The sequence below is a fragment of the Podarcis melisellensis genome (assembly GCF_964234715.1).
Source record: "Podarcis melisellensis genome assembly, chromosome: 11".
NCBI classification, from domain to species: Eukaryota; Metazoa; Chordata; class Lepidosauria; order Squamata; family Lacertidae; genus Podarcis; species Podarcis melisellensis.
In genome coordinates, this window is record NC_138543.1 from 56,065,651 (window position 1) to 56,137,739 (window position 72,089).

Below are 72,089 nucleotides of genomic sequence, written 5' to 3' on the forward strand. Positions count from 1 at the left end.
GCCACCTTGAGAACAGGATGCTGGACTAGACGAGTCATTAGCGTGATCCAGCAGGCTCCTCTTATGTTCTGGCAGGGACTGGACAGAGGAGGAATGGTGGAGACCACCTCCCCACCCTGACTCTTCCAGGGAGGAGAAAGAGGAAGACAGTATAGACTTATAACAGTGGTTTGTGGGAGGTCACAGCTCAGATACAGATGAGGGGGGAAATTGGGAAATAATGGGCAAGGAGGAGGAGGAGGAAGCAAGGCAACAACTGATGGACACAGTGTCACTGGAAAACCTTCCAGACCCCCCCCCCAGAACCCAGCAAGCCTTGAAAGTAGGAGAGCAAGAGCTCAAAGACAGAGGGCACATAGCAGCACCTGTAAAAGAAGTGGGGATGGTGACAAATGAGGAAATAAGTGACAGCGGTGGAGATTCATTCGGGACAATGCCATTATCCAAGAGGTTGGGTTCTATAGCCTTTCTTTGTAATTCCTGAATAAAAAAGGATGCTAAGAAACCTTCCCTTGTCTTTATATTTTCCTGGGCAACCAGCTGGGAGCCACTGACACCATCCTGACATGTTCCTGTGGAGGACTTTTGATGCCCACACACCACACATGGATGCTGAGTGGTCACAGGATGTGGGGCACAGCAGTGGATACTCTCCTGCTGCTCCAACACATAAGTGCCTTGCAAATGGGTGATGTGTGAAGAGGCCTTTGGCATGGAATGCTTCCAACTGGTGCCATAACTCTCTTGATTCTTGTACAGACTGTGAATCAGTAGAGTAGTGTGATGAAGCAAGCAAGTTGCTGGCATTTCTCCCTGTGTTTTTGGATTAAGACATTAGCATTCATTCTGAGAGGCTCTTCTGCCTCTGAAGCACTATTATGATATGACAAAAAGATTGAACCACCCAAAGTGGAAGATTATTGCTTGTTTTCCAGCCATTGGGTCCGGTAAACGGAGCTGTGAAAATTAAGCATGGAAGCATTTGCCGGTACTCGGAAAATTACTTTCTTTTCTTTTCTTTCTTTCGTTTTTTCTTTTTTAATGAAACGAAAATGTGATTGTAATGGATATAGTCTCGCTCCAACGACTTAAGTAACAATATCAAATATAGATGTAGATTGCTCAACTCCAGCAGGCTATGAAACTTCATTGAGCGGGATGTGATGTTGGGGTAATTGTGTCTTCTTAAAAGCTCATCAGGTTTGTTAGTCTAGAAAGTGGCGAGACTCTAAGCATGGCTGGAAGCCATTAAGGGTGGCGGCAAGGGCTGTGGGTGGGAGATAATCAGATGCTCCATCTGGAAATTACCTGAAGCTTATCATTAATGCTTAATAGTTTCACAAAAGCACCTGGAGGGAGGAATGTTTAGATGCATGCATTTAACTCTGCATGTGGCTTGCCACAGGGACATAGGAAGTGTCCTTCTTTCGACTCATGGAATCATAGAACTGTAGAGTTGGAAGGGACCCAAAGGCTCATCTTTTAACCCCCCTCATTGCAAGGATCACAGCAAAAGAATCCTGGGCAGATGGCCATCTAAGCTTTGCTTAAAAACCTACAGTGAAGGAGAGTCTACCACTTTCCGAGTCTGTTCCAGTGTCAAACAGCTCTCACCATCAGAAAGCTCTTCCTGATGTTTAATAAGAACCTCCTTTCTTGTGATTTGAACCCGTTGGTTTGGTTCTTTCCCTCTGGAACCGCAGAAAACAGGCAGCCCCAGGCAGGGCTTTCTGAGTCTTTGGCCCTCCTCACCACTGGGCAGCAAAAGGGCATCTGAAGGTGTGGCTTTCATTCCTGCAGGGGTATATGTTAGGAAACAGATAAAAGTTCCTGGAAGCTTTAAAGAGGGTTCCAGAATTTTATTTAGTGAGTAGGAGTGGCACTCTAGGCTTGATTGGTGTCAGCTGGTGGTGCAAATAAAGGGAGGAAGTTGCAGGTTGCACTTTCCTCACGAGGAACGTACACGCTGTCAGCACGCATGCTGACAACAAGGTTGGAAGTAAGACAATGTGTAATGCTGATACTGTGGGTTTTGCTGTGTCCGGATTGTTAATTGCTGGACTGAGATTATACCGTGCTGGAGAGATAAAGAAGGGATGTAAATAGCTTGTATATAATAGTAACAGAAATGCTTGTGCAACCAGTCAAGCAATAAAGAAGCTCTTGACTGTGAATTTGAGTCTGACTCCTGTTCTTGTCCTCTGCCTCCGGGGAAAACTCTGCTACAAACAGTAAGAAGTGGTTTTACCAAGGTGCCACCACACTAGCAGAGACGTGCAGTTGAAGTGTGTGGGCGGTAACCTCTCATAGTATAATGGGGGTCTCCTTTAGGCAGGACCTAATGGTCACGCACCAGGATTTCCAGGTCCATTCAGATGCCTTGGCTAACCTGGGTTTCAGTGTCTACTTTGAGAACTGATGGTGCTCCCAGCCTCATTGGAAGGGGGATGCGATCACAAGTGATCTTACCTTCCTAGAATTCTTTGTAATCCTGGTGGCTATATGTATCTGGGTTGAGGAATTCCAGGGTGCATTTTTTGGTCTGACAATCAGGTGGTGGTGAAGGTTCTAGCCAAAAATCCTTCCATTTGGATTAGGTCCTAAGGTCGCTGCATGCATTCGTGTTGCATTGCCTGCTGGCCAACATCTCATTTTCAGACAGTTCCATTCCAGGCCTTGATAATAGGATGCTCTATCTCAATTTCAGGACAATGGTTTCTATGCCCTGTCACCCAGGGCTTGGCCGATGCCAGAGTCCAGGGCCATCATACCCATAGGCGCTAGGGGTGTGGGGCACCCGGGCACCGGGCTCTCAGGGGTGCCAGGCCGAGAGTCCAGGGCCTGAGAGTTGAGTCCGGGGAAGAGCCCGCCCATCAGTTGGAGTGTCATGGCTCTTCTGTTGCGGGCGGCTCTGTGCCGTGAGTTTGGGGGTGACCGAGCCAGTGAGACGCTGAGGCACCCGGCCAGCTCCACCCTTCTGTGCGCCTGTGACTGGGCAACCTGAGGGAGGGGGGCACCAGGCAAATCTTTTCACCACAGCACCGCATATGCTTAAGACAGCCCTGCCAGAGTCATTTTCCAACACTTCTGGGCAACTGGATACATACCATGATGCAGGGAGTACTGCAGTCCAGGACATGGTCCTCCTTCAAGGCCTTCTGTTCTCAAGCCAGGGCTGGCCCATGCCTCCCCACAGCTTGGAAGAAGGGTGTCCTTCCATGTCTTATCTTCATTAAGAAATGGGGGTTAGCAATTAAGACCTTGACCTTGCATGTGGCTGCAAACTCCTTCTGGGGGCTCTCCAACCCATGCGAGCATTTTCATATATGCAGGCTATTAGAGGGATGGTCCAGGAGTCACCTATCAGTCCCAAACACCAGGAGACCTATTATATATGATCTGAAAGTTATATGGAAAGCACTGGGCTTCATCTGCCGGTCAAAATCCTCCTTAAATTGTGGTGCCCAGAACTCGACACTGGACTCCAGGTGGGATCTGACAAAAGCAGAATAGATTGATGCTATTATTCCCCTTGCTCTGGACACCAGACTTCTCTTGATGCAGCTTAGAATTTCATTAGCCCCTTATTTATTTTTTTGCTACAGACACATTCTGCACACTCATGCAACCCAAACAGACTGTTCCTTGTGATTTTCCATGGAGGATATCGATTTCCCCAGGGAATTGATATATAATGCAACACTATGTGGATTTCCTCCCAAAGTGTGAAATCTGTGACGGCCATGGGGAAAAAAATAACAACCGAGAAACCAAATATATAGCTGTATCTATAACGGCGAATACTGATCTATAGTGTGAGGTCCTGGAGAAGAGACTGGTGAGATTTGTCACTCTGTTTCCTGTATTAAAATGGATCTTCCAAAATGCAGCCATGCCAAAATCGATATCAGATAATTGGAAAAGGGAATCATGAGCCTGAAGAGAAGATTAAGCTAGAACAAGGGTATAAAATGTGATAATTAAACGAGTACTTTTGTATTCTCCAGGTGGGCCCAAAGGAAAGTGCTTACATTGTCGTTTAATGCAGATCAAGGAGGGGAAAGAGGGAGGGAGTGGTATTAACAGCCAGTTGTAACATTGGAGTTTAATGGGGCTTAGGGGTCAGAAAACTATCAGAAGATTGATCATTTCTCCCCTTTATAGTCCCCAGTTAAAACACTTACAGATGGTAAATCTTCTTTATCCCTCCTTTTGTTGCATAATTGTGTGCGCATTAGCGTCCTGATGTATGCATGCATTCGAAAATCATGTACTTGGAAGCATTTCAAACACTTCATAACTGCCAACTTCATATTCGCCTGGTCAGACCTTGCTTTGCTGTTGGCGCTGCCTGCCCAGTTCCTTTCTGTGTCCAAGGAAGGAACTCTGCATGAAAGGAGACCCAAGGCTGCATTACTAGAAATGCCTTGTCTGGCATCCTCCATTAAGAGCCAGTGTGGTGTAGTGGTTAAGAGCAGTAGACTCGTAATCTGGTGAACCAGGTTCGCTTCCCTGCTCCTCCACATGCAGCTGCTGGGTGACCTTGGGCCAGTCACACTTCTCTGAAGTCTCTCAGCCTCACTCACCTCACAGAGTGTTTGTTGTGGGGGAGGAAGGGAAAGGAGATTGTTAGCCGCTTTGAGACTCCTTTGGGTAGTGATAAAGCGGGATGTCAAATCCAAACTCTTCTTCCAAAACTCTTCTTAAGACTTTTGGGCTCCAGCTCTCCACAACAACCACAGTTCACCTTGGTGACTCTGGGCTACAGAACACACCCTCCAACTCTCGGTTCCATTTCTTTATTATTATCTTACTTCATAAAATTTATATATCACTTGATTGCAAAAAAATAAATAAGCATTTTACAAAAAGAATAATTTTTTTGTAAAAACAAAAATGAAACATTCAAAAGATTAAAACCATCAATAAATTAAATAGTTGAATGGGTATCTCATCTTTCAACCAATGCACCCTTTTGGTTTCAGATAGTATATGGGTTTTAGGAACACAAGAAGTTGCCAGGCCAGATCCCTGATCTATCTAGGTAAAAGGTACAGGACCCCAGGATGGTTAAGTCTCGTGAAAGGCGACTATGGCGCTCATCTCGCTTTCAGGCCGAGGGAGCCGGCATTTGTCCACAGACAGCTTTCCGGGTCATGTGGCCACCACTTCTGGTGCAACAGAACACCGTGACAGAAACCAGAGTGCATGGAAATGTTGTTTACCTTCCCGCCAGAGCAGTAACTATTTATCTACTTGCACTGGCCTGCTTTTGAACTGCTAGGTTGGCAGGAGCTGGGACAGAGCAACGGGAGCTCACCCCATCGCAGGGATTCGAACTGCCAACCTTCTGGTTGGCGAGCCCAAGAGGGGACGCAGGTGGAGCTATGGTGTAAACCACATGAGCAGGGGGCAGTTTCTAGCACTTGAGATGATCCAGGCCAGTCACTCCACGGAAAGGGAGTAGAAAGGATCTAAGCTGGACTCGGGGTCTGGTTGGTGGTAAAGAAGGCAACACAAAAAGACACCCTTTCTCTGATCTTCAGAGTTTTCTGACCCCTGGCAGTCGGTTACAGAGTCTGGACTTCTGGATTTCCCTTCCTAAGAAAAAGGAGAAGTAGAAACTGCCAATGGACATGGAGTGGTGGTGGCTGATAGTAAATCCAATGAAACACTGAAACATCACCTCCATCAGTTTCAACCCTAAATCAATAATTTAGATAAAGTGATGGGAGACTCTGCCCATTGTGGTTTCTCTTTTCTCATTTGTCCACTCTTAAGTTCAGTTATCCACATCAATATGTGTTTGTTTGTTTTTTAAAAAAGGTCTCCTGAAAATTCACCAGTATTTTAGTGTAAATTTCTCCTAATACATACAAACAATTTTTGTATGTAGGCCTTATCTACTCAGGGTCCCTTCCAACTCTACAAATCTATGATTATAGAATCCAGGTCTAAATCCATATTGCCAAGATCACAGGGGCCGAGCTATTTTGGTTCAGGAATGGCTCTAGTTGTCCTACCAAACAAAGCTAGCGATAGGCACTCCTAGCTGCCATGGCCTCAGCTAACAAAGATGGAGCCAGGAACACCCCCAGACTCTGTTCAGACAGGTAACCGACCAATCTCCTGTGTAGAAATAAAAAGAAGACACTTCTACCATGCTTTTTTGCTGATTTCATGGGGTGGTTAATGCAAGTTAAGAGGCAGACAAACCATTCAAAGCAATTTTGAACAGTTGAAATCATGCATCTGCTTTGCGTGAAGTTGACTGTCGAGAGTTTGGGCTCATTCACATTAAGCTCAAACACAATATCCCAGGATCCAGTTGTCCCACCTTTCCGCCGTATATTTCAGCGGAACCGAAATACAAGGAGGTCAGATTAATTTCCCTAGTTGCGTTTCAAAATATTTTCTGACTCCCATGCAGAGCATTACAAAAACAGGCCTCTTCTCAGAAGCAACAAAGCGTTTAGACTTTCATTACACCTTGCAGACCTAAAAGGAGCCAAAATCTGCAATTTTTTTCCGTCGAATGCCATAAAAACAAAGAGATCGTTTGCAATGCAGTAAAAATACACTAATTGCTTTTTGTATTGTTTTTGTTTTTGTTTTACAGGGGTATGGGGACCCAAGAACAAAATAGGCTTTGTTTTTCATTTAGAAATCAGGGGAGTGGATAAAAGATACAGCCCAACAACGTTTTTTAAAAGCAACGTTGCAGGATGTACTTTTTTAATATCTTGGCCACTTGTATACTGCAACCTAGAGACTTGAAGCATCCCCCCCCCCACCTCTCTCTCTCTCTCCAGTTTGAAGTTTTCCCTGGTTGAAAAAAATCTCTACTGTCTCTCACACACAACTTTGTTTACTTTCATTCAGGGGCGGGAAACCATTTTTATTCCGAGGGCCACTTTGCCTTCTGGGCCATATTCCAGGGGCCCCGTGCTGGTGGTGAGTGTCGCCCTAAGCCAAAGTGGGTGGGGTGGCAAATGTTAATTGTACATTTGTACAATAGGCTACACACCTTACTCTTTCCTCCATCTAAGCAGGTGAGAGGCACTGTTGTGGGTTTTCCACTCAAAATCACGAAATACATGATTGCCAGGCAGGCACATGAGGGACTGAAATTCCTAGAGTTTCTGAATCAATATAGAAGGGACAGTAAGCTGGCCCTTCCTTAATGCTTTGGTGTGAATTTCTAACAAAGGAGATAATCTTATGTGTTTCCTCTCTACCTGAGCTATGAGGGGCGTTCATTAAAGATTTCCCCTGACATATTTCCCGTGGACTGAGACAAACGAAACTGGCCACAGTTATTTGTCCTTCTCTACATAGCTACCAGCAAGAATCAAACACTTCTCCCATTGCTTTATGCAGTTGTGGAGACCTCGTCTGTAAAAATCAGCAGATTGTGTCAGAAGCCACAACGTGACCTCAGAAATCAACATTTCATCGTCTGGAAAAAGCTTGCCCTTCAAAAATAACTTCATAGTTGGAAAGGGGTGGAAGTCAGATGGTGTGAGGTCAGAAAAATAAGAGGGGTGAGGAAGGATTTCATAGCCACAGGACCGTGCTTCCGTCTGAACAACATGCGAGTTGTGAACCGGGGCATTATCCTTCAGGAGGCGAACACCTTTGGTCAGCATACTAAGCTTCTCAATTTTGATGGCCTTCCACAATTTCTTCAGCAGTGAAGCGTAGTTTGTCCTAGTAATTGTGGTACCCTTTGCCAGGAAATCCATCATCACCACTCTGCGTTGGTCCCAAAAGACTGTGAGCATGACCTTGCCCACTGCTGATTGGACACGTGCCATCTTTGGAGGTAGTGAGGTAGAGTGCTTCCATTGTTTGGACTGGAATTTAGTCTCTGGGTCATAATGATGGACCCATGTTTCATCTTGAGTAATTAGTCTGGCAAAGAAGCCATCATGGTTTTTGTGAAACATGGCCAAAAGAGCCCGTGAGCATGTGACTCGTTCCTGCTTCTGAAAAGGCACCAACAGTCAGGGAACCCACCATGTGGACACCTTTCCCATGTGCAAATGGTCATGGATGATTTTTTTCTACAGAGCCCACACTGATCTTGACATCTGCAGCTAGTTGGCAAATGGTTATGTGTCGATCCTCCAAAATGGTGGTCTCCACTTGCCAGATGGTGTCTTCATCAGTGGTGGGTTGTGGTCTCCCAGGAATGGGAGCCGTTCCACCGAAGTCTGACCACACTTGAACTGACGATGCCGGTGCTTGACTACGTCATACGATGGGACAACCTCTCCATAAGTCCCTTTCATCTCATTGAACATCTCCCATGGTGTGCGCACTTTCAAGTACAGGAACCTGATGACCGCTCTGCATTCAACTGGTTCCATTATCAGACGTTACTCCACGTTAGCACCAGTAACAGAGAAACTGTTAGATGTTCAGAGCTACAAATTACCATGTTACCTATGGAGAGATGCATCATTATACTTGTGCAATTTCATCCTCTTAAAAAACTGGAAGTGGGACACGGAAAATCTTTAATGAGTGACCCTCGTATCTCTCTCTTCTTTCAAGCTAGCGATGTGAGCAGATGTAAATGCCTAGACTACACTTAGAGCCCAGACACTATGTGGGAAACTAATTTTGTATTTTGTAACCAAGAAATATTTTCACCTGAATACTACTTCAATGTATTTGCTTCCTGCATTGAATGTAAGCAAACCTTTTGTTTACCTGACTAAAGCATGTGGTTCATTCTTAGCAACAGGGACAAAGAGCAGAAAAGTCAGCAGACCACAAATAAACGGGGATAAATAGGTGTAACTGCCTAATTCCTAGATTTTGGTAGATTGCAAAAGTGCATAAGTGTTTTTATGCTGCTAGAAGGGCTTTACAGCCTGTTTACTCTCATATTTCTCCTACACACATGGGATAGGAGTTTTACATTATAATTTAAAGAGTTACCGTATTTTTCGCTCCATAGGGTGCACCGGACCATAGGGCACACCTAGTTTTTTTGGGGGGGGGAAATAAAGGAAAAAAATTATCCCCCCCAGCCCCAAAGAGCAAATAAGTCAAGACAGCCAGCGGGATCCATCCCACTGGCTGCCTTGGCTTCCTCTTTAGCCACACGCAACTTCTCCAACCGGGAGAGGCTCCGCGCAGCTTTGGCAGAAGCCAAGACAGCTTCGCTTTTAGCCGCGGGGCTGGGGCGGGGGAAGCCCAAGCTTCCCCCAACCCTAGCCCCCAGAACAGGTCCGGGAGTGGCGGCAAGGTTGTGCGCAGCCTTGCCACCGCTCCCAGAGCTTGCGGGGCTGGCGGCATGCTCTGAAGGTTTGCGGATAGCTGCCTGGAACCGGGGAGTGCAGCGGGAGTTGGCACTGTGCTCCCCGGGCTTCAGGCTGCAGGCTGGTATCCGCAAGCCTACAGAGCCCGTCGGTAACTCCCACCGTGCTCAGAAGGCTTGCGGATAGCTGCCTGAAGCCTGGAGAGCGAGAGGGGTCAGTGCGCACCGACCCCTCTCACTCTCCAGGCTTCAGCGAAAGCCTGCATTTGCTCCATAGGATGCACACACATTTCCCCTTCATTTTTGGAGGGGGAAAAGTGCGTCCTATAGAACAAAAAATACAGTAATCCTCTACCCATCTCCATCAATCATCACAGTTCCAGGACACATGCCAATCAGGAAAAAAATAATAATTGGAGGGACAAAGCAGAGCCAGTGAGGATTGTGGACTGGGAAGAGTCCCAAGGGCTTAGATAAAGATTCCTGAATATAACATTGGGGACAGCTAGCAACACTCCATTGAATGATCTCACTGATCAGGCCAAGATATCTATCTTGCAATGTCAATGTCAGAAGACTCGGAGCTCAGTTTTGGAAACTGTGCCAAAGTCAGCATGGAGAGGACTGGCAACGTGGATTTCTCCCATGTTCTTCAAGATCTGGATGGGAAGGAGTTACCCTGCCACAGATTTTAACGTGCCTGGTACCTGTAGTGGCTTTTGGATCCAGAAGCCAATACAAGTGCAAAGAGGCTTCTGTACAGAGAGTGTTTTGCTTTGATGTCCACATGTGAACCAGAGCTATACCTATCTGGGAAGGGTATCTACACACATATTTTAAAAGCTGTGAAAATGCATTTTGAAAAGAAAGTTTTGGGGGGAAATGAATTTGCCATAGCTCGCCATCGCCATCTAGTGTAACATTTGTATATTGCACCTTACAACACACTTAAAACGTTTTATTTGCAGCTGTATAACTGACTCCTTGGTTAGGGAATTCGCTCAATTGGAGTCATTGTGTGTCAGGAAAATGGTATTTACAGTGGGTCTTAAGAACCGATCCACAGAATTATCCTAGTGCTTTCAAAAGTTCTACTAGATGGCTTCAGTGCAAATAGCTGCCAGGCTGCGCTTTCTGTTTCGATGCTGCCTGAAAAGCACTCAGGGATTTAAGCTCGGAAGGTTTCCCACATAGTAAAAAGTAATAACAAACTCTCTTGCTGCCCAATTTCTCATTAGAGAATGCCATTCGGAACGTCAATAAGTATTTAAATGGAATGCAAGCCCCATATTTTATTCAGATTGGTGCAATTCCATTCTTTTATCCTCCCTCCTCAATTTTGAAGGGGAAAAAAAAGTCGGGGATCTGCGATTCACTGAAGCGTAGGCCTGATAATCCCTTGCAAGAGACATTGCCCATTACCTGGTGATTGGACCATTTTGCAAGTGTATTGAGATTTGTCTGTGCTTCTCCACCAGAGCAGAGAAGACAAGGCAGGAGATAATCCTCTTGCAGACTGTAGCAGAGAGCAACCGTATTGTCTGACATAATTGCTGCCTTCCAAAGGGAGCAGCAGCATCTGGGCATGGGGAATATTGTCCTGATTTGACCCTGAATGTTATTTATGCATTTATTTACTTAATACAATTTATATACTGCTTGGTTATAATAAAACCTCAAAGCAGTTAACAAGAAACATTAAAACGATCAATACAGAGCGGCTAAAAACAATTTAAATAAACATGTAAAAATAATCAAAAATTACCAGTGAAAGAGATTTAATCATGGCAACATTCTATGTGTGTGGCTAGGCTTGCCTAGCGGAAAAAAATTTTAACAGGCACTGAAATGCGTACAGCCTGCCTGTTGTCGATTGGCAGGGATTCCAAAGTGGAGGTGCTGCCACAATGAAATACAGATTTCTGACAAGTGTGGCATGAGTATTGTGTGGCACCTGTAACATTGTGAGTGGGCAAATATGGAGTAATGGCAATCCCACCAGTAAACCGGCCCTAAGTCATTCAGGGCTGCATAGACTGATAGTAGCACTTTGAACCTCCTAACAAATGGACAGACCTCTGAGTAGAAGTGTTTCTGCCTTTGAGGGTGACCCGGAAACTACAATTAATCCAGAATGCGGCAGCTAGACTGGTGACTGGGAGTGGCTGCCGAGACCACATAACACCAGTCCTGAAAGACCTACATTGGCTCCCAGTGCGTTTCTGAACACAATTCAAAGTGTTGATGCTGACCTTTAAAGTCCTAAACGGCCTCAGACCAGTACGCCTGAAGGAGCGTCTCCACCCCCATCGTTCTGCTCGGACACCGAGGTCCAGCTTCGAGGGCCTTCTAGAGGTTCCCTCCTTGCGAGAAGTGAGGTTACAGGGAACCAGGCAGAGGGCTTTTTTTTGGTGGTGGTGCCCACCCTGTGGAATGCCCTCCGAGCAGATGTCAAGCAGATCAGCAGCTATGTGTTTTTTAAAAGACATCTGAAGGCAGCCCTGTTTAGGGAAGTTTTTAATGTTTAACAGACCACTGTATTTTAATATTTTGTTGGAAGCCACCCAGAGTGGCTGGGGAAACCCAGCCAGATGGGTGGTATAAATAAATAAATGATGATGATGATGTATTGTCACTTTAATAATAATAATAATAATAATAATAATAATAATAATAATAATAATAATAATAATAATATTCTGTTGGGAGCTGCACAGAGTGGCTGGGAAAACCCAGCCAGATGGGTGGGGTATAAATAATAAATAATTATTATTATTATATTGTTATGTTGCATGCTGACATAGGCTCATACAGCATCAAAATGATAGCAAAGGACCTTTTTCTGTATGCGGTGGAATTGTCTGTGGGTAATGTATCCTTTCTTAGATGTATAAACCCCACAAGCTGTTCTACTTACAGTAACATGCTGCATTTATGCATTTTCTGTGTTGCAGCCTTGTTCCACGCCCAATAAGCTTGGGATGCCTTTGCCTTGCAGACCTGTGGCCCATAGACTGCATCAATGTACTGGCCAAGGTTTTGCTCAATATCCTGTTTGCGCGATGAGCTCATGAGGAAAAAGCTACCCCATGAGCCTTTGCACTGGGGAGAAAAAAGTCTATCTAAGGCTGCTTCCATTTTGCCTCGAGGGCAGTTTGCTGTACTGCTCTGTTATGCCTCCCTGCTGCCAACCATGGAATGCAATGCCAGTTGAGTTATAGAGCTATTTCCAAGCCCAGGAAGTGACTCATCCAAGCTCCGTCGCAAGTCCTTCTGCTCAGTTTGCTTGAGGAACGAAGGAAACCAAACACCTTTCTCTCCTTAAATCCAGGCAGACAGCTTCTCCGGTTTGTTTGAAAAAACGGAGTCAACGAAGCACTGTTTTACAGTGTGCGTTCATCACCATGTGCACCCATGAGCTACATTTACTTAATCTCTCTGAAAACAAAGGCACATATTCTGGGCATGTTTACCTATAAGAAAATTGCATTTGATTCAATGGAACTTAACTTCTCAGTTGGCGGGCTTTGGATCACGCTTGTTAAGGTACAGGTCAATTGACTCAACTACCTCAATTCCAAGGAAGGCATGTGGGAAATGAAGTGATGGCTGTGCATAAGAGAGAACCAGAGAGAATATCAAACCTACATACACTACTCTCCTTTTGCTTATGTATGAGACAATGGTGGTTACTGATGCCTTCCAAATCTATTGCTCTTGCAAGCTCTATTTACCAAGGAGGAAAGAATACGGATGGTCTCTTTGGCTTCTCCTGCTGATTCTCTGTATGGTTGGTTTGAGAATACAAGCAATATTTATCTCTCAGCAGCTTCCAAGCAATCGTTTCCCTTTAAATTTAAAAGACAACCCCCTTGGCTTTTCAGTTATGGTTGAACTCCCTTCCTTGGCCTTCAGTGTATTAGCATCTTCTTCTGAACTCTTGACTATTTCTTCCCCCTGAGTTTTGAGAATGTGGTTCAAGTGTATGTGTGCAAAGGTCTGGCGTTGTCTGTGATTTTGAAACACTGACTTGATGGAAAATAACTGAGCAAAAAAAGAAGGTGAAAGGGGCAAAGACAGAAACAAATGTCTTGAGATTGAGTCAAGTTGAATATGAGAATAAATCTCCCTCAGTTTCAAATGCTTCCCTGAATGTATTCCATGATGGCCCCAATTCTTACTAAGAAGGTGGTTCTGGCTGACAAAGACTCTGAGAACATACAGTTGGCAGCATGGGAAAAACTATGGAAAGATGATTTAAAATTTACAGCGTGTTACATGCTGAAAGAAAACTATATGCTGATGATGTACCTTTGGTATTTAACACCCAGAGTTAGTGAAAATGTATAGGACTAACTCCAATCTATGTTGGAAGTGTAAGGAAAAAGAGGGCACATTTTACCTTTTTTTTTTAAAAAAAAAATATTTATTAGAGTTTCAAATAATACAAAAAGCAAAAAAAGAAAAAAGAAAAAAAAAGATTCAACCTTTACAGTCCATATTTTCAATAACTTTTTTCCAGAACTTCCCCTCGCCTCCCCTTCTTGTATTCCACGTCCAAATATTTGTTCAACAAGTTCTTATCCCTAAATTTTTAACCTTAATTTGTTATTATATTTAATTCAATTTATATATCAACTTTTAACTTATATACATCAATCATTTATACTTACACACTTTTTCTAAGGTCGACCCAGTTTCCCTTCCACGAATTCCCCATTTTTATACTAATGACAACACAAAAAGAAAAAGAGATAGAAAAAATCAGAATATTTTTATACACCCTTTGGATTTCCAAACCCCACCCTCCCTTCCCCGGTTTCGATTCCCGAACCGTTGTCCATTGGTCCATCTATTATCAGCCTGGCAACCTCACGTCTGAGGCACATTTTATCATACATGGTGGAATTGCAAAAAGATAAAGGAATTCTGGGTAATGATATATAAGGAACTTTAAAAAAATGTTTAAAATAACATTTGTTAAAAGACCAGAAGCCTTTCTCTTAGGAATTTTAGGTGCAGATATATGGAAGGATTTGAGAAGACTATTCATGTATGCGATTACAGCGGCAAGGATGCTGCTTGCCCAGTGATGGAAAGATGAGAAAATGCCGACAAAAGCGGACTGGCAGATGAAACTATTCGAGTATGCAGAGATGGCAAGACTGACAGGAGAAATCAGAAATCAGGAAGATAAAAACTTCAATAGGGAATGGGACAAATACAAACTGTACTTAAAGGAACACTGTAATCACTTGGGTTCTTTGGCAGGCTTTTAGTAACTCCTGCAATGTTGCAAAGACTTTAGATATTTTGGAGGACCATAACTTGGAGGAAATCTAATACAGTGGTACCTCGGTTTACGAAATTAATCTGTTCCAGAAGTCCATTCTTAAACCAAAACCATTCCTAAACTGAGATGTGTTTTCCCTAATGAGGCCTCCTGCAACTGGTGCCCTCCCACCGTTTGGCTTCTGTTCTTAGACCGAGGTAAAGTTTGCAAACCGGGACACTACGGTTTTGCAGAATTTGTAGACTGAATAGTTCGTAAACAGGGCTGTTCTTAAACCAAGGTACCAATGTATGCAGTTGATTTAGAAAGGACCCACAGAGGGGAGGAGGGAAGTCTGAAGACTGGAAGAATCTTGTTTGATTTTAAAATATAAATGTGGTAAATGTGAGATTGATTTTGTACAATCAATAAAAATTATTTCAAAAAAGAAAGAAAGAAGAAAGAAAGAAAGAAAGAAAGAAAGAAAGAAAGAAAGAAAGAAAGAAAGAAAGAAAGAAAGAAAGAAAGAAGACAAGGACTCTGAGATTCCATTCACAAGCTCCTTTAGTACCCTTGGATGCAGCTCATCAGGCCCCGGAGATTTGAATTCATTCAAGGTAGCTGGGTGTTCCCTTGGGTCCTTTCCTATCTTGGTCTGCAGCTCCCTCCTTACATCATTTATCCTGTTATCACCGGGTTAGGCACCTGCAGGATGGTCTTCAAGGTTCTAAATCCAACAGCAAATCCCATGCTATTTAGTCCTTTCGCCACAACGTCTACCAAGGAAGAGCCTTCAGAGTTTTGTTAGCCCTCCCCATCTCTAGGACTCTCTTTTTCAAATGATACTAATTCTGTACAACAGGGTGGTAACCTGGCATGCCCCGGTATTTTGCCACTTCAGAGTATATCCAGCAGAAAAAGGTTAATCTATTCATCTTTGAGCCATGCATTGAACGATAGAAGATTTGCCAGGATATTTTCCCACTGCTATATTTGCATATGCCCTTGGGGAGCCTATACCCGTGTACCAGCTGTGAACTTGGCAGACAATTCCGCCTGGCTTTATTTCTGCTAGCACTCAGCTTGGTTGGAAGGAAAGGTCAAGGCAAGCTATATTAATTACAGTCCACATTAATTGTACGCTCAAGGTTACATAACATGGATGCGCCCACCGGCAGGTCTGTGCAATCAACGTGCTCCATAACGGACATAGGAAGATAATTCCGCTTACCTTTGGCACCATACTCTCAGGATTATATTAGATATGCACATGAGTAGGGTTTTGATTAAAACATTATCTAAGAATTATGAATACTTGGGCCTCATGCGGCCCTCAAGGATCTCAGACTGTTCTGGAAATATTAGTTAATTAATGTACACCATGCTCCTCATGCTACAAGGCAGGCTAAATATAGCAAGGGCACCAACATGGAAAAGTCTATAAATCCACTTCCCTGCTTTCCAGGGTCAAGTCTTTCCTACCCCTCTGGGGAGAAGGACATGAGTCAAGCCACTATCTTGGTTTCTCTGCATTTCTCTCTCTCTCTCTCTCTCTCTCTCTCTCTCTCTCTCTCTCTCTCTCTCTCTCTCTCTCTCTCTCATCTTTCAAATTACATTCACATATCCAACATACAACATAAAGACAAGATTCCATAGAATCTCCTGGACTTCCCTCTTCCCCTTTGTGGGCTCTATTGTTAATCATTTCCTCCTGCATCTTTCATAATAATCCAAATCTTTCACATCTCCATTACATCCAAAATTCACCATTAAACTATAAGTGTTATTCCAATCCGACTAACATGTTTAACTGTTTACAATGGTTTTTAAGATCAAATTCCTAAAAGAAAGGCTTTGAGGTTATTTTAAAAAAGTTATTTTAAACATTTTTTAAAATTCATTATATATCATTTCCCAAAATTCTTTTACTACCTTGCATGTCCACCACATATGATAGAAGGTGCCTTCTTTTTTCCGCAATGAGATTCAGGTTCTGGTAGAAGAAGCTGCTCAACTAGTCAGGCAAGTTTCTTTGTCAAGGCCAGTTATCTACTGCGATACACAAGTTCAATGCGGTTGCTATGGAGACAAATGGGTGGGCCTTTTTCCCACCTCAGGTGGTTGGATGCCATGCCATCCTAGGATGGAAAAGCAACAGGCAAAGAAGGGCTGTGTATGAGAGAGTGGTACTTGAGAGAATTTTGTTGTTGCTGGAAGCTGGAGAGGCATGGATATGTCTGCTCTGTGCTGGACCCAAAGCTGTGACTTGGAGCTTCCCTGGAAACCTAATGAGAATGTTAATGCTCTGGGCTCCTCCATCCTATGTTTAGGGTGTATGCACTGTGGGTTAAACCACAGAGCCTAGGACTTGCCGATCAGAAGGTTGGCGGTTCGAATCCCCGCGACGGGGTGAGCTACCGTTGCTCATCCCTGCTCCTGCCAACCTAGCAGTTCGAAAGCACGTCAAAGTGCAAGTAGATAAATAGGTACCACTCTGGTGGGAAGGTAAACGGCATTTCTGTGCACTGCTCTGGTTCGCCAGAAGTGGCTTAGTCATGCTGGCCACATGACCCGGAAAAAGTATGCCGGCCCCCATCGGCCTATAAAGTGAGATGAGCGCCGCAACCCCAGAGTCTGCCACGACTGGACCTAACGGTCAGGGGTCCCTTTACCTTTACCTTTAAGCCTAACTAAAACCTGAAAAAATACATCCTGAAGATGCCACAGTCTCTGCTGTCCTTCGTTCTAAGGAAACCGAATCCTGGGTACGCACTGGAACACATGCAGTTTACTTTCGCTGAGAAACAGAGACGTGTGCAACAATATTTGCAAAGCAATTTCACCAATATAATGCATTTTTTGAATGCTGTCTTCCATAAAATGTGCATGTCTATGGGCACTTTACCCCAGTATATGCATGTCTGTACACATTGCTTGGCTGGAAAGTTCTACTGCAAATTTCACAGAAGTGTGAATTTCAGAGGATGGCTGCTTCATGCACAGTGTATCATTCTAGAAACTGCACATTGTTGTAGGTCCACCTTTAAATGACAGCTGAATCACATTTCTCACATCTCCCATTTTTCCTTTGCACTGTGGCTTAGAGGAGAGTAAGCACAGCAAAGGACCTACTCCAGTGCTTCCTCACTTTTTCCAAACTGCAGTGCAAGTGAGAGTGATCCCCGCCCCTTTCTATTTTGCATACTACATTTGCTTAGAGGGCTTGTGAGATAAGTGGGGATTAATCAAACTTGTGCTGAGGTTTGGAGAAGATAAGGCTCATTCTCCAAGGATTTTATCTTTTTTTTCCTGCTTCAGTATTGATCACCGAGAAATAGAACTATGGTTCCCTTTCTTAGGAGATTTTAGTGCAAAATCTCCAGGCCACTCATTTAATCTCATTTCTTCATTTAACTAGAAAACCAAAGAGTAAAAACAGTTCCAGAGCAATTTCTAAAGCAAAAGCCATTTCTGTTTATGCAGCAGATCTGGTCAACCGTGGAACATAATGAGGTATTCTTTGGTAGACTGTACTACAAATTTTGATCTTCTGGAGCTTCTTCGCCAAGCCTGCTCCTCATTTTGCTGGCATCTGTCTGTCTCGGGAGACAATGGAGTAGTGCGCCATTGGAGGTGAAGTCAAACTGTTGGAAGGTTTCAGCACCTGTAGAGACTGATAGGGGACAGACATGTTTTGCTGAAGCTGGGGCAGATGAAGGCATCCGGTTGTGCCGCTGCAAATGCACCAAGGCATTTCTTCTTTCTGCACTCCTCCAAGTGGTCATTCCTCCTCTGGTCGCTATTGTGGATGCACAACCTGACTGTGTCCCCCAGGCACAGGTCATCTGCAAGGGATCCCCACAATGCGGGGTTCATGTTGCCAGCTTTCACATCTCATTTGCAGATGTTGGTTTAGTGCAGAGTTGGTGTGCCTGTTGGAAAAATGTCTGGGAAGGCCACCACCTTCCCGAGACACCGGGGCGTGTCTCCGATGGCCACTCTCTGGCTGTAAATCTTCCTCTGTCCAGAGAGACCAGTGATAAGTGACCCCTTCCTCCTGAGAGGAGCACACTTGACTTCTGGCATCTCATAGCAGAAGAAAGAGACAATCAGTAGCTCTAAACTACTTTATTTTACAGTCTATATACAAAGAATCCATCAGCATGTCTGTGCTCTCTCAGCACCAGTACAGAACAGCACCACACACAGAAGTGAAACTAAACTCTCCAACAATACTCCAACAGTACTGAGACTTCCTGTCTCACACTCTCAGACACTCACATGATATAAACAACATAGTGCTACTTGCAGCTCCCTGTAGAACATGTGCTTGGGGATCCCCAAGGACGTGCTTCTCGTTACCCTACCTGTTTCTGACTATTTGCCCCTCTCTTCTCTGTGTATTCAGATGGGGATGGAGGACACAAGAAGCTGCCTTGCACCACCTGGGACCATTGATACATCTAGTTCAGCATTGTTTGCACCAACGGTTAGATGCTCCCCAGTGTTTCAGACATGTAGGTCTCTCCCAGCCCTACCTTTCGATGTTAGGAATTGGACCTAAGACTTTCTGCATGCACAGTAGATGTTTCACTGCTGAGATATAGTCCTTCTCATGTTACATATTTTATTACCCCCCTTTATTTCCTGTTCAAAATCCTGTCCTGGATCTGATTTCTCCTGAGAGCTGGTCCAACAAACTTTCTCCCCTGACTCTAATCGCATAAGAGCATTGGGACCGGCACTCGTTGGCTTGCCAATGACCTTGGTTCCAGTCCTTCCAGGACCAACACGAGGGAAATGGAACATCTGCAAGCGCTGGAGTTACTCTGCCTGTGCATCTCGCTTTGGCTGACCTACTTAATGTCTCTAGGCACGTATCACCTGGTATACCTGGCTATGCAAATCATGTGCTGCTCAGGCTGAATTCCTATTGTGCCAACAAGCGACATCCTGGAAGGAAATCAGCAACGCAACAGTAGATGACCAGCCCCCCTGCCCCCCATGATAAATGTCCTTTGCTTTGTGTTTTATCACACTCTCACACCATTTCTACTAATTATAGCTACACAGCTGCTAGCGCTGCACCAGAATACTTGCCTCTCGTTTTATCTAACCCATTAATGGATTTGCCTAGTCTGATCATTTGCCTGCTCTTCCACATTTCCTAAATCGTACATTAAATACATGTGCACGGTTAAGCACCTGCGAGATCCCAGCCCCTCTCAAAAATATAAAACTGCCAGTCGAAGCTGTGTTTGAATAAAGCCAAGCCCATTTGGCGTTCTAAGGGTAGCTGTTCTACACAGCTGGCCAAAAGGCTTATCACAGGAAATAAGGTGTGTTTGTGTACTACACAAGCATTCGATCCAGTACAATGTATAAAACAAGAAAACGACAACATGTTTGGGCTTTTTCATTTGGAAGGAAAGATGACTGAGATGACAATAAGATCCATACTGTTATTCAAGATGTGTGGAAGGTGAATAAATATATATTGTTTTCTCCTGCTCCATAATACCAGTAACCTGGGGTTACTCCATGTAAACAGGGCAGACAAAATAAAGTGCTTTTGCGCATAAAGGTCCCCCAGGTCACCCCAAATAACTCACACATCAATTTTTGTTTAAGGTTTTTGGCATAAATTTGGCCACAACTTTATTTAAATACACACACGTGAGTGGTTGCTTAGGCATTGGTTATGACTATCTGTCCTTGCCCCCGGGACGGAACTGACGTCTGGATTCCAGCAGAAGCCAGTCAGGGAGAACCACATTGGGAAGAAATGAAGCTGGGCATCAATCCCTCATCTCTCACCCTCATGCCCCCTGGGGCTTGCACGGCCCAAGTCCGATGCCAGGGACTAGGACGAAAGGGATGGCAAGCCCCTGGATTCCTTTAACAGAATTCCCTATGCAACACCACCATTGGAGGGGTAGGCACTTACCCCTCCACCAACCAATTTTAACCAATGCCTAACCGCAACCTTACAAGTTGTGACGATTTGCTATGCAGTAGGCAAAATCCAAATGGCAACAGCCAATCAGCCAAATGGACAAAATTCCTACCAGGCCCCTGCCCCAAGGCAGACGACTCCATGACAGGCATAGCAAGGTCAGAGGACAACGACCCCCCCTTTTCAGGGAGGGTGGGCGGGTGATCCGGTGCACGCGTCCCAAGAGAAGGCCCCAGGCTGCAAGCTCTGTATTTAAGACCTCTGACCCCTCCCAGCATTTAGCAACATAACATTCTCCCCAGCAACACTCCTTGCCCAATCATAGCACGTGGCCAATTTGTCCAACAACAGTGGGGTGTCCTCTAGGCCCCCACTGCAACACGTGCTCTCTCTTATGGAGAACACGCTTTGCACAAAATGCACCATTATTTGTCGGAATTCGCTGCCACTGGAATGTGGCAATGGACACAAACATTTTATTTATTTTATTGAAATAATTTCATTCTGTTGTGCTATCCATGCCGGCTGTTATGATGCCAACCATTGAAAAAACCCTCTGAGTAAAAATTGTCAAATTTGATTTCTCTTTGTCTCTCATTATTCCAAACTTAAATTCTGTTCGCCACATTCCTGCTGTTACTATTTTCAATGTCCTTATGAAAATTAATCAGAATTCTAATGCATTTCTCCAAAAAACACGTTTTTGTATGCAATTCTGACTTAAACTTTTGCAAGCCTTTCCCCTAATATAATGTACGTTTGTATTTTCCCCACTAATGTTTGCATTACTATGTACACTTTCTGTAATATATGCTTTATATACATTATTTGTTGGAAAACTTCATTGCAAGATTCGGAGAAGTGTGAATTTTGAAGGCTAGATGCACCCCAGTTTCCACATTGGTTTGAGAAGTGTAAATTAAGCAGCTTCTCTTTAAAACACAAACAAAACCAAATGTCTCCCACATCCCTACCTCCGAATGCATATATTTTAGCTGCAGTTCCAAATATATTGTTGTGTTTATAACAATATCATTCATTCTGACTTTAAGCTCTTCAATGAGATTTGAATTTGATTTTTATTTTGCATTGTACTGCACTGCATTGAATCATTATACACTCTTGCATTTTTCTTATTATTCAGTTAATCATGGAGAAAGACAGGAAAATAGGCACACTATGTGGATTCAGAAAGCCTCGTTCCATTTAACAAAAAATGGAACTGGGTAGAACTTGAATAGGCAGCCAGATTTTCTGATGAAAAATCACACTGTTTCTCCAGGTTGGAACAACACCTTTCCACCTGTGGATTTTGGCACAGCCGATATATTGTTTCGCTTATCTCTTCATGTAAAAGTGACGCTCCTTCACTCGCATGACACATTCTTTATTTGCCCTTGAGATTGAAACAAAGCGGGGCAAAAGGTCCACAAACCACAAAACAAATGTTGCTGGTTTGTTAGACAATAAAGTTTGAACAGGGGAGGTGTGACTTCCACCTACACAATTCCCAGGCCTCAATCAACCAAGGCCATTCTTGAAAAAGAGGAATATAGGCACTTGTTATCGGGGCTGAACAAGTCAATGTATTTCTTGTCTGTGTTCCTTTTGCAGGTGGTCACCCATAAGTCCATTCCATCACATTACTGCATCACATTTATGATTTTTAAAAAAATAAAACTGCAGGGGAAAGAAGTCAATATCTTAAAAGTATTTTCTTTCAAAATGCTCATTTTTGAGCAGAAAACCCCAAACCTAGCTGCTATTCTAACCACATTTACATGAGAGTAAGCCCTGTTGAATTATACAGGAGTCACTTCTGAGCAGACACAGTTAGGCTTGCAGCCTTAGTCCTCATCTTCGCAGAAGTCCGGAGGATACAGATCAAGGTAGTTTCTATGGGAATTCACAAAGGCTGAATTCTTCTTGTATCCCTGTTTCCTAAAGACATCCACATGCAGCATACCATTATCTGTGAATGACAGCTGATTCTTTTAGGAGAATGGAAATAAGAAAGCTGCAGTGCATTGCAAGACTGACTTCTCCGAATTCACCACCCTATTAATGATGTGGAAATCTGGCACAGGAAGCTTTAGACCAGGAAAATGAAAAGCTGAGAGAAACCAAAATTGACAGATTTCCCCACCTCTACATTTAACAGTGTTCCCTTGCATTTGGTGGCATCATAATCCAATTTTGTTCAGAGCCTTGTGACGTCTTAGCCTTTGGTGGGTTAACCTACATGACTAATTTAGGAAGGAGACTGTAGAAGCCACAGGATCTATGGGAGGGAGGAAGCTCTGCCCTATAGAAAGCTCACTCCGGGGGGAGGACACCAAGGCCACATTCACACCACACATTTTCAGCAGCATCACACCACTTCTTGGCACCGGGACATTCCCAGGGGAATTGAAGGAGACAGTGGTGCGCTTGCTCTTAAAGAAAACATCATTAGATCCTTTAGATCTATCCAATTACTGCCCGGTTTTGAATCTTCCGTTCCTGGGTAAGGTGATTGAGAGAGCAGTTGCTGAACAACTTGGTGGATTTCTGGATGAAACATCAGCTCTGGATCCATTCCAATCCAGCTTCCGTTTTGGTCATGGGACCGAGACGGGTCTGGTTGCCCTAACAGATAATCCCAGGCAGCTGGATTGAGGCGGGTCAGGGCTACTGATTCTTTTAGACATGTCAGCAGCCTTCGACATGCTTGACCATGAACTTCTGGACCACTGCCTCACCAATGTGGGGATCCAGGGCACAGCCCTTCAATCACTGCGCTCGTTTCTCTCTGGTCAGGGGCAGAGAGTGGTGCTGGGGGGGGGACTGTCGTTGCACCACTCCTTGGTGTGTGGAGTGCTGCAGGGTGCCAGGGCTTTTTCAGCCATGACCCCGATCTGGTGGAACGCTCTGTCACAAGAGACTAGGGTCCTGCAGGACTTGACATTTTTCCACAGGGCCTGCAAGACAGAGCCGCTCCACCAGGCCTTTGGCCAAGGCACAGCCTGACCCCCTCTCTCCTTCTGTAATCCTCATAGAACTCTAACCCAATGATTGCCATTAATTTGATTCTGAATTGATCTTAGAATGTATTTTAATCAATTGACTGTATGATTTTATGTACACTGTGCTACTTTTATTTGTTGTTAGCCGCTCTGAGACCTGCTTTGGCTGGGGAGGGTGGGATACAAATAAAAATATTATTATTATTATTATTATTATTAAACACTCATGGCTTCCCTCAAAGGATTATGGGTGCTCTAGTTGGTTAAGGGTGCTGAGAGTTGATAGGAGGCCTCTAACACCTTCACAGATCTACAGTTATGAGTGGTTTAAGAGACATCTTCACAGGGAATTCTGAATCATAACTCTTTGAGAAGAGGGGTCTCCTAACACCTCTTGGCCTGTGGCGGAGCATGTCTTCATGGTGCCCAGAGTAAGCACCAGCCCAGGTTGGACCAGCCCAGTCCCTGCCACCATGCGGCACAAACCCCAATCTGCTTTGCAAGGATGGGATGATCCCAGCTTCACAGAGCGGCTCAGCGAGGGTGGTGTGAGAAGCACGCAACAGCCATGCACCTTTCGATCTCAGCCTCCCCCTTGGGTTGTGAGGCTGATTTGAAGGGCACTGGCCTGTTGCTTCTTCCTGGTGCCCTGTCAGTCCCACACTGCTTTGTGAGTGTTGGATGTGGCCGGTGCATTTTTTCTTTAAAAATGTTTAAGGGTACGAGATGGTTGGATAGTGGTCTAGAAGCTACCAGCATGAGTTTCACCAAACTGCAGGAGGCAGTGGAAGACAGGAGTGCCTGGTGTGGTCTGGTCCAGGGGGTCACAAAGAGTCAGACATGACTAAATGACTAAACAACAACAATGTTTTAAATGTATGTGTCAGGGAACTGCCATCGGAGCCATAGGGAGAGGGAGGGCTCCAGAGGGGTTCCGGAGAGCGTCCCGGGAGGGAGAGAAGCAGCCCATCTTCTGGGGAAGGAATTCAGCGTAGCACCAGTGGAGAAGTGGGGCAGATGGGGGAATCGTCGAGGTGGCTCCATGACTCCTCGCCGGAGACCAGCAGGGAGAGCACGGGTCCTCCGCTGCCCACACCCTCCCTGTGCAAAAGGCTTCCGCGCAGGGAGAGTAGGCGGCGACTAGGTGTCAAAGAGCTTCTTTGCTGGAAGAAGTTCAAGAAACGCCCACTGACGGATTCTGCCAGCGATTGAGACAGCCACGGGTGAGTGGCTGTCCGGACAGAAAGGGTTCACCCAGGTAACCCAGCCAGGTGTGGCGTCGATTTATGCACGAGCAACCCCTAGAACCATTACAGTATGGTTTGGCCCAAGCTCGGTAATCAATCTGTTAAATGTTCGGGGAAAGTCAGAAGCCCAAGGCAGTATAAGTTCCTCAACTACGTTTATTCAACATTGTCAGTGACAACGGCTCACTCATAGGAAAGCAAAACCTGAACTTCAGGACTACACAATAAAAAGCCCCAACAAGAACTGACCATTGACAGTTGACAATTGAAAGTGCATGTGCTTACTTGCCATTAGAACATTTGTCTACCAATGCTTACCGGTATATGATTGGTTAGAACGCGCCTCGTAACATAAAAAGTGTTAAACCCAATACATAACACAATCTGAATATTTTTTCAGGTGGGATAAACTCCTACATCACCAATTTTAGTAGTGAAACTGGCAAACATTTACGGGTTCTCAAATCAGGCTGTTCTTCTTTGGTATGTCACTCATTCTCAAAGAGCTTCCTGGCAATGTAATATTGCAAGGAATGTGTAAAGTCCTGGAAAACATCACTGGAACCACTGATCTGCAAGGAAGTTAATACCCAGAGAATCAATTCACATTCCTCAAGCTTCCTGCCCACCCTCCACATCCATTTTGGGCACGGAATATTGCTGAGTTCTTTAATCGAGCTCTAAAGACTAGGAAATGCTTCAGTTGTCTGCGCCTTGTACTGTAATTGCATCATTTTATGATATCAGAACCGACAAGAGCAGGAAAATGACAAGAGCCACTTTAAAGCTAAGTGCAATGTGAAAAACCGAGGTTTTCCTCTTATATGTGAGCGTGGCGGGCAGGTGAGGAATATCTGCTTCTCAGGAACAGTTCCTTGGGGATGCAGTCAATCACTCGAAGCGAAGTCTACATTTAATTGCATCAGATCTTTCAGGGGGGTGGATGGAAATGCAGATGTTTAGCACAAAATCATGCACAACTTTAAACTTCTTCACACTTCTCCTCCTCAAGGGTTTCAAAGCTATGCGTAGTCTGCAGCTGCACAACTCAAAAAAGCACATTGCAGTGTCAAGTACAGGTAAGCATCCTTTTCATTAAAGCTTACAAAATCAAAGACAGGATTTGACCTATCCCCAGAGGCACAGAAGCTATCTGCAGGAAAGCATCAGTCTAAAACTCAGTCTAAAACTCATATGCTCCATGGCCAGCTGACCCATGAGCAAGGTGCTTCTGATGTTCTGGTTTGTGCACTTCATTTTTTAAGTGTCCCGCACAAGGGAAATAATGTTCATATAAACAGCTAGACAGTTCAGTGGTAGAGCATCTGCTTTGCATGCAGAAGGTATCAGGTTCAATCCCTGGCTTCTCCAGGTAGGACTGGAAATGTCCACTGTCTGAAACCAGGGAGGCCTGTGGCCAGGGTAGACAATACTGACGCTTGACATAGACAATACCAAGCTAGATAGATCAGTGTTGGGACGTGGGTGGTGCTGTGGTCTAAGCCACTGAGCTCCTTGGGGTCACTGATCAGAAGGTCAGCAGTTTGAATCCCCTCAATGGGGTGAGCTCCCATTGCTTTGTCCCTGTTCCTGTCAACATAGCAGTTCAAAGGCATACCAGTGCAAGTAGATAAATCGGTACCGCTGTGGTGGGAAGGTAAACGGAGTTTCCGTGCGCTCTGATTTCCGTCATGGTGTTCCATTGCGCCAGAAGCGACTTAGTCATGCTGGCCACATGACCCGGAAAGCTGTCTGTGGACAAATGCTGGCTCCCTCAGCCTGAAAGCAAGATGAGCACCGCACCCCATAGTTGCCATTGACTGGACTTAACTGTCCAGGGGTCCTTTACCTTTTACCTAGATAGGTCAGGGATCTGACTTGGCAACTTCTTGTGTTCCTAAAACTAGCACCAGAGAATGAAAAGCTAGCTTCCCCCCTCATATGCTGTGCTTCTATGTGCAAAGAGCAATTCCTTGTTTGTTTTTGTGGTGCACCGTGTAAATATTCACCCCACTCTTTGCAAAAAGCCTTGCATCTTAATTTAACAGATTGCATAGGCTAGCAGTTATTTTTTATTTTGGAGTGGTGTGGCTACCAAGGATAAGATGAGAGGGAAATGGCTCGATCATTTCAGTTGTGCTTTACGATTTTACCTGAGTTCTGAGTATTTTATGCGAGTTCTCTGGCTGAATGAACCTTCTTATTACAGCAGGTGTTTTAGTCGAGATCATCTGTTTGCTTTGAAAAGTTACTTAATTAGAAATGGCTCTCTGAGTCGCCACTGCCATTTGCTTTGTACCTGCGCAAGGGGACATTGTAGGTAAACTTCTGCAAAACTAATGATTGAGTGAGTTTATTGATTGCCTAATGGTTTATATGGGAGCCATAACAGGAAGGTCATTGTTCCAACTTGATCAAAGGACAAACAGCCACAGACTATGACCCAACTGTCAAAGCTGGATAAATATTTGTGGGTGGTAAATGTACCTTTTTTACATAGCTGCCATAAATAAAGTTATCAGACAAAAAGAAGGAATTGGAGGCCAATGATATATAATGCTTGAAAATGCATGAAGGTATCTCCAGTCATACACCTTTTAATTATGGAAAAGGCTTCCCCAGTGGGTACAGAGTTCCCCTGAGATGCTTCCTAATTTTAATTCTATTCATTACAGGAGTATGCCACCCTTCCTCCTAGGAATTCTTCTCACCATGTTATCTGCAGAACAGCCCTGGGAGGTCAGTTAAGCAGGGAGAGATTGACTGGCCAAGAATCACGCACTGAACTTCATGGCTTGATGGAGATCTGAACTTGGGACCTCTTGGTTGTAGCCCAACCATGTCGCTGGTTTTACTGAAAATCTGTCAGCTTGTGCTCAAAATTTCCTCTAATCTTTTATCATGTGAAAGATGGGGTTGTGCTACCTCTGAAGGGACAGGTACACAATTTAGGGGTGCTCTTGGTACCATCTTTGTCCATGAAGGCCCAGGTGGTCTCCATGGCAAAGAGCACCTATCGCCACTTTGGACTGGTGCATTAACTGTGCCCCTTTCTGGACATAGATAGCTTGTCCACTGTGATTCATGCACTGTCAAGCTCAAATTTAAACCACTGTAATGTATGCAGGTGGCGCTGTGGTCTAAACCACTGAGCCTCTTGGGCTTGCTGATTGGAAGGTTGAATCCCCATGACAGGGTGAGCTCCCATTGCTTGGTCCAAGCTCCTGTCAACCTAGCAGTTCGAAAGCACACAGTGCATGTAGATAAATAGGTACTGCTCCGGCGGGAAGGTAAACGGCGTTTCCGTGTGCTGTTCTGGTTTTGCCAAAAGCAGCTTAGTCATGCTGGCCACATGACCCGGAAAAAACTGCCTGTGGACAAACATCAGCTCCCTTGGCCAGTAAAGCAAGATGAGCATTGCAACCCTGACTTAACTGTCAGGAGCCCTTTAGTAAAGGTAAAGGGACCCCTGACCATTAGGTCCAGTTGTGACCGACTCTGGGGTTGAGGCGCTCATCTCACTTTATTGGCTGAGGGAGCCGGTGTACAGCTTCCGGGTCATGTGGCCAGCATGACTAAGTCGCTTCTGGCGAACCAGAGCAGCGAACGGAAATGCCGTTTACCTTCCCGCCAGAGTGGTACCTATTTATCTACTTGCACTTTGAGGTGTTTTTGAACTGCTAGGTTGGCAGGAGCAGGGACCAAGCAACTGGAGCTCACCCCGTCGCGGGGATTCAAACTGCCGACCTTCTGATTGGCAAGTCCTAGGCTCTGTGGTTTAAGCCACAGCACCACCCGCGTCCCTAGGAGTCCTTTACCTTTACCTTTAATGCACTCTATCTGGCATTCCATCATGGCTGGCCTGCAGGCTGCAATTAGTACAGAATGTCATGGTCCAGCTGGTGAATGGTGACCTTTACTGCATACCCATGTCCTCTTTACATGCCCATGCTAAGGGCTTACTGTTAAGAACATAAGAAGAGCCTGTTAGATCAGGCTAAGGACCCATCTAGTCAAGCATCCTGTTATCGCAGTGGCCAACCAGATGTCTAAGTGGACTTCAAGCGGGATAATAATAATAATAATAATAATAATAATAATAATAATAATACCGCCCATCTGGCTAGGTTTCCCCAGCCACTCTGGATGACTTCCAACAAAATATTAAAAACAATACAGCCTCAGACATTAAAAACGTCCCTAAACAGGGGCGCCTTCAGTTGTCTTTTAAAAGTAAAATAGTTGTTTATTGCCTTGACATCTGCTGGGAGGGCGTTCCACAGGGAAGGCGCCACTACTGAGAAGGCCCTCTGCCTGGTTCCCTGTAACTTGGCTTCTCACAGCGAGGGAACCGCCAGAAGGCCCTCAGCACTGGACCTCAGTGTCCGGGCAGGATGATGGGGGTGGAGATGCTCCTTCAGGTATACAGGACCAAGGCCATTTAGGGCTTTCAAGGTCAGCACCAACACTTTGAATTGTGCTCGGAAGCGTACTGGAAGCCAATGAAGATCTTTCCGGACCAGTGTTATATGCTCTCGGCGGCTACTCCCAGTCACCAGTCTAGCTGCTGCATTCTGGATTAATTGCAGTTTCTGGGTCACCTTCAAAGGTAGCCCCTCATAGAGCACATTGCAGTAGTCCAAGCGGGAGATAACTAGAGCATGCACCATTCTGGTGAGACAGTCTGGGATGTGAATGGAGTAACACTCTGCCCACCTGCAGCTCCCAGCAAGTGGGATTCAGAGGCTTGATGACTCTGACAAAGGAGGTAGAACATAGTCACTCCCCTCCTGTGATTTCAGAAACTGGGTATTAGCTACCCAGCCAGTCTTGATACCAATGAACTCTGGACCAGATTATCTTAAAGACTGAGTTCCCTCCATTGCCCAGTAAGGGCATTTGAGATCAACAAATGGACACGTATTGATCTTTCCACAGCCTAATGATTACCAGCTTGAGGTGACACAGAGGCCGACTTGTCCACTGGTGGCACTGCTGTTGTAGAATGCATTCCCTGCAGAAATATGACAGGCCTCATCTGTATTGGCATTCTCCCGGCTTTTGAAGATGCACCTGTATATGCAGACATTTCCTTGATCTCTCAACCTGAGTCACCTGTTTTAATTGCTGTGCTGTTTTAATGAGGTGTTTTGAGCTAATGGAAGCTTGCTTTAGTGTTTCTTGGACAGCATGCATGCAAATATCCTAGAATTCTTCAAGGCCATTTGGATAAAGGAGATGGGGGTTGCATTTTCTATCTATATGTTTCTTTTCCATTTCAATAACTGGTTAACCTTTTAAAAAAATCAGAATATCATAATATCCAAGGGATATTTTTTTATTAGTATCAAGGAGCTGTGAATCAGTGATGCTTTAAATGGAAGACAAGATCTTCTACACAGAAAACTACCGACTCCCCCTCTCCTATAATCCAATAACACAGTCTGAAGGACTTCTAAAGCTCAGAATAACTAACTACTGCTTAATTCATGCCAATTGCAAGAATTGAAAACGGTAGTTGCACAATTACCCCTTAAAGTGTTCAGCTGTGTGGAAGGCACCTGGAAAGTAATAAAGAGATGTCAATATTATTCATAAGTTTTAATTGCTTTCATTAGCATATCTCTCCACCCCCTTTCTTCTTTCTGTCTTGTGGGCAAAATAGAATCACTTCACTGATTATATAGTTGATGAAGGAAATACATCAGCCAAGAATCAAATAGTAGCTTTAGCCACCCGTTACCATCTTATATATAAGGAACGCTATAACTTGGCCATAAAACCTATTTACTGTTAAAATTAAAATGGCTTTTATCAGCTTTATGGCATGCAAACAATTAAAAATAATTATTTTAGTCTGCAGCTGCCCTTCTGCTAGTGCGATAGCAAAGACAAAAGCGAATGTCTTAATGGGAAGAAGCAAGCCACAGGCCTTGCTTTCATCAAGAATCAAATAGTGGAGGGGATATAAAAGCTAAACAACAACAACACCTGTTGCAGAGTGAGAGGGGGATGGGCAGGGGATGATACTAGTGTTCCCCTCTTGAACATTTGCATTATGGGATTTCAAGAAGCATTCACACATTCAGTTTGGGTACTGGATTGAAGAGGAGAAAGACACAAGTAACAACAGGGGTCTCTAAAGACATCCTTTTTTTGTGCATTCAGGATAATTGATGCTTATTATGGTCGGCTAATATACTGACAAAATATTTATAACATTATCTTGTTTCAAAATTCATCAACAGAAGACAAACAATATGCGTATGGAGTCACAAGTAATAGGAATCAAATAAATGTTCCAAGAACAAGAATGTGAGAGTAGTGTGAGTAGGAGAGCCAGTGTGGTGTAGTGGTTAAGAGCGGTAATCTCGTAATCTGGGGAACCGGGTTCGAGTCTCCGCTCCTCCACATGCAACTGCTGGGTGACCTTGGGCTAGTCACACTTCTTTGAAGTCTCTCAGCCCCACTCACCTCACAGAGTGTTTGTTGTGGGGGAGGAAGGAAAAGGAGAATGTTAGCCGCTTTGAGACTCCTTAAAGGGAGTGAAAGGTGGGATATCAAATCCAAACTCTTCTTCTTCTTCTAGTGAGTCACTATCAAAGATCACCAAGATGGAGGCAAAATGCCTTTCCACAGTCAATATCCTACAAACGCGATGATAGGTGCTCAGAACGTAGCAGTAGGGTACGCCCAGCACAGCAGCAGATAGAACAGTTCTTCCAGGATAATGAACTGTTTCAATGATAATTCTTCATCAGCTGACAATAATATAAAATGAAATCCATTACATTCAAATACAATACAGAAACTGAAACGACAAACCGGCATATAAACAAGCAATAATACATACAGTACATACCAAATAAATTGTCCCTAAAGCTACATCCAGTGGCCATGGATCAGCAATCACTTAAAAGTGTAGCAAGCTGATACTGTTGGCAGAACCCTGGTAGCATTGTAAATCACATCAAGTCAACTCCCCCTTTCAATGCATGAATCACAGCTAAATAATCCCTGATGGATGACCATCCAACCTCTGTTTAAAAACCTCCAAAGAAGGAGCATCCACCACCTTCATACCACCCCTTCAGGCAGCAAAAACGTGGTATCAGCCAGGAAGCATCACAGAGCAAATAGCAAACCAGAATGACAACAGTCCAATATCAATATCACTAACACACTATTATTGCATGGCTGGCATTGCCCAAATAAATACACCTTCAAAAATATTAGCAGTCTCATAGGGTACCCATTCGCCTGTGTGGTGCCCCTATATAGACTTGAGCATCACCCTATATAGCATGGGTAGGCAAACTAAGGCCTGGGACAGATCCAGCTCAATTGCCTTCTAAATCCGGCCCGTGGTTGGTCCGGGAAGCAGCTTGTTTTTCTATGAGTAGAATGTGTCCTTTTATATAAAATGCATCTCTGGGTTATTTGTGGGGCATAGGAATTCATTCATTGTTATTTTTTTCAAAACATAGTCCGGCCCCCCACAAGGTCTGAGGCACAGTGGACCGGCCCCCTGCTGAAAAAGTTTGCTGAGCCCTGTTATATAGTCTTAAGCCAACAAGGCACCATTGCATTGTCTGCAAAAGCAACATACAAGCATGTGGTGTGTCTTTCTATGCAAATTTAAGGTTTAAAATCCCATGATGCAGTGCGACTGTCCCTGAAGCGCTTAGTGTCTATCATAATGAAGGGAAGGCAAAAAAAAAATGGATTGGGAAGCCATCTTTTCTCCAGGAATCTATTTCTTAAGATCCAGAAACAGAATTAAAAAATAGAGGACCCTGATCTGTTTTCATACATGGAAAGAATATACTTAGAGAGCGAATTTTAGCCACTTAAAATGGCTGTGTATTTGAAATCAAGGGCACTCATATTTCTTTGCCCAGTAGTTTTTCACTCACTACGTACCTGCCTGTAGCTTAAAATTATATCACAGTTAATGCATTTATTCTTTTCAGTTCCAACAGGGTGAAACAATTTGAGTGGTGCGAAATAAATATATGGTCATAAAACATAATAAGTTCATTACCAAATCTTTTCATCGTCTCATTTTATAGCCCTGTGCAAATAATATGCCTACTTATTTATAATCTGAAGTTCAAATAGACATCCACTGACTTAGTTTCCCCTTCTTTATTTTGTTGTGATAAAATAATATTAAAAGGAAATCTAAATGATTTTCTCTCTCCTGTGTTCAAAGAGAAACCGACAGTAACTGGGGAAGATCGTGTGCGAGACCTAAACTATTTCTGCCTAGTTTTGTCCATAAAGTTCAGAATTTGTCCCTTGAGTTTTAGAAGCCTGACCGGCTTGAAGCAGAAATCAGGAATTGAATGTCACCAGTCACATGTTGTGATATACTCTTTCCCCAGAGAGTCAGAAGACATCCTTGCTGTTGACTTTCAGGTGTGTCTCAAATACAGTGGTACCTTGGGTTAAGAAATTAATTCGTTCCGGTGGTCCGTTCTTAACCTGAAACTGTTCTTAACCTGAGGTACCACTTTAGCTAATGGTGCGTCCCGTTGCCGCCATGCCACCGGAACACAATTTCTGTTCTCATCCTGAAGCAAAGTTCTTAACCCGAGGTACTATTTCTGGGTTAGTGGAGTCTATAATCTGAAGGGTCTGTAACCTGAAGGGTCTGTAACCCGAGGTACCACTGTACCCTTTTAATGCCAACAGACCTATACAGCTGTTTAAACTTTATTGATTATATTAATGATTATTTTGCACTGTTTTTAAAGTGTTTTATTGCACCTGTACAGAATATCCTTGCATATGGCCTTGATCTTTTACATTGCTAATCCTTTTAATGTTTTTATGCAGTTATGAAGTGCCAAGCATTTCAAAGCAGAGGGCACAGAAAAATGTAGGAAGCTGCCAACCTGGATCATTGGCCCATCTATGCTGACAGACAGATTACCTCTGCAGGCAAACGTTCTCGGCATATGGATAGACAGGTCTCTTCCCAAGCTATGTCACTTTCATATCCATCCACCCATAAGGCCATTTTACACAATTCTGCATTAACATGCATTTTTTAAAAAATCCATTAAAATAGGGTGCAATTTTGAACAAATTTCCTCTTGAAATGCATACTTCTAAAACATTGTTGTTGTTGTTTAGTTGTTTAGTCGTGTCCGACTCTTTGTGACCCCATGGACCAGAGCACGCCAGGCACTCCTGTCTTCCACTGCCTCCCACAGTTTAGTCAAACTCATGCTGGTAGCTTCGAGAACACTGTCCAACCATCTTATCCTCTGCCGTCCCCTTCTCCTTGTGCCCTCAATCTTTCCCAACATCAGGGTCTTTTCCAGGGAGTCTTCTCTTCTCATGAGGTGGCCAAAGTACTGGAGCCTCAGCTTCAGGATCTGTCCTTCCAGTGAGCACTCAGGGCTGATTTCCTTCAGAATGGATAGGTTTGTTCTTCTTGCAGTCTATGGGACTCTCAAGAGTCTCCTCCAGCACCATAGTTCAAAAGCATCAATTCTTCGGTGATCAGCCTTCTTTATGGTCCAGCTCTCACTTCCATACATCACTACTGGGAAAACCATGGCTTTAAAACATTAAGTTATTTCAAAATATCCATTTTAAAATGTGTTTGTGTGTGTGTGTGTGTGTGTGTGTGTGTGTGTGTGTGTGTGTGTAAAATAGCATGCAATTTGATGGCACATTAGCTTGGGATTAGGTCAGTTTGTATCAAAATTCACAAAGATCAAATCCTCCAAGCATCGCTACTCAACAATCCTTTTTTAAATTCAAGTTCTCATCCTCTACAGCTGTGAAAGATCAATGTGGGAAAGCTGATTTTCTCTACACTTGAGAGATAGTGATAGGGTCCTTGAGCAAGGCACTTTCTCAATCCGCTTTCACCTTCGAAAAGGTATCCAAAAAGATTTTTCTTATCTTGGGTGACAACACCAGAAAAACAACTGACAATTGTGTTAAATGCTTTAACCCCCTTCCCCAATGGATGGCGGCACCTGGCGGGATATAAATGAGTTTTTGGACATGTAAGGTGATTAGTAACCCAATCATATTTCCCGCGGCATTGGCCGTCGATTCTTTCGCAGCTCCAATTTAATTTGTCAACTCTTTCTTGTTCTGTATGAAATACCACATAAGGAGGGATAGCCGCAATGTTTTTATAGGAATCTCTGTGACAGATGCGCATCGTTAAATTAAAATGTGGCACTTCCCTTGTTTGTAAATCATTTTAATGTAAATGCAAATTCTGCTGTAATGTAAATGCAAATCACTCAAACACGTGGAGGATCTGGTGGTGGTGCTCAAAGCCATCTCTTTTTTTGTGCTTGTCAATCATTAAACCAAGTTGGCTTCAAGAGCTGTTGCAACGCAGATCTGTGACAACTTGAGAGACAGAAAAAAACAAAAAAATTCCTTCCAGTAGCACCTTAAAAGACCAACTAAGTTAGTTCTTGGTATGAACTTTCGTGTGCATGCACACTTCTTCAGATACACTGAAACAGAAGTAACCAGACCCTTCTATATAGTGAGAAGGTGGGGAGGGGTATTACTCAGAAGGGTGGTGGGAATGGGTGATTGGCAGATAGCTGTGATGAGCCTGATGACTGTGATGAGCCTGTTTCTACCGCCCTTCTGAGTAATACCCCTCCCCACCTTCTCACTATATAGAAGGGTCTGGTATCTTCTGTTTCAGTGTATCTGAAGAAGTGTGCATGCACACAAAAGCTCATACCAAGAACTAACTTAGTTGGTCTTTAAGGTGCTACTGGAAGGAATTTTTTTGTTTTGACTATGGCAGACCAACACGGCTACCTATCTGTAACTGAGAGACAGAAAGAAAGCTCCATACACCAGGAAATAGTTTGTCATGAGCCCCAGGGGTGGGGAACCCTCCCTGAACTCAGAAAACTTAAATAACTACCAGTTGCAAATCTCCCTTTTTTGGACAAGGTTCTTGAGTGGGTGGTTATGGACCAGATTCAAGCACTCTTTGGGGGAAATGATTTTCTAGATCCATTTCAATCAGAGTTTAGGGCCAGTTTTGGCACAGAAACTGCTTTGATGATGAGCTTTGCCGAGAGAGAGACAGACAGGGAAAACGTGTTCTTGTTAATTCTCCATGACCTCTCTATGGCTTTCAATAACATCAACCATGGTATCCTTCTAGAGTGGCTGTCCAAGTTAGGGGTAGCTGGTCCTGTTATATCCTATTCTGCCTTCCAAACCCATCCCAACATAACTGTGGAGGCAGAACATGGCCATCATGGCCAGTAACCACAGATAGGCTTACCCTCCATGAATTATCCCCATTCAAAATGAAGGAGAAGGCTTTTGGTGGATACTAGCTATGTTGGCTATGTCAGGAGTGCCAACTTGGCCCTGTGAACACGAGTGCCCAGAGCTGTGGGTGCCATGCTTGGAATTGACACCCAGATTTGTGGGTGCCTGGCCCCTTCATGGGGAATTTTGTGGGTGCTCAGGCACCCATTGCCCCGGGGAGTCATCAGCTATGGACTATGTTGTACCTGCATTGAAATTGCTGGGAATTACAGGTGGGCAGAGTGCAGTTGTGCTTGTGTTCCACAGACATCTAGTCACCCATTGTGAGAGCAAGATGCTAGTCTGGATGGGCCTTTGGCCTGATCCAGCAGCGCTCTTTTTATGTCCTTAATACAGGCTTCCTCAAACGTGGCCATCGCCTGGGATTCAGACTCGGAGGCTGAACCTGGGGAATCCCAGCCTGCACAGGAGTCCCCACCTCCAGAACCAGCTGAGCCGGGGCTGGGGCATGAGCCTGAAGGGTCCTCACCTGTGCTGGATCCTCAGGTGCAGGCATCAGCTGAGTCTGCTCTGGCTCCTGAGGTGATGGAGGACCCATTGCCTGCAGGTGCTCCACTCTCAGCCCAGGCAGAGGAAGAGGAGGTTGCCTCTGGGTCCGGTAACCCTCCAGCCTCTCCTGAGCTGCAGAGGCTCAGGGCAGAGAGGCGGAGGGAAGTAAGTTCCTGCAGGAGCAGTGCTCGCCTCCAGGCCAGGAGAGGTGAGTCATCTGTGGACTGGGGTTGCCCTATGCCTCAGGGCAGATAAAAGCCAGCCAGCTCCAGTCCCAGGTTGCGGGAGCACCACTGTTGGTAGCCTGTTCCTGCCTGCACCCTGTCCTGCTCTTCTGCCAGAGTGCCTGACCTCACCCAACTCCCTGCCTTGGACCCAGCTTCAGCTTTGACGGACAGCCTCCATACCGCACCCTTGACCTCAGACTGGACTCGGACCTCACCGCACGGTTAACCCTCGGGACCAGCACAGCCTTCCAGATGTTTTGAGAGTACAATTCCCATCATCCCTGACCACTGGTCCTGCTAGCTAGGGATCATGGGAGTTGTAGGCCAAAAACATCTGGAGGGCTGAGTTTGAGGAAGCCTGCCTTAAGAGAAAGCAAACAAATCCCTGTGTTTTTGGCCCTTCACACAATTTCATCAAATTTCTCTTGCCCCCCTGTTAAAGCAGAGGGGTGGGGATACAACCTGCTTTCTTAGAGCTTCATGAAATGGGAGGAGATGGGGGAGGTTTGGCACAGAAGTACTTTAAATCACTAGTTCTCCATCATTACTCTCACAAATGCATTCTAGACCTGGTGAAATTGTGAGGTCCTCTTGAGCAGAAATGTTAATCCTTCACCCCTTTCTTTTATGAATTTGGCCACATCCCCAAGAAAGCATGTTTCTCGGCCCAGTGACATGGTTTGCCCAGTGCTGAAATCCAACATGTGACAAGTGTCAAGACAACCGGTTCATTGAATTACTCATTCAAGAGAACAACAACACTCTGGATCATGAAGAATGGGCTAATTGGCTATTAAAAAATTATGTCTTACACTCCTACATGACATGATGACACCGGCAAGCAATTTACTGGAAACCCAAATTTATGGCTGCGTGTTGGATTTAATTAGGAAATTAGCTGATTCTGCCCCCACCCTCTAAAAACTATACTAGCTTCTTAATTAAAAGATACATTCGGTGCATGAATGCTTCATGTGGAATGAAATATCTAGCAATATACTTTTCCAAGGTTTAAAATAGCCGAGTTTCCAACTCCTTCTGTGTGATTAGAGCCACTTTTAGCCAGGCTGAGCAAACACCATGGATGGTTTGTATGGCTGCCACTGAGCTAATCTTGCTTCTAGAAGTATTGCACTGTGAAGAAAAGGGATAGAAATAGGAAATGCAGTCTGGGTCATCTAGTGAAATTGAGAAGCCGGGGATTGAGCACAAAGAAAAGGGAGTATCAGTCTTGCACGGGGTCTGCCAATTTGCTACTGGGCCAAGTTCAAGGTGTTACAATTAGTACTGTTATAAGTCAGGCAGCCACAAAGATCCTCTAAACTCCTGGTTGCCAGACCCTCCCCATAATTCCTGGTTTTAGTAAGAGTTAGAATTAATCAAGGTTTTATTAAGCTGTGCCAAACTCTGCTGGATTGAGTTTTATGCCAACGAGCCAGCCCAGCCTGATTGTGTCAGGGCTGGTTCAGCTCAGAAACTCAGAGATGAGCAATAAGGTTGATTTTTTATTCAGAGAGACAATACACAACAGAGAACTCCACGGGCAGGACCAGCCTGATGAAGCAGTTGCCAGGACTGAGGATTTGAGCCTCCTACTTCCTCCTGAGGCTCCTCTCCAGTCAGCTTCCTTCCCAAGGTTCACAAACTCCTTTGAGGAGGGGCTCTCTGTACCTTTTGTTCTGCTACATGCAATGCCCTCCTTGATCTTGGAGACAGGGGAGGAGAGGAGAGGAGAGGAGGACTGGAATTGGCAGGTGGTTACTGACAGTGTCTCTGACAGCAGGGGTCACTGGGGGAACAAAGCTAACAATGGCCAAGCCAATAACCTATTAAGGAGACCATTTACAGAGAGTCTCTGGGCTGGACAGAAAATGGGGGAAGTCCCACTAGAGGTGAGAGATAGTTAGCAGAGAAAAAAGGCCAGAATTTCAGGAGGGAGGGGCAGAATGAGGTAAGCAAACACGGGGAAAGTGTCTGTTTTGCAAACTGGACTGAGGAGCAGAAAATAAGGTGGAAAGTCTTGTTTTAAGTTGCAGAGAGGGTCAGATGCAATGTTAGGCGTTTCTTGGAATCTGAAGCTTCAGCAATGGAAGGAACAGGACCCTCTTGGGAGATGAATGCTCTGCACTCTCTCCATCTAGGTTTAGGTTGTATGGATGTGTAAATAAACCATATATCATAAATACCCTTTCCCAAAGGAAACACAAACCCTGGTAATCTCACCCTGCTAAGAGAGTGGGGTGGGGTGTAACTGTGGTGTGAGAAGTAGAATTTGTATTTCCTGGAGGAAAGGTTGTGAACAAGCTGTGCCTGACGTCGAAAATGGAGGGAGGAATAGCAAAATGGGAGATTGGGGTGGGGTGTAAAAGTAAATAGTGCCTGCAACAGCCTTGAACCTGTTTACTTGAAGGGTTGACTTATTCCATACATGTCCACTTGACCACTTCGCTCTGAGGAATTGGCACTTTTACAAGTGCCATATAATGTTCGTTTCACCCTTGTGAGGAACCTCTCTTCCCTGCCTATTTATATGTGACACATTCATTGGGCAGCTTGTGATGCCAAAAGATTTTTTATTTATTTATTTATTTAGGCAAGGCAAGGCAAGGTAAGGTAAGGTAAGGTAAAATAAGGCAAGCCTACCCAGACATGTAATTTTATCCATATTTTAATAATTTTACTATGTCAACTTTATTAACGTTTTCACTGATAGCTTCTTGTGTTCCATCAAAATTAACTTTTTCTAATTCTATCCCAAAACCATCTTTAGATAGAACCTATATTGAAATTTTATTGAGATAGGATTTCATAGTTTTCAGGAACTTCTTGATCCACTGCTGAACTAGTCTTTCATCTCTCTCATTTGTTTATATCTATCATCTATCTATCTATCATCTATCTATTTCTATCATCTATATCTCTATATCTCTATATCTCTATATCTAATCTATCTATATCTATCTATCTGTATCTATCTATATCTATCTATATCTATCTATCTATCTATCTATCTATCTATCATCTATCTATCTATCATCTATCTATCATCTATCTATCATCTATCTATCTCTATCATCTATATCTATCTATCATCTATCTATCATATATCTATCATCTATCTATCTCTATCATCTATATCTATCTATCTACATCTAATTATCTAATCTATCTATTATTTATTATCTATATCTATCTATCTATCTATCTATCTATCTATCTATATCTATCTATCTATCTATCTATCTATATCTATCTATCTATCTATCTATCATCTATCTATCTATCTATCTATCTATCTATCTATCTATCTATCTATCATCTATCTATCTATCTATCTATCTATCTATCTATCTATCTATCATCTATCTATCTCTATCTATCTATCTATCTATCTATCTATCTATCATCTATCTATCTATCATCTATCATCTATCTATCTTTCTGTATCATCTATCTATATCATCTATCATCTCTCTATCATATCTATCATCTATCAATCATCTATCGTCTATCTATCATCTATCTATCATCTATCTATCTATCTATCTATCTATCTATCTATCTATCTATCTATCTATCTATCTATCTATCTATCATCTATCATCATCTATTGATCTGTCTATCTGTCTATCTGTCTATCTATCTATCATCTATCTATCTATCTATCATCTATCTATCTATCATCTATCTATCTATCTATCTATCTATCATCATCTATCTATATCATCTATCTATCTATCTATCTATCTATCATCTATCTATCATCTATCTATATCTATCATCTATATCTATCATCATCTATCTCTATCATCATTATCTATCTACCCATCTCTCTCTCTCTCCCTCTCTCTCTCTATCATCTATCATCTATCTACCTCCTAAATGATGAAGATATGTTCTCTGTTCCTTGTTTCTTCTTGCCATGGGCGAATCTCATCCTGGTGTGTTATGGGATGGCAATATTGAGCCTGAGGTCCTCATGATCCTCAGCGCATACCAAGTGCCACATGTGTTGCGTGGCTGTCCATACAAATCCCCAATCACCCAATTATCTTCTCTATTTAGGAGTGTGATTGGGTTACAGCACTTCCTATTAGTCCCAAGCTAACTGAAACGAAAGATTAGTGATAAATCACAGTCGTTAACACTGCAACGATGAAAAGTAAATGACTTCTGCAAACTAATTGAATATTTTTTAATAGAAGAAACATAACAAAGATTTATATGCACTATTTTAATACTCTCTGTTAGTAATCCTTTTATTGATGAGCTAATGGTTGGTTAGATAAATTAAGTTCCGTCCGTTTCATAGACTGCTGTATCACAACTCACATTGGCCATTAGTTGCTTGATTAGCAAAGTGTTCAGGGTTTATTATTATTATTATTATTACAGTGGTACCTCAGGTTAAGAACTTAATTCATTCTGGGGGTCCGTTCTTAACCTGAAACTGTTCTTAACCTGAGGTACCACTTTAGCTAATGAGGCCTCCTGCTGCCACTGCACGATTTCTGTTCTCATCCTGAAGCAAAGTTCTTAACCCGAGGTACTATTTCTGGGTTAGCAGAGTCTGTAACCTGAAGTGTCTGTAACCCGAGGTACCACTGTATTGCTTTTGTGAGAGTTGGAATGATGGAGCTGGGATTTTATCATTCTTAGCTGGAAGGCTTGAGCATTTTGGTCAGAAAACATGAAGCATGTCAAGGAAATGAAATCTCTGCAGGTTAAGTGGATTTAAAGATGGCCCCCAAGAAGAATCTCTCAAATCCAGACTTTTGTTGTTGTTGTTGTTCTGGAGCGTTGGCATTGTTGATACACACAAAGCAAATGCCACATTTCACCCCCAGGCTGAGTCTGCTGTGTTAAAAGAATGGAATGGCTCAATCTGATGAGGCCACTTTGGGTGGTGCAGCGGAACTGAAGATGTGGAGCTATGCCTGAAATGACAACCTACATCAGACACCGAGGCTGTTAAACACAGTTTAGCCTCACTTGCTGCTAGGGATGAATGGGAAATTAAACTCAGCTCACTTTTAAAGGCAGATATGCTTAATTCCCACTTTATGAAACAACACTTTATGAAACAGAAGCACGGCACTCCTGCAAATATGCAAACAATATGTGAAGTGAAATGTAGCCATCCTTCAAAATTTGCACTCTGAATTTTACAGTGCAGTTTTCCGGATGAGCATTGTGTATAAAACTACATCTATTAGGGTAACGAGTGCCTTAAAATGCACGTATTGGTGAAAACAGCATGCAAAAAAGCGGAAATTGTTTTGCAAAGAAAGGGTGTGTATTAGGCAAAGTTGCCTCCAAAAAATATTTATATTCAGATAAAACTGCACTACGATGCTGATGAATTTTCATGAGGAGTTAAGAAGAAGCAAACAGATGTGGAATTGTGGATGACTGAACTCAACAGTAAGAAAAATGAGAGAAACTGAAACTGAAAAAAATCAGCTATCCCTACTTGCTATCCACAATGTGCCCCTTTCTGATTTCTACTGTATGAGCATCCTTTACATTTTGGTCCTAGGTGAAAAACATTTCATGGTAAAGACTGGTTACTGTCAGTATGCAGAGGGTTGCAGTGCCGGCTGGCTAGTCCCAGCTGGGTCGTCTCCTTCCAGCCATCCCACTGTGTAGACCCATCGGCCTCTGCTGCAACATAAATCAGCAACCCAGACTTCAAAACCAGGGCATACTATATCAGCAGAGTGAACTGCGCAAACAGAATAGGTGTGAGGCTTGTGGAAGCATACTACAACTACGACTTTATTAATCATAAATCAGGACAAAGAAACATGTTGTCTCTTCCTTTGTTTTCTCAGAGAGACAGAGAAAAGCAAAAACTATACACACAACGAAAGTTCCCAGCAAGCTGTGCTGGTATGTAAACAGACATGTGACATGCAACAGTTCCATGTCTGCAACTAAAGGTGGAATGGAATTTTCCAACAGTTACACCATTTTATTTACTTATTGCCTTAGTGGCAGCCCTTATGAGACTCCTAGTGCACGGCAGAGACCATCAGAAGAAGTTAAGAAAAGAGATATGGAGGAAACAACTTTGTTCTCATAGGAATATAGTTGCATGGCAAGTCCCCTCCCCCATGTGAAATGAAGACATGAAGACATGAAGACACTGGACACATTATTTAAGGTTAATGGGCATAAAAAGGCCACAACTTTATTGATTACAGAATTGAAAGGTATTGGCCTTAGGCATTGGCTCCTATCGACTACCCGGCATGGAGACCGGGAAGGGTTATCCACAAGCCGTGGGAGTCCTGTTGAAGTACGCCAACTAGGATCCCACGGGTGTTACCGCTCGGAGGCGTGCCAGAGGCTCTTACCTCCCTAGGTTTCAGACAAGGCAACGCCCCCCAGAGTCCTCTGCCAGACTACCCTTTTCATTGGGGGAAGGTAATGGCGCTTCCTTCCTCCCATTCATTTGCATAACAATTAACCCCTGCCAATGCCTAACCGCCAATACCGCGGAAGTTGTGACATTTGCTACGAGGTAGGCGAAAAAACCAAAAGGCTAGAAGTGCGCCAAATTGGAAAAATTCCTACCAGGCCCCTTGCGCGACCAACCGAAGTCCATAGCAAGGTCATAGCTAGCTAAGCCTAAAGGGTGGGTGGGATGGGAAAACCGCTCAGCTGGAAAGGGGAAAGAGGGCGGTCCCTGGGCGTGCCTGGCCTTAAATAGGCTAGGCCCCACCTCCCCGGCCCGCTGATTGGCGGGCAGGGTCGAAGACACGCCCGGGGATTCCCTGTTCACGTGGGGGCAAAAGGCCAGCACCCGCATGTGTGGGAGGGGTTAGCCTGCAACCCCCTCTCCTCCCAGGTCGGAAATGGCTGAAGCTGACACAAATGGGATAAGAATGACACTGCAGTCATTGCATAACCAGGCCACGACAGCCCCAGCCCCAAGGGGTCATAAGGAAGGAATAAAGATTCTGACAACGTGTTATGGAATTAAAATTAAGCCACGACTTTATTAAACTTCCAAATATAGGAAGACCTTGGCTTTTGGCCTTGGGCGTGTATCCCTCCCAGCCCCCCAGCCGGGGGAAGTGGGGCGCATTAGGGTTAATGGGATATGAGGGTGCACTGTGAGACTTATGTGTACGCAGGCAGTCCAGCCCATATCCCCGCATGCAGGGTAGTTCACTAACAACTTTTCAGTGTTATTATTTGGAGGTTCACACCAAGCTCCAGTAGTCAAGTTTCATTGCTGGGAGGTGGGGCCAGTCCCAATTATATACAGGGGGTGGAGCCGACAGTAGCCAGGCAGTCGGCTCTGGAGATTCATCCTCTCTACCCTTCCTTTTTTAATGTTTTCTTGTTTGCAGGTTTACTTTTTCTTCCTGTTTAGTGGGTGGTACTACAGTCTTTGACTGGTTGCTGCTGAAGGACCGCAAAGAAATTTACCTGCATTGGCAGGTTTTGTCTTCCCTGTAGCAATTCGTCACTACTTTGGCGGTTTATGGCCTTGGGTGGAATCCTTTAGTCTTTTCTTCCCTGAAATGGGTGTGTGTGTGAAGTGGTGGCTCACCCCCCTGCGGCAGAGTTTCCAGGGTCCCCTCTTAAAAGGGGTTATATAATGGGTGTCATTGGCCATTCACTGAAAAGTTCTCTGAGGTAGTCAATTCCACTGTCAAACAGCTCTTACTATGTCCCACTGTCGTCTTTTCCAGGGGAGTCCTGCAGCATCTTAAAACCAAGAAATTTATTGTAGCAGCATAACCTTCTCGTGTGCGCTTACGACAGTGTGCAATAAGTGCCTTTTGCAGCAATAATGCATGAGTTGGGCAGTCATAGGATCCTAATATGGAGGTGTCAATGGTGCTTCCCAGCCAATAGAATATACACGGGAGATAGTTAACTCTTCATCATCAAATATAACAGTCCCTTCTACAGCTCTGCACACCAAAGCCACTTCCAAGCTAGGGAGGAGGTGGGGTTGTGGGCTTCACTCCTCCCCACACATGCGGGGGCTGGCTTTCAGCCCCTGCGATAGCAGGGGAATCCTCGGACGCGTCATTGCCCAGGTCAGCCAATCGGCAGGCCTGGGAGGCGTGGCCTGCTCTATTTAGGGCTGGCGTGGCCGGGGATCTCCCTCTTTCCCGTGCCTCAGCACATCGGAAGGCCCACTGGATGCCTTAGTCATCCAGCTAGGAGAAAACAGCTTGGCTTTTCGGAAAGCCATAGATCTACAATGGAACATTTTTAGTGACTTAGACGAGCTACTTACCTTTTCTCTCGGAATTAGCATTCTATGGTCATCAATGTTAGAAAGGCGGGTTTGGAGGGATTGTCGCAGCCCCGTCGCAGTGAACAGAGCCAGAAAGATCCTGGAACGTACTGTGGCGCGTAGAGTGGTGGCTCGGGGGGGGGGGGCGGTCCTCGACCACCCCAATATCCAGTATGCCAAGGCGGCCCTCTACAGGCATGATGGCGTGCATCTCTCGGATGCTGGAAATGATGTGTAGCTGAACGATATTAATTCTGGAATTAGAGATTGGTTACAGGTTTGAGGGTATTGGCGGCGAGCTTGGGCTAGAGTGGCGGTTAGGCATTGGTAGGGGTATTGTTATGCAGATGAGGGGGGAAGGAAGTGCCATCACCTTCCCCCAAAACAAAGGGTAGTACGGTAAAGGATTCCAGGGGGTGTGGCCTTGTCCTAAGGCTATGGAGGTGTGGGCCCATGGCACGTCCCTGAGCTATGACCCCGGGGGAGCTCCTAGTTGATGTGCATCAGCAGGACTCCCCCTATTGGTGGTTAACCCTTACCGGTCTTCAAGCAAGCAGGCTGAAGCCGGTTAGCTGATAGGACCAATGCCTAAGCCAATACCGCTCAAATCCTGTAATCAATAAAGTGGCCTAATTTGACCCATTAACTCAAATTCTTGTGTCTTGTGTCTTTATTTCTGAGGGGGGAGGCGGGAACTCGCCACGCAATCTACCATTTAGGCAGCTATTCCCAGGTCTGTGCTCTATGGAGCAGTTACAGCAACAGAGAACCACTCCCCCTCACCAGTTTATGTACCTTCCCCTGACAGGCTGTGCACCCAAAGCCAGAGACTATGCCTGCATCAAAGCTTCCTCTGCTCTTCCCTCTTCATTCCCCTCATAGATCTGGGAGACAGTGGTGCAGGAGAGGGTGGGGAAGCACCTGGCCCTTCACTTGTCTAAACTGCCTCTTCCTTCTCTTTTCCCATCCTATCCTGTGCTCCACCCTGCTGCTCTGAAGCTTCCCCTGCCTCTGACTCTTGCTTCCTGGCTGGAACAGTTCCCTACAAATCACTGACCCCACTCTCCTGAGCCAGACTCCAGCCCCCTTCCCCCGTTGCATATTCAATCAGCATGCTGCCATTCCCAGACAGGAGGTGATTGTTTATTTATTTTCCATTTTTTGGGATGGGAGTTAAAACCTACATTCCTCCTTTGCTGCTACTCTGCGCTCCATATGGAGTTTGCAGGATTATTCTTGCCCTCCCATTGGTGGAGCTGCATTGGCAAGGAATCTCTTGCCATTATTACATGCTGGTGTTATGTATATATTATTTGGAGAGACGGATATATTACAAGCTGAACAATATGAGGGCTCAAAGCACCATTATTAGCTATTTTTATGATAGTATCTGCAATAAACGGGAAATGAGCATCTGCACGATAGTAGCTTTTGAAATGGATCCAGCGAATCTGCGTGAAGCCATCTGGACACAGTCCTGTCTAAATGGAGAATCCATTATGGTTAAATACACCAGGAAAGAATAGGACGGGAAAGAAAGGAGCCTCTTCTGCTCATCCCACCAGAAATTTAGAGCCAATTTTGAGGACAATAACACACTTACATTTCTATATTAACCAGTAGCAATTTTCACATAGAAAGGTTTCCCAAAAGGATTCGTAATCTCTGGGCAAAGTGATCTTCTCCTGTTAATATGTGAGCTTCCTGCTGGGGCACCAGATGAAGGCAGAGGTCAAAACCAGCTGGAACATCATTAGTCAATGGGAGTGAAGGGATTTCTTCCTTGGACAAGTGTGTCTGTTTTTCAGAAGCTGCACGAACATTTCACATGTCTCCTGTACCTGAGAATCTGGCAGAGCATTAATCCTCAATGCTGACCCATTGTCAAACCCCATATAGATGGTATATAAAAGGTAGAGGGACCCCTGACCATTAGGTCCAGTCGCGGACGACTCTGGGGTTGGGGTGCTCATCTTGCTCTACTGGCCGAGGGAGCCAGCGTACAGCTTCTGAGTCATGTGGCCAGCATGACTAAGCCGCTTCTGGTGAACCAGAGCAGTGCACGGAAACACTGTTTACCTTCCCGCTGGAGTGGTACCTATTTATATACTTGCACTTTGACATGCTTTCGGTATATAGTTAAGAATAATATTATCATCTTACAATTTTAAAGTCCGTCCGTCCCCTCCAAGTAGCGTTTATGCATCCTAGTACTTTCCTCCAAAAATTTGGAAGTGTTGGACATTGCATAAACGTGTGTTTCAAAGAAGCCTTTTCCTTATTACATCTCCAGCCTAATGAAACTCGGAGACGTCTGCTTAGCTGCACATCATTGCCCATTCCAAAGCACAGACACAAGTAGTATGGTGCCAATCTGATGTTTTCCCCTTTTTCTTTTGCACAGTTGGCTTAATTGCCGAACAGCCTGTGCAATCACTCGTGTGTGTGCTTGTGCGTGCGCGTCCAGTGATGATATTCATAAACCAATTTCTCTTTTGCAGCATTTATCTACAACAATGCACAATTTCCACCAGAGAGTGGGGCCATCACAGATATTCATGGCAGATGTGGCAGTTATGCTGGATATCCAGGCTCGTGACTGATGGCTGTGTATTGAGGAGCAAACTTTGGCTCAACCACTTTGGAAAGTTGCTCGCTTCACCCCCCCCCCCCACCACAGATTGGAAGGCTAAAGATTTCTCCTTGGAACAGAGAACCACAGTCCTACTTGCACTGTCTTATTCTGTCTTCTCCGCATAAAAAAGGGGGGGGGGCTTTAGACTGTCTGCCCCTTACAGTTTGTCCCTGTGTTTTCTCCAGCTCAGGGCCCAATCCTCTAAAGTACAGTTGACAAAAGCAGCTTGTGATGGTTTTCCCCCATCTCTAAAGGTTCCAACATATGAAAATTGGAGTTAGGATTATTGTTTATTATTTGTTGTTTGTTTTTATGTATGTATGTATGTATGTATGTATGTATGTATGTATGTTTCCCCTTCACCCTAAGGTCCCAGGGAAGGTTATAACACACACACACACACACACACACACACACACACACACACACACACACAAAATTAAAAACAACTTAATACTGTACAAATAAGGTGGATCCTAAAAACATACTCCTCTGTCAGAGGTGAGCCAGCAGTAAATCACACTGTGCAATCGGAGACTGCGCCTGCATGAATCAAACTTCTCCTCGGCTCTCTTCATGCCTCTCCTAGTTCTGGGAGACCAGGTGGGGAGCAGAGCTTCTTATAGCAGGAGAGGGAGACACCTGTGACTCTTCACCAGCTGGACTTATCTCTGCCTCCTGGCCAGGGTGTGGTGGTGGAACAATGATGAATGGTCCCCACTTTGTGGCTGGAAAGCTGCACTGCAAAATTCAGAGATGTGCAAATTTAGAAGGACTGTTTTGTTTCAGTTTATGTATTGTTTTAGAAAGTGTAAATTATGTAGCTTTGCCTTTAAATGAGAACTGAATTTAGTTTATCCCCCTTCCCTAATGATTGCAAATAATTTCTCAATGCCACAGAATAATAATAATAATTTATTATTTATACCCCGCCCATCTGGCTGGGTTTCCCCCGCCACTCTGGGTGGCTTCCAACAGAATATTTAAATACAATATTCTATTAAACATTAAACGCTTCCCTAAACAGGGCTTCCTTCAGGGGCGGGTGCCACTATCGAGAAGGCCCTCTTCCTGGTTCCCTGTAACTTGGCTTCTCGCAGGGAGGGAACTGCCAGAAGGCCCTCGGCACTGGACCTCAGTGTCCGGACAGAACGATGGGGGTGGAGACGCTCCTTCAGGTACACTGGACTGAGGCCGTTTAGGGCTTTAAAGCACCAACACTTTGAATTGTGCTCAGAAACGTACTGGGAGCCAGTGTAGGTCTTTCAAGACTGGTGTTATGTGGTCTCGGCGGCCGCTCCCAGTCACCAGTCTAGCTGCCGCATTCTGAATTAGTTGTACCTTCAAAGGTAGCCCCACATAGAGTGCATTGCAGTAGTCCAAGCGAGAGATAACTAGAGCATGCACCACTCTGGCAAGACAGTCTGCAGGCAGGTAGGGTCTCAGCCTGCATACCAGATGGATACCAGATAGATACCAGAAGGTATCTATGGCAGACGTGGGATTCAAACTCACATTTCCTAAGCCAAGCCAAGCTTCCACCCTACTGCACTGCACAGACTCAGAGTGTTTCCCCACCCTCACTGCCCTGTTTGTATGTATGGGATGCTCATATCCTCCAAGTCCCCTCCTCCTCCTCCTCCTCATTCCATTTCTTTGCTTGTCAGCTTGCAAAACACCCTAAAGGCACCAGAGAAACACTCAATACTGAGCTCTGAAGAATTTCCCAGATGATTCAACTATCTACACACTGGCTGTGTTTTTTTTTTTTAAAGATCTCAAATATCCCCCAAGGGCTTTCACCTCCTGCCATGTTCCTCATTAGAGCTCATCTACAGCGTTGCTTTGATAGAATACCATATGGAATCGACAACCCTCTGGTGGGTAGCTGCTATTTCTTATGACATTTATAAGCCTGCCAGTTAGCCTTAATTAAAGCAACAGTCTTCATCACTGGGATTTGTCTATGCTAATAAAGCCGATCCTGGCCAGGTTATATCATCACTGTGCTAATACTCAGTTAAATTCTCCAAAACGTCATTGGGCTAACTACAGTATGTAATCCAAGGTGCAGAATAAAGGCTTCTGAATACACAAAGCTGCTGTATGCTGAGACATTGGTCCATTGATTTGGACAACATTATCCTATTCTGATGGGCAATAACTCTCCAATGACTAGGGCTTTTGTCTGGCCTGCTGCTGAGACCCCAGTAAATATTACACCAAACTGAATTTTTGTTCATGAAGAGTGTAAAGTGTAGCCTGTGAAGAGTGGAAATCAGTGAACAAATCCGCCTACAACTGCAAAGACAGCGGCTATTGATAAGACATAGTGGGAGTGAGCAACTACGTAGTAAGTATCATGAAGAACAATGTCTAATGAGGAGTTAGCTAAAATGATACTTGTGAGACCCCCTACTGTAAATAAAAAAATAAACCCTAAGGCCCAAAGTATAGCGGCATCCCATTTAGTTGTTCCGCTGTGGAGGGTTGCAAGTCAGCTAAAAACTTTTACTCCAATAGGGATGGCAAGAATTATTGTGGCTGAGCTAAAATAAGCTTGGGTATCAACATCCATTCCTACGGTGAATATATGGTGGGCTCATACAATAAAGCCTAGGAAGCCAATTGACATTATAGCTCACACTATTCCCATATAGCCAAAAGGTTCCTTTTTTCCTGCGTAGTATGTAACAATGTGGGAAATTATGCCGAAGCCAGGAAGAATAAGGATATATACCTCTGGGTGACCCAAAAATCAAAACAGGTGTTAGAGGATGGGGTCTCCTCCACCTGCTGGGTCAAAAAATGATGTGTTTAGATTTCGATCTGTTAATAGTATTGTGATACCAGCAGCTAAGACAGGGAGGGAAAGTAGAAGAAGCACTGCTTCTGGGGGTGAAAGTTGGATTGAATGCAAAGCATTTACCGTACTTTATTGTAGAACTATGGCCACTCTCCTAGTTTGCTCCTAGCCATGGTGGAGGTTACATTCTGCCTCCATTTTGGGGGGGATTAATGTTTCCTGATACCAGTTGCTGGAAACTGCAGGGTGTGGGAAGAATGCTCATGTGCCGAGTTTCGACTTGAAGATCTCCCATATGCATTTGTGTCAACAAGATGCTGGAATAGATGGATGTTCCCACTTCTGGATCAAAACAAGACTTTCATTGACTCACCCAATGAAATTCCAACTCAATATCAGGGAGAACTTTCTGGCAATAAGAGCTGTTGGACAAAGCCACTTCCGCCCTATGGAGGAGGTGGGGTTGCGGGCTTCACAGCACCTCCATGCACGCAGCGGGTGGAGGTCAGCCCCTGCATGATTGGGGGGAATTCCCAGCCATGTCACCCCCTGGCCGGCCAATCGGCCAGTTCAGGGGGCGTGGCCTGCCCTATAAAGGCAGGACGTGACCGGGGATCTCCCTCTTTGCTGTGCATCAGCATTGGTATAGTTCTGTAGATGGAAGAGGGGAGGTAGCGCCATCACCTGCCCTGCATATTGAAGGGTAATCTGATAAAGGATTCCAGGGGGCGTGGCCCTGTCTGAAGCCTAAGGAGGTGAGGGCCTACGGCACATCGCCTATCGGTGACCCTGGGGGAGTTCCTAGTTGATGTGCATCAGCAGGACTCCCCCTACTGGTGGTTTTCCCTTCCTGGACTTCAAGCAGATGGGCTGAAGTCAGATATAGTTGGTTAGGACCAATGCCTAAGCCAATACCACTCATCACCTGTAATCAATAAAGTTGTGGCCTTTTTTAGCCCATTAACCTTAATAATTATGTCATGTGTCATTATTTCCACTGGGGGGGGTGGAACTTGCCACGCAATGGAACAGACTCCCTTAGGAGGTTGGGGACTACCCTTCATAGGAGGTTTTTAAGCAGAGGTTGGATGGCCATCTGTCAATGGGTTTTTAGCTATGATTCCTGCATTCCTTCAATCTCTATAATTCTATGATTCTAGGAATATGATGTTGGGATGAGAAAACCCATGAAATGATGGCAGAGGGGGTACAAGATGTTCACTGTAATTCTCAGCCTGTGTGGATGTTCAAGGTTCCCACAGAGTACTTTGGAACGTGTGCCTTGAAAAACGCACTGTGCTCATTAATCCTTCTGTACTTGAAGACAGTAAATACAATTCTATCTCAGGACCTGCAAATGCAGTCCTTGTTCCTTTCAAGGCCTTACAGCAGAAGGGATTTTATGGAGAGAGAGAAAAAAACAGAACTAGTACTTCGTGTTGCTTTGCGAGTCTTTCAATTATGTTACCCATAGACTTTTTTTTTAATGCATTGCTTCCTCGATGTGGTAAATAGAAACTGCATAAACTATTTATGTTTGATTTAAATGCCAGCCCTTTAATTTACTTTTCTCATTACACTCCAAAGCAATGATCATCCTGTTTATTGGCGCTAAATATTTCATAGGCTTCACAACATTGTATAACTTATTAAAAACAAATGGAGGTCATTACGCTACCCATGGCGTCTGAGTGGATGGGTGGAAATGGGCACAGAGTTGATCTCTAATGGGACTCAAATTGTCAGATGGAGACAGGCTTCTGTGCCTTAAAAGTGTACATAGCCAGTGAAATAGCCCATCGTTCAGATGGTCTGGGCAGCAGTGGTAGCATTGGAAATTAGAGGCAGTTTGCAGGAGAGTTAGACAGTTGCAAATTTCATGTATTTTGTCCCCCTATCCTGTCCCATAAAACCTGTTTATCATCATCATCATCATCATCATCATCATCATCATCATTAACATGCCATTCATCAGCAAGTTCAAGGGCAGGTTGCACCAATTTAAAATCTAGAATAACAATAATAATAAAAACCCAGTTAAAACAGATTGCAGTGGCATGAATAGGGTGGGCCCTGAAAGCAAACAACTCAGGTGTCAAAGGTCAGGATAAAGAGGTGTGTCTTCAACATTTGCCCAAAGCTGTGCAATGAAGGTGCCAGATACACCCCTGTGGAAAGGGAATTCCACAATTTAGGGGCTGCCGCAAAGAATGTCCTCATCTGAGCCAGGACTCCCTGAACTTCTGAGGGAGATGGAACTGCTACTAAACTTACCGTATTTTTCGCCCTATAGGGCGCACCTCATTTTTTTGGGGGGGAGGGGGGAAATAAATAAATAAATAAATATTTTCCCCCCAGCCCCCAGAACAGGCTGCTATCCACAAGCCTTGCAAGCCCACAGCAACTCCCGCTGGGCTCGCAAGGCTTGCGGACATCTGCGCGAAGCACGGGGCGCCCTCCAGAGGACGCCCTGTGCTTCGGGCTGCAGGCTTGCGGATAGCTTTCTGAAGCCTGGAGAGCGAGAGGGGTCAGTGCGCATGGACGCCTCTCGCTTTCCAGGCTTCAGCGAAAGCTTGCATCACCCCCTAGGACACACACACATTTCCTCTTCATTTTTGGAGGGGGGAAAAGTGCGTCCTATAGGGCGAAAAATACGGTAATACCCAGGAGAGTCTGAAAGGATGGAGGCGGTCTTTCAGATATGCACCCAATTTGCATTCTGCAAATACAGATACTGTAATTTGTTCATGGCCACTGTTAGCCCCCCCCCCAACTTATCATTATAGATTCCTTCCCTGCCCAAACCCTTCTGAGTTGCTCAGGAGAATAGCACATGTGGATTTCCTTCCAAACCCTCTACAACAGCCCTGTGAGGTAGTTTAGGCTGACTAGGCCAACTCTGTAGTTCAAAATATCTAGAGGACACCAGCTTGGGAATGGCTTTATTGGGTTACAGCCCTGCCTTTGTGATTACAGAGAAGCGGGTGCATAGTGGGGCATAATGGGTCATGGCAGAAGCCCCTACCTTTAACCACCATGCGGAAGACCTGATAAATATAGTGTTGTGCTGTTTCCCCAAATTCCTGATTCCCCCTTCCACTTCCTCTGCAAAATAGGCTTCCATTTTTCTGCCTCATTCTCCAGAAACTTTAGAATTTCAATAGAAATTCAGTGAGCAAGAGGTTTTCAACTTACCTTATCACTGCCAGGTGGTCAGGTGTGCTGTGTAAGTGTGTATCTTTCCAGAAAACAGTTTTTTAGCCTCCTCAGCTGCCCAGCTTCCCCAGCCCTGCTTTAGAACCACTGGAAACCGACTGCTTCCAAGGGACTAGCTTCTTGGGACAGATGAATGTCTCCCATTTATGTTTCTCGTTGTTTCTCATTTTTTCTAATCCTAAATTCAGCTATCCACATTTCCGCAGCAACTTCCATGTTTTTTAACTGAAAAAAATGCTAATGAAAATTCACCAGTACAGTGGTACCTCGGATTAAGTACTTAATTCATTCTGGAGGTGCGTTCTTAACCTGAAATTGTTCTTAACCTGAGATACCACTTTAGCTAATGGGGCCTCCCACTGCTGCTGTGTGATTTCTGTTCTCATCCGGAAGCAAAGTTCTTAACCCGAGGTACTCTTTCTGGGTTAGCGGAGTCTGTAACCTGATGCGTCTGTAACTGAAGCGTATGTAACCCGAGGTACCATTGCATTTTAGTGTAAATTTCTCCTGATATAAATATTTTTGTACGCAGTTTCTATTAACATGCACTTTTTTGCAAGCAGTGCTCCCTAAAGTAATAACATTATGTCAGTAATTTTTTTTTTACTAATTTATGCATTTCTGTATACGTTGGTTGGTTACAGAACCACATCCCAAAATTCAGAGATGTACAGATTTTGAAGGATAGCTATGTTTATTGGTTCAAAAAGTATGATTTGGGTAGCTTCTCATTCCAAAGCAAAGAAAATCAAATTTCTCCCCCAAATTTCTACCTGCCGATTGGTGCTTAATCTTATTTAACCTAATATAAATTAATTACTTGACTGTGCTCTCAAAATTAATCATGTTCAGTTTATGAATATTTATACTGGTTGTACATATTCTTATGATCTGAGTGCACGGTTCATCCATAGTGCATTCCAGATCAGTGAAAACTAACCATTTCCCCCATACTTGCTATCTCTCTATACAGGGGCAAATGAAATGTCAAGGATTCAACAGCATAATTTTCCCAGACCACAATGTGCTTTGCTTTCAATGCACCAGGAAAGACCAATTAGGAGGACTGGACAAGTATTAATATAGCTTTTATTTCATTCGACATATTTTATTTCACTTTGACTCCAAATTTCTATGCATGAAGATTTTTTTAGAAAGTCTTCTGTTTTAAAGGTATTAGGTGGTTTGCAAACAATGGCATTATTTTACAGACTGTGGCAATTCCTTCTAGTCTGTATTTCCCAATAAAATAATTATAAGTGTGAGACCAGATGAAGCTTTCATCGTGTTACACTCTGCAACATGCCAACAACATATGAAATACAGGAGGAGCCCTGCAGGATCAGGCCAAAGCCCCTCGAACCCACCGTTCTGTTCTGAGGGTGGCCAACCAGCTGGTTGAGATTCCCAGCAACTGGTATCTAGAAGCATATTACCTCTAACAATGAAGATAGTACACAGTTATCGTTGCCAGTACATGGTTTTTATTGCAATATGCTCTCATGCTTCTGTGCTGCTCACCTTCATTTCATGAGAGCTACAACAGAGAAAAGTCCCCACTGGATTTTGCCCACGTGCAAAACATCCAAATAGGAGAAACAGAGTGGAGAAAACCATCACCCAAATATAAGATAAACCCAAGGTAGCAAAAAGTCTCATTTAAAGAGCGGAATTCCATAGCTGTAGAAGATCCGCTGGGAATGTCACTTAATCTGGGGCGTGGAGGTTTTTCATAGATCTAAGAGATCATTACAAGGCACGAGGAAGGAAGCAGCTCCTAAGATATACCAGGCTTATGCCCGTCTTACCAGCGTTGAGGATCAGAATGTTCATGCCCTGATATAGAGCTCCGCGAGTGTCACTCTGTGCAGACAAAACGCATTGCAAGGACTCCCCCACTCATGTTGAGGAGAAATACCATTGCCTGCAAATGAGCCTGCAGAGGCATCTTCTGTATTCTGACTTAAGTGCAGTCGATGTGGGCAACTGATCCACTATGGTTTGGGGGTAAAATCTAAACATTTACCCAGGCAGCTTCAGGAGGATCTCGCGGAGTGAACTCTTGGCCTGCCTCCAAGCTATCGGAGAGCAGTTATTTTCACACCCAAATGGAACTCCAGTGCTGGAATCAGGAGACCAGGCCCCTTGGCGAAATCTCTGACTCAATCACTGTCCTTTTGTCTGGTGCACGGTTCGATCGCAATCTCTTAATGCTGGGCAGGTGTCTCTTCATCAGCAGCTGAAATCTTTTCTTCTTACATTTGTTTGTGCATCTTTCAGAACTCGGAGTGTAGCAGAGAGGAGAGGGAGCCTCTTTATTGCAATGTTTGTCCCACAAAACAGGCCTGGGGCTCCCACTGGAGGAATTCCCCCGGCTCTTTGGTTGGCTGTGAACAGTCAGAGGGAGGGCAGGGTGTTGTGACAGGCAGGCTGTCTCCTTCTTTTGGGACAAGAGAATCCTGAGCTCCGCAGGTCCATACTCAAAGAACAGAGATTCTTTCCTTCGGATGTTGGGGCTTTCCCCCAATGTCAAGAACCCATACGGGGTGGTGATTTTGGGGAGGTGGGGCAGGGAAAAAGCAGCCTGTGTCACAGGATCTGAATGGTACCCTGCCCTTTCTAAATGTTCAGAAGGAACAGCCACATCTCTCAGACACAGGGTTTCTCGTCTGCAACAAACCTGTTTCTGTAGAATGCCTCCGTTTCGAACACACATCTCAGACTTGCTTCGGATAGGTCTGGGTCTTTTGGCAGGTTCCCCAGAGGGTCTGTTCCCCAGAGACTCTTCCTGAGGATCTCCCACTGTCTCGGGCTGAGTTGCAAAGTGGTCCACGTCTAAGGAAGGTATGCAGAATTTGGGGATGCGATCAGGAGTGACGATGACACTGAAGATGTCTCTGTTTCTCGGCAAGGACTTTTCTTCAGCAGCCGGCCGGCTGCTTTTGGAGACTGTCCAAGTGAACATCGTTTCAATAGCGCCTTTTATGGAAAGCTGTGGTGCTACAGGAAACATCATTGGAGAATCTTGTGCCCTTTTTTTCAGAGAGAGAGAGAGAGAGAGAGAGAGAGAGAGAGAGAGAGAGAGAGAGAGAGAGAGAGCGAGCACTGCTCTTTGCTGATTGAACTCACACCGAAGGGAGCGGGGATGAAAAGTACCCGCTGGCTTTTATAAAAACAAAGTCAGCGACGTCACCTGCCATCAGGACGTCAGTGGCATGGCAACCAAAGATAAGAAAGCTTTTATGCTGCTACTTTTAGACTTGGTGTCTGATTCATGCTGCACAATTACACTAAAGCGCCTCAAAAGCATTGCCTCTTTTTGCAAAGGGCAACTTTGGGTCTTTCTCTGGTTACCTATTAAATGGCCTGAGAATAACTACACAGAGCTCTTGACATTTCCAAACATCCTGTTATCGTAATGCTAATTAAGTTAGTTTAGTTGTGTGTTTTTTAAAGTTCACTCTTCCCAATCCATAATGCTCCAGAATCAATTGGAAAGCAAAATAAAAATGCATACAACTTGTTGAACACAAAGATCTTGGAATTCTGGAGTTAGGGGGAACCATGGAGATCATCTAGCTACTTAATGTAGGATCTGCATTTGCAGGTTGCAACTGTATCTTCCTTGGCCAATTGGCATTGTAACGATCCTGAAATCAGTCTCTCTATTGCTGGGCGATAAAGCTGCGAATTTAGAGTGGGGAGTGAATTGCCCTCAGATACATCTAGGGTTGCCACCTTTGGTTGGGCAAAATATGGGACAGGTTGGACAAAATAAAGGACAGGTTGGGGTGGGGATTGGGGGGCACACACACATCATGATGCCAAGTCCTCCCCCCTTGTGCAGGGGGGTTCCCTGCATTCAGCCTCCCTCCTCCCTCACTACCCTGGCCTGGCCCCATTCTTCCCTTTGACTCATATAGACGGCCAGGGAGCAGAGTAGAACATGGATCACTGGTACCAAATCGTATGGGAAACAACCATACTAGAAAAGCTAACCAACAGACTGAAACTGCCATGAGGACAAATTAAAGAGGACATCTTCACGCTGGTGTGACTCCCCTTTATTACACACACAGCCCAACAATACAACAGGAACCCACTGCCAGCATATGGATCTATACAGCTAACTTGATCCAATACCCCCCCAAATAAAACCCACTGCAGTCAACCGAAGACAGCCAAGGTAAGGTAAAAGTAAAGGATCCCTGGGCTGTTAAGTCCAGTCAAAGGTGACTATGGGGTTGTGGCACTCATCTTGCTTTCAGACCAAGGGAGCCGGTGTTTGTCCACAGACAGCTTTCCGGGTCATGTGGCCAGCATGACTAAACCACTTCTGGCACAATGGAACACCGTGACGGAAACCAGAGCACACAGAAATGCTGTTTACCTTCCTGCTGGAGCGATACCTATTTATCTACTTGCACTGATGTGCTTTCGAACTGCTAGGTTGGCAGAAGCTGGGACAAAGCAAGGGGAGCTCACCCCATCACGGGGATTCGAACCGCTGACCTTCTGATTGGCAAGCCCAAGAGGCTCAGTGGTTCAGACCACATCGCCACCCACATCCCTTGAAGACAGCCAACCAGGCCCTGGGCCCCACAACCTTTCTCACTGCCAATGAATACAAAGAGAACCAACCCAAGTGACAACTGGCACCTCACACATACACTAAGTAAAAGATACTTAGTACATACACTCCCTCCCCCCCCCACTCTCTCCCCAACCTCATACCATACACAACATTAATGTCTCACATCGGATGTAACTGATCTGTGAAAAAGACGCTATGGCCTGAAAGTAGAGACCATGCATGCTTTTGTGTGATTGGAATGTGACGCAGCTGCTTCCCTTTGGGGCATCTGGTTAGAAGAGATTGGATTTGATATCCCGCCGTATCACTACCCGAAGGAGTCTCAAAGAGGCTAACATTCTCCTTTCCCTCCTCCCCCACAACAAACACTCTGTGAGGTGAGTGAGGCTGAGAGACTTCAGAGAAGTGTGACTAGCCCAAGGTCACCCAGCAGCTGCATGTGGAGGAGCGGGGAAGCGAACCCGGTTCATCAGATTACAAGACTACCACTCTTAACCACTACACCACACTGGCTCTCTCACTGGTTAGCCACTGTGAGAAAAGAGTGCTGGTCCAAATGGGCCTTTGGCCTGATCCAGCAGGGCTCTCCTCGTGTTCCTCCACCCACAACCACTGTTGGCCTCCTACCACACTAACATGTGGTTACTCATGGGTGAATGTGACCCCTGGACTGGATAGAAAGATCTGCATCCCTGTTCTGGTGGGACGACCATCTCCCTTGCTCCATCAGAGCTCATGGATTCTATAGCAGGCTGAGCCTCTGGAAATTAAGAGGCCCCTTTCACTGCAACCAGAGTTAGCAATTATGTTCTGCTCTTAAGGAGCCTCCAGCATAAACCCTTGATGGAACTGGTGGAATATATTCCTGCAAAATGATTTTTCCTCCATTCAATCAATGAAAGCTCTATGTGGCATTTGTTGTTGTTGCTTAGTCATTTAGTCATGTCCGACTCTTCGTGACCCCATGGACCAGAGCATGCCAGGCACTCCTGTCTTCCACTGCCTCCCGCAGTTTGGTCAAACTCACGCTGATAGCTTCGAGAACACTGTCCAACCATCTCGTCCTCTGTCGTCCCCTTCTCCTTGTGCCCTCAATCTTTCCCAACATCAGGGTCTTTTCCAGGGATTATTCTCTTCTCATAAGGTGGCCAAAGTATTGGAGCCTCAGCTTCAGGATCTGTCCTTCCAGTGAGCACTCAGGGCTGATTTCCTTCAGAATGGATAGGTGTGATCTTCTTGCAGTCCGATTGTCTAAAATACCTTTACTTCATTATTATATGTGTACTTTTGAGAACAACCACCACCACCCTGGGTTCTTTATATATTTTTTCCAGATTGGCCAGGAACCTCTGAACAACATGGGCTACAAATGCTACTAAGGTCATTAAGTCTATGTGAAACTTAGCCAACTTAGAAACTTCCCACCTCCTCTATCAGACACACAAGCAACTCTGAATGCTGCCATTAGCTTCGTAGGTTTTACGACAGGCATGCCTTCGGTGGCACATTTTCAAAGAGCTATAAAAGGGGGCTGTAGGCACATGGCTGTGATTGAAATTTGGGGGAATTATGTGGCCGAGTCCCCAAGCTACGCTTTGAAAGCCAAGCTGCAAGTGTGACTTTTATGTGTTTATCTATTCAAATAGACACACCCACACATCCCCAACCCAGTTCATCACAATCACAGATCAAAAAAACTTGCTGATTTTGCTCCTTTACAAAAAAGGAGTAGAAAGATGTGCCGCCACCAAAATCATTGTGTGTATGGGGGGGGGCAGATCTGTGACCCCTACCGAGCTGGGAGAAAGCCACCCCTGTTTTAGCTTTTAGGTATAGGAAAAATGAGGGACACGGGTGGCGCTGTGGCTTAAACCACAGAGCCTAGGACTTGCCGATCAGAAGGTCGGTGGTTCGAATCCCCGCAATGGGGTGAGCTCCCGTTGCTCGGTCCCTGCTCCTGCCAACCTAGCAGTCCCAAAGCACGTCAAAGTGCAAGTAGATAAATAGGTACCACTCTGGCGGGAAGGTAAACGGCATTTCCGTGCGCTGCTGCTCGTTCGCCAGAAGCGGCTTAGTCATGCTGGCCACATGACCCGGAAGCTGTATGCTGGCTCCCTCGGTCAATAAAGTGAGATGAGCGCCGCAACCCCAGAGTTGGTCACGACTGGACCTAATGGTCAGGGGTCCCTTTACCTTTTTATAAGAATGACCATTTGGTTGCTCTTTTCAACCTCAGAGTTGGGACCTTCTCCATCAGGCACACATAGACTTTAAGACATCAACGATCAGAGTTTAATGAGCACACTGAGCAAGGTTAATGGCTCAGATGGAAGAATATGCTTCCTCAAATATCCCGGGATTAACTGACATGAAGGAACAAGCACCTTGAATTGTGCCCAAATGCCCATGGGTACACAGGGCAGTTCTATCAGCATTGGAGAGGGAGAGACAGAGGGATGCTCTCAGGGATGAGATCTAGACTATTGGAAGTATAACAGTATGACTTCACGGGTTTATTTTGCTATCGGTCTGGCAGACAGCAGAATGCATTATAACACTGTGGCATCAGGTGGCGCTGTGGAGTCCCATCTTTTGGCAGCATGATTTCCCATTATGAGGTTTACAATGCATTTTCCCGAACCTTTCTTTTTTTAAAAAAAAACTGTGTCTAGATCTAGCCTCTGATTGACTGTCAGTGTGGAAGATGGCTGAGATCTCACTGTAATCATCATCATCATCATCTGGTTGAGTTTACCCAGCCACCCTAGGTGGCTTTCAACAAAATATTAAAAATACAATAAAACATGATACATTAAAAACTTCCATAAATGGGGCTGCCTTCAGATGTCTTCTAAAAGTCCGATAGTTGTTTATTTACTTGACATCTGATGGGAGGGTTTTCCATAGGGTGGGTGCCACTACTGAGAAGGCCTTCTGCCTGGTTCCCTGTAACCTCACTTCTCGCAGTGGGGGAACCACCAGAAGGCCCTCGGAGCTGGACCTCAGTGTTTGGGCTGAACGGTGGGGGTGGAGACGCTCCTTCAGGTATACTGGGCCGAGGCCATTTAGGGCTTTAAAGGTCAGCACCAACACTTTGAATTGTGCTTGGAAACATACTCTTGGTGGAGTTGGAGGGGAAAGTAGTTCTGAAGTAGTTCCCTCCTATGTAGGCCTGACCTGGGTGGGGCAAACCTCCCTGGATATTTTACCTCGAGTTACGCCCTGCTTCTTAAATCGAATTTGCATCAGTTTCTTTTCCTACTGCTTTGAGTCACTCTGCTAATGTGTGCAACAGCTGGACTGCTGCATTTTGAACCATTTGCAATTTGTACGTGGGCTCTAAGTCCCACATAGAACATATTGCACCAGTCCAAACATGAGTATAGCAGTGTATGTATGAAAGTAGAGAGGTTACAGCTGGTCTTCCTGTTCCTTTTTAACCTTCAGGATCAGCCAAGAATGTTCTTTTCTTTTCGCCATCTGTGCACCAATTCAATGTAACACCAAGTCCTTCCTTGTGCTGACTGTCCAGAGCTTTTGTGTGTGTGTGTGTGTGTGTGTGTGTGAGAGAGAGAGAGAGAGAGAGAGAGAGAGAGAGAGAGAGAGAGAGAGAGAGAGAGAGAGAGAGAGAACCATTATGCACTCTGGCTTTCACTGTCTGGTATTAAGCTGGCGATTTTTAAAAAGATGACATTTCCATTCTGTCGAGTTTTGTCTTTTTTTCCATGTGTGATAACACAATGACATTTTGTTCTTGCTGTTGCGATTTCAGGCTTATCGATGTTGCAATCTGCCCTGGGCCATCTGGATAGGGCAGGGAAATGCTGACAGAAATAAGAGGGAGGCGCGAGCAAAGGAACACCTCATTGCTTCTTCTGCACCGAGCAAGCAATCAACTTCGCTGCAGTACCAGCCATCCGCTTTAGGTGACAGCATCATCTTAAGGATGGATTCAGAATGGAAGACAATTGCTGCGGCTTTAGACATTGTGTACAGTTGTCTCAGCCTAATGGGCCTGATGCTGGCTCCTATTATGACACTCTTGTGAAGCCAGAAGGCAAGAAGCCAACTCAATGGGCTTTAGTAAAATTCCTCCCAGCTTTTTCTAAGCAAATGGTTCCAGATCGAGAATCGTGGCTGTGCAGCCATTTGTCAATCAAAAAAAAAGGCAAATATAGATCCTGCTCCAGTGCAAGAATTGTAGCATGTGCATATCCTTGGAAAACAACATTTTTCTGAATTTTGCAAATGTTCTCCTCCGCCCCCCAAAATGTGCAGAAATATGTATATATTAGAAGTGAACAGAAAAACCTCACATATTAGTGAAGACAACATACAAAAATGTGATATTTTAAGGGGAATTGCTTGCAAAAAAAATTCTGTATGTTAGGAACAAAATGTTCATATTAGGGGAAATGCTTGTTAAAATGTTGGTGCTTTTTTGTGAGGATGCCTCTTAAAAAATACAAACTGGTGTGGAAACGTAAGAATATTTAAAAAGAAGGATGGAGAGACCCAAAATTGGCATATCTATCCACCCCTTTCTCTCTATATATTGTGACATGTGATAGCACATGCCATCCTTAAGTTCCCCACCCCACCAAGAGCATCTATCCAAACTTTTCTCTCTATATATTGTGACATGTGATAGCACATGCCATCCTTAAGTTCCCCACCCCACCAAGAGCATCTATCCTAACTTTTCTCTATATATATTGTGACATGTGATAGCACATGCCATCCTTAAGTTCCCCACCCCACCAAGAGCATCTATCCTAACTTTTCTCTCTATATATTGTGACATGTGATAGCACATGCCATCCTTAAGTTCCCCACCCCACCAAGAGCATCTATCCAAACTTTTTCTCTGGGCCCTGAGGAAGATAACTCTCTCCACCACCAGCAGCTCCATTCTTCTCCTAAATCTTTAGTCCTTCTCACCTGTGAAAATCAAAAGAGCCTACTACATCTGGCTAAAAGTTGATCAAGCCTATGGGAAGCCCAAAAGCTGGACCTGAGTATAACAGCATCCTCACCAGTTGTGACCCTGACACATACAGTGGTTCCTTGCAACCCCTCTTTCTTCCCAGCTCCCCTCAAATGTGGTTTGATCTCTTTGTGGCCCCCTAAATATGCACTCAGCTCATACACCACCTTCTGCAGAGGAGGGCAACCAAGATGATTAAGGGTGTGGAAGCCAAGCCTGATGAGGAATGGTTGAGGGAGTTGGGTAGCATGTTTAGCCAGGAAAAGAGGAGACTAAGAGGAGATAGGCTAGCCATTTTCTAGTATCTCAAGGGTTGCCACATGGAAGATGGAACAAGCTTGTTTTCTCCTGCTCTGAAGGGTAGGATTCTAACCAATGGCTTCAAGTTACAAGACAGGAGATTCTGACTCAACATCAGGAAGAACTTTCTGATAGGAAGAGCTGTTCAACAGTGGAATGGTCTTCCTTGGGAGGTGGTGGACTTCCTTTCCTTGGAGGTTGGTTGGCTATCTGTCATGGATGCTTTAGCTGAGATTCCTGCATATACTGATCCCAGTAGTGTTCTTACCTGGGGAATCTGCAGAGAATGGGATCAGATGCCCCCAACCTTCTCAGAACTTCATAAGTGCTTCAGTGCCCCAACAGTAGAGATAGCATTAAGCTAGAGTGGATGCCAGAACAGAAGACTTTGACAGTGGAATGTTCTCCTTCGGGAGGTTGTGGGCTCCTTTCTTGGAAGTTTTTAAGCAGAGGTTGGATAGCCATTTGTCATGGATGCCTTGTTTGAGATTCCTGTACTGCAGGTGATTGGACTAGATGACCTTTGTGGTCCCTTTGAACTCTACAATTCTATGATCCTACCAATGAAAATTGAGGGAACCTTTCTTATGCCAAATCAGACCATAACTCCATCTCCCTCAGCTTTGACAACACTCCTTGGCAGCTGCTCTCCAGGGTTTCAGGCAAGGTGATCTCACAGCCCTATCTGAAGACACCATGGGTTGAACCAAGGCTGATTTTACACCTTAATAACTGTTGATATTTACCCCTGGATGGTTAAGTCCAGTCAAATGTGAGGTTGTGGCACTCATCTCACTTTCAGACCAAGGGAGCTGGTGTTTGTCCACAGACAGCTTTCCGGGTCATGTGACCAGCATGACTAAACCACTTCTGGCACGATGGAACACCGTGACAGAAACCAGAGCACACAGAAATGCTGTTTACCTTCCCGCTGGAGCGATACCTATTTATCTACTTGCACTGATGTGCTTCCGAACTGCTAGGTTGGCAGAAGCTGGGACAAAGCAAGAGGAGCTCACCCCATCGCGGGGATTCGAACCGCTGACCTTCCAATCGGCAAGCCCAAGAGGCTGATTTTACACCTTAATAACTGTTGATATTTACTATTGTTGTACTATGTATTTTGGGTTTACGGACCACTGTCTGGGGGTGATGGGACCTGGAGCCCAACAACATCTACATAGTGCTACACTGGTTCCCACTGCTCCAATTCCCACAGCCAGAATGACCACTCTCCACATCAAATGGAGGGCGCCCCTTGTGTGCCTGCATGCTGCACCCCCGATCTTACGTGACTCCTGGCAGAGCACTCCTGGACCACCTCTCCAAGTCACGAACCTTGAGGTTCCTGCCAAACCTCAGTTCAAATAACGAATTGCAACTGGGGAGGCGGAGCCAGGGGAGAGGACCAGGTAAGGATAGGGTCCATTCCCCGTTAAAGGGGTTGTGTTGAGGGGAGTCACTGGCCATATGCTGAAAGGTTGTCAGTGCATTCCCCTGTATTGCTGTGAAATTGGGGTTGGGCTCTCTTCTTAAACATACATCTTCCAGGGCCAGCCCAATTCCCAGACAGATTGGTTAACCCTGATGTACCCCAGATCCCTGGCCGGGGACCCAATGCCTGAGCCAAGGTCCTCCTTCATCTGAAAGTTTAATAAAGTTATGGCCAATTTTAACCCCATAACACTTTGTCACAAGTCATGATTCCACCCGGGTGTCACCTGGGATCTGGGGGTCTCCTTCTAGGCACGCAAAGCTTGTTAAAAAGAAAGATAATGAAGGATTCACAATGAAACCCGAGACGTAATAACATGCTTGGCCCTGGAGACCCATTGACAGAAGTGCTCATAGCGAGCATCTCCCATGGTGGGAGTTTGTTCCTTCATGAGACACAATGCTGAACCTGCAAGGAATTTCTTTCAAAATATGACAGTAGGTTGTGGAAACTTCTGATGAAGGCTTTCTTTCTTTCTTTCTTTCTCTCTCTCTCTCTCTCTCTCTCTCTCTCTCTCTCTCTCTCTCTCCTTCCTTTCTTACTTACTTACTTACTTACTTACTTCCAGGACTGGAACTCCTGGGAGGGACAACTCATTGTAGCCTCAATAAAGACTTCCTTGTAAAACAAGATTTAATAAAGCTAAGCTATCCACATAAAACGCAATACCTTCCAGTAAAACAACAACAACCACCACAAAAACAGCTTGGAGAGTTCCTTTCGTTCAGGCGCCTCAACTATATTTGTAATTTAAAGTTTAATTGCAACTTTTATGCGAAGTTGGTGGCAGCAATTTTCCTTCAGCTCTCTTGGAATTTCCTTCCCCTCCCCTCCCCGTAGCGATTTCCTGTAGAAAGTAATTCACTGTATCATTTTTATGTAGCCGGAGTATGATGTGCGTTGCTCCTGCTCATGTGCAGGCCTGCTCTCATACATTTTTTAAAAGGAGCTTATAGGAAAAGTTAGCACAACTACAATAATATTTGTATTGGTTTGGTAAATCAAAACAAGGTTTGTAAAATTAACGAGAATCCGCGAAGCCTTTTAAAGTCCCGGCAATCGCGCCTGAGCCGTAGCAACAAGGCAAATAAATATGGGATAAGTATACAGCTATTCAGAGCAAAATGTCCCCTTCATTACCTTACTTCTGTTCAGAGAAAATTTGGGAGGCAGAGGGATAAACAGTACCAATGCCCCCAGGACATATTTAGACTAGAGGCATTTGTTGTTGTTGTTGTTGTTTAGTCGTTTAGTTGTGTCCAACTCTTCGTGACCCCATGAACCAGAGCATGCCAGGCACTCCTGTCTTCCACAGCCTCCCGCAGTTTGGTTAAACTCATATTCATAGCTTTGAGAACACTGTCCAACCATCTCATCCTCTGTTATCCTCTTCAGCTTGTGCCCTCAATCTTTCCCAGCATCAGGGTCTTCTCCAGGGAGTCTTCTCTTCTCATGAGGTGGCCAAAGTATTGAAGCCTCAGCTTCAGGATCTGAGCATTTACAACCTGTCAACATTTGCCTATGTTGGGGGTGGGAACTAAGTGTGGCCGGCCAAAACTTTCTATCTCACTCTTGAGGCTTCTCACTTCTATCCCACTCTTGAGGCTGCCACATGGAAGATGCAACAAGCTTGTTTTTTCCTGCTCTGGAGGGTAGGACTCAAACCAATGGCTTCACCAAAAGCGGCTTTGTCATGCTGGCCACATGACCTGGAAGCTGTTTGCAGACAAACACCGGCTCCCTCAGCCTATAGAGCGAGGTGAGTGCCGCAACCCCAGAGTTGTTCACAACTGGACCTAACGGTTGGGGGTACCTTTACCTTTTATCTTATAGTCATCAATCTCCTCTCTCTCTCTCTGATTAAGTTAGGCTTGGTCGATTATTTCTGCTGTTAATGTAAGCAGATGCTGTCTCTCTCCCTTTCTTTTTTTGTGACATTTGAAGAAGAAGATGAAGAAGTTGAAGATGATGATGATGATGAAGACTCAGCACAACCTGCCAGTTTCTCAGTTCTGTGAATGAACCGCTGTGTTTCATGGTAAAGGACACTGAGGTGTGACTTTTGTGGTGTGAGTGGAGTTCATTCATGAAGTGCCTCTTTGTCTTTGAAATTCACTGGGCAGCCTAATCCAAACCAATCTGAAGATAATCACTCACCCTGCTGTCTTTCTCAGCACAGAAAAGCACACTGTGTTTATTTATTTCTTTCTTTAAAAAAATATTTCTTAGGGATAATACATAACCTTTCTCAAGTCTTCCAAGTAAACCTAGGCACCCTGAGGGATTGGCCTCAAGACATAAGTGGGAGAGATTTGTTCCCCTCTGCTTCCATTCTGTAAAAGGCAGGAATTATCTTCCTATCTTTCCCCACTGCTTAACCCCTTTGGTCTGAACCACAACTAAAAAGCCAATCTAGCTCAAATCCACAGAACTGCCTTTCATTACACCCATTCCCTGTTTGTGTGTTTTTACACTTCAGGTCACTCCTCCTCCTCCTCCATTATTATTATGGAATAGAATGCCCCTATTTTCATTGGAGAAATCTTATGCACATCTACTTTGGCATAAATCCTAGAGATGCCAGTGGGATCCCCAGGTAAAATTACATAGGATTACAGCCTTATTCTCAACACATAACCCATGCATAAGCACAATTTACAACATGCCCAAATGCCTGGGTTGGATTTTGGGGTTTATCATCCCTTCTTCAGTAGTTCAAATGGCAAACTCTTCCATCTGCATCCTGTTCCTTCCCCACCAGTGGTCTGAAGGAAAGTGGTTTAACAGTTAATCACTCTTCCCAGGGAACATGTAGGAATTGTAGATCTGTGAGGGGAATGTTGTTGTTTAGTCGCTTAGTCGTGTCCGACTCTTCGTGACCCCATGGACCAGGGCACGCCAGGCACTCCTGTCTTCCACTGCCTCCCGCAGTTAGGTCAGACTCATGCTGGTAGCTTCGAGAACACTGTCCAACCATCTCGTCCTCTGTCATCCCCTTCTCCTTGTGCCCTCCATCTTTCCCAACATCAGGGTCTTTTCCAGGGGGTCATCTCTTCTCATAAGGTGGCCAAAGTATTGAAGCCTCAGCTTCACGATCTGTCCATCCAGTGAGCACTCGGGGCTGATTTCCTTCAGAATCTGCAGCCTCTAAACTTATATCCATATCTAAGTGGGTCTCTTAACAGCTCTCATAAAACTTAAGAAGCCCTGGCTGTTCCCAGGAGTTTTCACAGGAAGCCACAACTATTGACGGTGCTTTAAATGGTGGCATAGATGTGGTCAGAGTTGTTTGCCTAGGCTTTTAGGGAATTCTGCTCCTTTTTTACTGCCACCAACTGGTTTGATTTGCTCAGTTTTTCTTCTGGGAATTAATTGTAGATTGCTGAATTGTCCTGGAGGTCAGTTGTGATGGAATGCTAGGGGATAAATGGTCAAAATAAAAATAAAATAAATAAATGAAATAAGTGGGTTGAATCTAAGGAATGTTGAGGGAGAGATCTAGAAGAGTTTGAGAAACACCAGCATTTTGGTTGCTGTCTTTTGCATTTCCCTGCTATGTGTATCACCAAATTTTACTTTGAGGCAAATCTGGAATACATCTGGACTTCTTTGTTCAAGCAAAACTTCCAAGGAACCTTCAGAAGCAGCGAAGTTTATAAGATCATATATATGCAAAACTTTTCCTTTTATTTCCACCAAGTGGTCTGCCTCTAGAGTTTCCTCATGCTTCTGGACATCCATAGAAAACCTGGTGCGCCTTCAGTATCCTTGCCTTCTGAGCAACTCCTGCACATGCAGATTCTGGCCCCTTTCCCTAAAACATAGGACTCAGCTAAATTAGTAAAGATACAGCGATTTGAACGCACCTAAAATAAATCTACTGCTACACTGCTGTTTGACTTTTTCAGGAAGGTACAAAAAAACAACAACAAAGTGGCTGGCCCAATTAACACAGTAATCACCACTTGCAGTCGCCAGGTCATCCACTTCAACTGATTTGCTTCGGGCGCTGCCCCTTCATGCCAGCAGGGGGCATCGGGCAATGCCTGCCACTTTTCATGCTTAGATGTCCTCCTTAAGGGATTTAGGCCATTCATATTTAATTTGAAGGAGAGGAAAGATGCCTTCCCTTCCATTTGATTCAGTTTAGAAGATGCTTGACTAAATAATTAACCTGTACCATTTTTAGAGCATACGCTTGAGTAATGCGCCAACACATCAGCTACATTCTTGACTGTCTTACTGTGGGGACTCTCTTTAAGTAAACACTCAGGTCCTGGGTCTCATTTCCACCACTGGCATTGTTCAGCCTCAGCCAGTATCTTTATTTCCATTCTGCAAAAAAATAAAAAAAGAATGTGCTTTCTCTCCTCACCGTGCATTTTCCTCTTGTATAAATCACTTCTCTGGGAATCTCTCTCCAGCTCTTTGTGTCTCTTTGGCCTTCAAACTCTCTTTCTTCCCCTCCCCTATTGAAATGACTTCAGCCTACAGTAGCAAAATGGAAATTGGTATTCATGTAAAAAGATGGATCTCTTGAAATTCTGCTGTGCTTTTTAATGTCTATTGACTGCAGGAGACGTACCTAGCCCGAGACCTTGAGTCAGATCAAATTATACTGATAATTATTATGCTGCCTATAGTTTTATAGGCCTGTGCTTCACCCATATTAATGAAGGCATGGATCTGGTAAAATGTGAAAGACTTGCTTCGAATGAGCAATAGAACAGTTACCTATATATAATAAAATGCATTAACATGTGTTTGAAATGCCTTGCATAGTGTTTAACCAAAATATTAATGGGACCGTTTAGATCTGCAAGATGTAGCCAACTTCAATGGTTTGTTTAATCATGCAACCAGATCTTCTGATCCATAGCGTTATCAACTGACCAGATTAAATGCTCCCGTGCCTTCAACAGCATCTTGGTTTGCAGAAGCTAGGAAGTGAAGGTTTTCATGGTATTGACTGCAACTTGCTGATATCTGCAGATCAAGCTGCTGTGAAAAGCAGGGAAGGAACCACCAACTGGTACAAAAAATTCATGAAGCCTATATGGAGCTCATCCTAGGTGATGATCCTTCATAGGAGCATAGAATACAGAAATCTGCCTTACCCTGAGTCAGCCCCCTGGCCCATCTATTTCAGTACTGACAGCACTGACTGCCAGCAACTCTCTAGAGGTTAAGAGGAGATCCTTTCTTAGCAATAACTGGAAATGCTGGGGATTAAATCTGGGCCTATCTATGTGCAAAGCAGATATTCTACCATTGAGTTCCAGCCCTTCCTCTAAATTCATCCCTTGTGCAAGCGTATCAAGTTTGTTGTTTAGTCGTTTAGTCGTGTCCAACTCTTCGTGACCCCATGGACCAGAGCACGCCAGGCACTCCTGTCTTCCACTGCCTCCCACAGTTTGGTCAAACTCATGCTGGTAGCTTCAAGTACACTGCCCAAGCATCTTGTCCTCTGTCGTCCCCTTCTCCTTGGGCCCTCCATCTTTCCCAGCATCAGGGTCTTTTCCAGGGAGTCTTCTCTTCTCACGAGGTGGCCAAAGTATTGAAGCCTCAGCTTCATGATCTGTCCATCCAGTGAACACTCAGGGCTAATTTCCTTAAGAATGGATGCATTTGGTCTTCTTGCAGTCCATGGGACTGTCAAGAGTCTCCTCCGGCACCATAATTCAAAAGCATCAATTCTTTGGCGATCAGCCTTCTTTATGGTCCAGCTCTCACTTCCATACATCACTACTGGGAAAACCATAGCTTTAACTATACGGACCTTTCCTCAGCATATGTATGAGGAATGCCCATGTGCCACATCCCAGATGCCAATGCACACACTTGTCATGCTGCCAACATACATTGGGTGCCATATGTTATGTCCATACAGTTCCCCATGTGAGCAGGGTGTCTGTATTCACACGGAGGACACTTTGTGTATAAATATGCACATTTGTGTGGGCAGAAACCTCTTTCACACTATTGCCACATGTGGAGCTGTAGTTTCAGCACTGGACAGCAATGGGCAGCAATGGCTGCAACAGGTGTGACCCCATTCTACTTGCATTTAAATATTGTAAGTTGATTAGCATTAAATGTTTTTAAGGATTTTTGTTGTTGTTGTTTATTCTGCAATTCTGTTGGTTGTTTTTCTGCACCCCATACCATTGATGAAGGGCAGTTTATAAATGCTTTAAATTAACAACAACAAATCTCATTAGGCAAAGCCAAGTTTGTCAGATCCAGCAGATGAATTAGGATTGGGCCCATTCACACTTGTGCCATGACCCATATGTCATGTGCCACATGGCTGTGACTTCTCTGGCATTTTGTAACATGTGAACCCAGCTTAGGAAACATGGAGTAATATTAATCAATGTGCCACAGGCTCTGTTTCCCTCATGGATGCAAAAATGTGAGTCTTAATTGCAAACTTGATGTCCCAATGATGCTATATTTAGCTCAGATTAAAACTGAGAAGCACAATTGCTCTATTACACAGCTAGAGATGTTGAACAGAGGATACCTTTTATAAAAAGTGCTTGGCTGTTCTAGGAGATTTTTAATTAGGCACCAGAAGTTTGATCTGGAAACTCCTACAGAACATCCCTCTCACATTTCAACTGGTCCCTGGGGCTTTTGCTCATCAGTTGTGACTTAAGAGTTGCAATCAGAACATGTGAAGTTGTGGTTTAACAAGAGCTTTATTTGAAAACACCTGCAGCGTCACACAAGTACTAAAAGAGTAATGTCATGCAATCATATGGAGAAGATAGAAAGGAACCATCTCCAATGTCCTTTTGAGGCAGAGATGGTAACCTGAAGCCTAGGTCCCTTAAGAACACTCACACAGCTTCACATAAGCATATAAAGTAGAAGAAGAAAAGAGAGAGAAATTTCTTAACATCCCCAAGGTAGTAGAGACTAAAGGTAGAAGTGGTGACCTGTTAGCCCAGGTTCCCATGCCCTCCAGCTTACAGCCC